This window comes from Papaver somniferum, unplaced genomic scaffold (assembly GCF_003573695.1).
Source record: "Papaver somniferum cultivar HN1 unplaced genomic scaffold, ASM357369v1 unplaced-scaffold_125, whole genome shotgun sequence".
Taxonomy (NCBI): Eukaryota; Viridiplantae; Streptophyta; class Magnoliopsida; order Ranunculales; family Papaveraceae; genus Papaver; species Papaver somniferum.
The window spans coordinates 12,189,546-12,261,634 of NW_020621603.1; the positions used below are offsets into that span (position 1 = coordinate 12,189,546).

Sequence of the window (72,089 nt, forward strand, 5' to 3'; positions counted from 1 at the left end):
TGAGGAAGATCCCCTGACTCACCCATGTCGGAATCCATAGAAGTCTGGGCTTTCGCCTGTATCTCGCATGGGTATACGGAAGGAATATCCTGGATGATTGCTCTGATTTCGCAAAACAGTGACCCGATCCTGTCCAACGACTTCTCATGATAGGAGGACAGGCCTCCATCAACCCCACGACATCTCTCCAAAGACCTGGCGGTGCCATCATTACTAGGAGACGCCATCACGGTATCAAGAGAAGAACAGGGTTTACCCTACCTACAATTACTGGAAAGAGGAAGACGACGCAATTTCACTAGCAGTATATATATATATATATATATATATATATATATATATATATTATACAAACCCTAAAAAAGAAGAAAGGAAAGAATAAATGACGGGTGTAACGGCTCCGGATTTTGAATAATGAAAGAATGTCTTGATTAAAGCCGTACGTGAAGGAAGGCAATCGGGCCCAAAAGGAAAAATCTCGCCACTCCCAAAGCATACACATCTCCCTTGCTAACACCGGCTCTACCAAGCGCCTACTTTCCAAATACCAGCCATGCTCTCCTTTGCCAACGCCATGCCAGCCAGATGGCCCACACCCGTTTCAAGCTCCTTGATGCTGAAAAGTCCCTCTCACACCAAGTCTGTGCTAGCAGCTCCGCCTCGCGCTCCAAATCCTGACCACAAAGACATATAAACGACTGGGATTTATACGAAGCTACCAGATGCAAGGATTGCGAATTCTACTTACATCTCGAAAAAGGTCAGACAAGTCTCCTTAGCCCTTTTTCACGAATTATTGTCTCAGTTCTATCCTCGTCTGTCACCATCTTATGCTTACCTTGCAACAAGGCCCCTGTTCCAAGCTAAGCAGGGGACTTAATGTTGATGGTGGTTTTTAGACAAGGGGTAAAATCGTAAAACCTTATAGCATGATGTCACCGGTGACGCTAAACACATTTATTAGAACATTTAATACACTTATGTAAAAAATTACCAGGGTATCTTTTTCAAATGCTAAACTAGGGTTTCGACACACAAAACCCTAAGCCGCACAATCGCGACGCATCATGGCAACTATGCCAAAACCAAAGCCGCACAATCGCTGCGCATCATGACAACTATGCCAAAACCAAAGCTGCACAATCGCTGCACATCATGACAACTATGCCAAAACCAAAGCCGCACAATCGCTGCGCATCATGGAAACTATGCCAAAACCAAGCCGCACAATCATTGCGCTTCACGGCAACCGTGCCAAATTCGAGTTGCACAATCATTGCGCTTCACGACAACCGTGCCAAATTCGAGCTGCACAATCATTGCACCACACGCGCCATTGGCACATGCCAAGCGACGCTTGCGACCTAGCATGCCAAGCGGTGCAAACCTAGGGCCAAGACGCCACACATGCAATTAGCACATGCCAAGCGACGCTTGCGACCTAGCATGCCAAGCCGTACAAACCTATGGCCAAGCCGCCACACGCGCCATTGGCAGATGCCAAGCGACGCTTGCGACCTAGCATGCCAAGACGTGCAAACCTAGGGCCAATCCTCCACACGCGCCATTGGCAGATGCCAAGCGACGCTTGCGACCTAGCATGCGAAGCCGTGCAAACCTAGGGCCAAGACGCCACACGCGCCATTGGCACATGCCAAGCGACGTTTGCGACCTAGCATGCCAAGCCGTGCAAACCTAGGGACAAGCCGCCACACGCGCCATTGGCACATGCCAAGCGACGCTTGCGACCTAGCATGCCAAGCCGTGCAAACCTAGGGCCAAGCCGCCACACGCGCCATTGGCACATGCCAAGCGACGCTTGCGACCTAGCATGCCAAGCCGTGCAAACCTAGGGCCAAGCCGCCACACGCTCCATTGGCACATGCCAAGCGACGCTTGCGACCTAGCATGCCTATCCGTGCAAACCTAGGGCCAATCCGCCACACGCGCCATTGGCACATGCCAAGCGACACTTGTGACCTAGCATGCCTATCCGTGCAAACCTAGGGCCAAGCCGCCACACACGCTATTAGCACATGCCAAGAGACGCTTGCTACCTAGCATACCAAGCCGTGCAAACCTAGTCCCAAGCCGCCACACGCGCCATTGGCACATTCCAAGCGACCCTTTCAACCTAGCATGCCAAGCCGTGCAAACCTAGGGCCAGAGCCTCTACGCGTGCTATTGGCACATGCCATGCAACACTTGCATTTTGGCATTACCACCTGCACCCGATGCGCAACCTACAGCCAAGGAATTCCATAGAAGCCATTGGCACATGCCATGCAACCCTTGCACTTTGGCATGCCGCGCCTACATCAAAGGCCATGATTCCTCTCAAGATGCAAAATCTCGACCATCGAAGGTCGCCACTGAGCCGACACATCTCTCAAGCTCAATTTATCAAACACCAGCGACATGCTACACGTTTTCCACGAAAACACTCGAGACATCAATACATGTCACAAACCGGGGGATGCTCTTTAGGGTTTTGGTTTGGCGGTTTACAGCGTGTGGCATACACAAATGCCCGTTTCAAGACAGTGTATTAAGAATAAAACGATTAGTAAATGCAGGAAGTAATGGTGAAACGCTCTTTCATTATGGAACATCAATTCTATTAAATTCCATCAATACCAAGCGTTACCACCTCTTCCCATTTAACTCATCCTTTTTTTTTCTTACGAGGCCAGAGTACGTTTCACTTAGACTTGTATAAATAGGTCTTACATATTTCCACCAAGACAACAAGTTTTTGGTCAGGAGAAATACAATACTCAGAAAGGAAACTTTGCTATATTTCCAAAAAGCTTTCACCTTCTGATACAAGTCAAGTACTACTCTTCCATAACTGTTCTGGTCTCAACACTCTCTTCCCTTCCCTCCCTAAACCAGCCCTTATCCTCCTCTTTGTGACCGAAGCAAATACGGAATGACCATTTCTTGGTTTAGGCCGGAGTTGTACAGATTGATATCTCGAATCTAAAGTATTCCCGTGCAGTATATTTGTTTAGGGTTTAGATCTGTTTCTCACTCACCTACCAGAATTACCAAAATCGGCAGAAACGATTTTCACCCATAAACATAATCGTATTAAGGGAAACCCAACCTAGTTTACTGGAGATCCCAAGATTTAGGATCAACGGGATAACATGATTTAAGAACGATCCACTTGACGCACTGGGGAACGTAAAATATAAATAGGTTTCTACCTATTCCTATGATGAAACAGTGTTGCATATCGCGTAGTTAAGGTAAGCATTGCTTTTAATGATTCCTAATACTGGAAATTCCAAATAGGGTATGAAAGGATACTCTTAACAGGAAATCACCTACATGAAGTGAGAAGTGTGGCCTCTTATGTGAGAACCTTCGATAGGCTAAGTTCATCTAAAAGCGCTTCATGAATTCCGGGAATTGCTAAGGGCTGAAACGAACACAACCATAAGAACCAATTTGGTGAGGAAATAAATTATGTGATAGTTGTTTCCTTGGTTTACACTGAACGACTGACAGTTCAAAGCCTTTGACAGACTGACCCAGTAGTAAGCCCGATAGTTATGCACTAAGGAAGGTTCAAGGCGAAAGCTACTTAACCCCATGTAATTTGTTTCCGTTCGAACTATCATTTTCATTTGCATTGTTAGTCAATGAATTTTCATTCATGTGAGGGATTGTTGGAAACTTAAGCAGAATTTTCATATGAATGGAAAATCTCTTGTCTAATACCTAATGTAGTTGGGTTTGAGTTGATTGGATTTCGCCAATTAAGTTTCTGGCCCAGTTAGTTAGGGTAGTTTCAATTTAGAAACTAAAAGAAATTAGAAATGTGAAAGGACATAACCTTTCATACGAAACCCTTGGAAAGAAAACAACTCCATGAACCATCGTGATGCTTCAGTGAAGAGGTATTAGTATATTCTATAAATATCCGCACATATACGCTAGAAAATAATATCAATTAGAAACTTAATTTTCATTCTACTGCATTCTAAAATCATCAATTAAGTTTGTGTCAAAGAGAGATTTCATCACTTTAAATTTTGGTTCGCCATTTCTCGAAGTTTGGAATGCTACCACATCGAGAAGAAAGTCGTTGTATCATGGGAGACAGACATCGATAGTCCGTAAGCACCCGCGCAAGGTGAATCTATCTTAAGGCTAGGGGATATAATCATTCCCCCGACTTTGTCATGGTCTAATTTGGGTTCGTATCCTTCTTCTTCTTTTATGTTTCTTATTGAGGGAGGATCCTCTCACACTGTGGGCGACATTTTTCTATATGAAACTTATACGGTAGCGTATTTGAAGCTAATATTTTGGGGATATGCTCATCTTAAAAGGCTCTACATACCACGAATAATGAGCTCATTCTGAAATACCAAAACCTCACCATCTATCAATCTTAATTTTAGCGGTTGAAAATCGTTGATTTTCGACGGTTGAGTTTTAAAATAGTAGATGGCGGAGTTATACGTTTCAGAATTTTGGTAATTTTTTATGGATATGTGGATCTTGGTAAGACGAACATATCCCCAAAATATTAGCTTCAAATATGTTGTTGTTTAGATTTTTTTTTTTAATATATATGGGATAATCTTATAAAGCATGGACAACATATAATCTCCAAAAAAAAATTGAACTTAATTTCTTACAGGAATGATTCAGAATATTATATATTGAGTGCATCTATGTGCATCCCTGCTAAACTAGGGGTGCACGTTCCTCCCTTTACCATTGGCTTATATTAAACCATAGTTTATTGGAATAAATAAGATCATAAATATGACGTGGGGAATTGAGCTGCGTCTCTCCATTGTTTTTTACCTTTTTTTTTAGTTTTTACATTTAAACTAAGCTGTCGAGTAATAAAAACGAAAAAGAGAAAAATGATTTTGAATAAAGAAACGATCTCCCTAAGACATCTCTACAAATTAAAGCTCATTTTCTAGCTTGGAGATAAGTTTTGAACAAATAATTATCTTTAAATTTGGTGATGTTGTTTTCGCTTGGGATTTAATCTTTCATTAATCTACTGTCTTTTTATTTCCTTATAACTCTGTTTTATAACTTTCTTTTCTTTAATGAATCCCCTTTGCTCGATAAAAAAAAGAAGAAGAAGAGCAAAAACGATTTCCAAATCCAAATCAAGCACGACAAGAGAATTAATAATTCAACCCTCAAAAACCCCAAATATAAAGTCTTCATGAGACTATAATCTAACCCTACCAAATCATGAATAACCTTTGAGATTACAATTGATAAACTTATATGCTGTTTGCATAATGTAGGAGAAGAAAATATACAAGGACACGTTTCGAGAGATGTAGGAAGAAGTAGCTTAATTAGATACAATTGTTTGTAGGAAATAAGACCTGGCTAGCTGTTATCCTAACTAGTCAGCCCTAAGGGCATTATCGCAACTCGTGTACATCCCCACCCCTTTGTAAGGGAAAGAGAGATATGTTTGAGGGGACCGATCTCCCTCCTCCCACAACCTAGAGCTTAACAAGAACTCCAATCCCTTTTAATGGAGTTTGTATGTAACACCGATTTTGTAACACCATCGGTCATAGTGAAACACCGTGGACGTAGGGTTCATTAATGGCCAAACAACGTAAAAACTCTTGTGTTCATGTTTACTTTGATGCACTTCATCTCTTCTTTGTTGAGTAGATCTTCATCTTAGGTGTTAGATTTCATTGGGTGTGGTTGTTAGATTTTTAGCATCTACATTCTGGCACCGACTAAGGGGACCGAGAGTCACCAATATGTAGTTCTTATCCTGGAAGTAGTAGTTCCAGTGAAGCTACGGAGTGTTGAAGTGTGAAGAGTAAATGTGGAACTTAGACTAAAAATAGTGATCTTCAGACAACAAACAGGCGAAAAAACTAAGAGGAGAAGGACTTGAAGTTCTGTATGCGTAAACCAGAGGGGAACATGGAAAGAACTTCAACAAATTGGAAGAGGGAAAATCATCACCGAGAAACAGAGGACAAATATACTTTCTTATCTTCTCTTATCTTGTTCAAACACTGAAATTTTGAAAGTTTCAAGTTTTAAGATTTTCAAAAATCCTTCTACGAAACTGGGTTTTGCTCTTGAGCAAAAATGGGATTTTTTTTCCTTTCTTTTTTCGAAATCTAAGCACGATTTTAGTTCTGATTGGAGATTTACTGTTAACAAATCTAGTTTTTAAAACCCATTTAAGCTATTTTGAAAACGTTGAGTGACAAAATCACTAGCCATTTGGGAGTTTATCTGTTTGTTCATCTAAGGTTTTTCTATCTTGAATGATAAAATTTATTTTTGACTATTCACTCAATTGATTTGCTGCTGCAGCGATGATGGAGATGCTGTGATTACTAACAGTACGACTTCACCCTTGGAGAGTTGCATGAATACCAGAAAATAGTTTGAGACGATCTAACTTGTAATATAGCTCGGCATCAATTCCCATCTCGGGGAAATTCCAGAACAGTGTTGGTTCAGCTGCAACTTAGGGCATCATCGGACTCTGATCTTCAAGCGAGCGACCACGTAGATGAAATTTACAATCACTTTAATCGGGTCGTCTCAGTACAATATTGGAGGAGATCGTCATTGCAACCAAATATTATGATCAATCAAACTTTGGTCGGATTGTTTTACTCATGTCGGTTTATAGCATCAACCTTAGATCTGGCCATAGCTGGGTTCATCGGGGCAGCCTCAATCAATGACCATCTCCACCGAGTCTGTTCGTAGCATGAATGGAAATTACAGCAACTCAGCTTTGTGTAATTCCATGTCGAAACAAATTGCAACACGATTCAATCTCAATTTTGCTCATCAATGGAAATTACAGCAACTCGGGGCAAGCTACATTGCCCAGCAACAAATCGGGGCCAGCAACATCGTCTAGTTCCGTTCGTCCACAAACCCTAGCTTGGGCAATTCATTTTATCTCGGGAAAGATCAACCATATCGGACGAGACTGTAGTTTCATATCAACCCAGGTTGATCAATTCAGGAAGATTCAACTGACTCGCCTCGGGAACCCAGTTCGGGAAAATTGAGTCTGTTCGTTCTAGGATAACACATCTCCATCGGGTTCTTCCTCTATAACAAGGAATATTCTTAATCCCTTATCTATGATTTTACAAGTTATGGTTTCGAACGTTGAGTGCTGTTTAAATCCTCCTCATATAAGCCTGGTGAAGTAGATTTTTTATTGTGGTTGTAGTAAATAGGATTCGAACTACAAGACTTGTTAAGATTAATTTTAAAGGAATAAAATAGAGAGTTACTGGGTCTAGGATTCGGCCAAACTCATATCGATAGTTTCAATTATTCATTCTCAAACAATTATCGCTCGACAAATAAAACAACATCGACTCTTATTCTTGCCAAGGTAGATTCTCCAAACATTAATTATAAATCGTAAGCATGGGACATCAAACATCTAAGCAAGCATGACCCATCTAATAAAATAATAACTAATTTTTTCAAATCATAATTCTATTTTAATTAAGTGCAAAAGTGAAATAGAAAATAAAACAAATTCACCCAAGTATGAAGTCCGGCTTCCTCCGTCGACCCAGTGTTGGGGTTTAGCTCCACATGGTGAAAACACTCTCAAAATAATATTTCATTGCTCAAAAAGGTGTTTACAATGAGAAAAGGTATAAAACAGGGCTTTTGTAACAGTTATAAATGTTACAGATACAACAATAAACTGTTACTGACGTTGTAGCTTCTACGACTGTCACTATGTGTCGCAACCACTGTAGATATACGACCCACGGCTGAGTGTCGTTGTCACTGTTGGAAAACGACTGTCTTTGCAAGTCTGTTATTCGTTCTTCACTGTTTTTCTGCTGCTGCTGCAGATTTCTCTGCAGCAATTCTCTCGACTCTGTAGCCTCCCAAATCACTCGATATCTCTTTTATGTGATCCCAACTCCCTTTATATACTCGACAGGTCTCAAATCTTTCGCAATAATTCCATATAATCCTCTCTTCAATTCTTTGCAGATATGGGAATATTTTTCCCCTTTTTCTCTTCCACACGCGCCTTTCCAATCTTCTTCACGGGTTATTCTCACAAAAGAACACTCCAGCATGTTGATTGTACGTAGAATATTGAGTCAAGCTCGTTGAATCCACACGCATCTTCTTATCCCGAGAATATCTTCCACAATAACTCTGTTTTCTTTCAATTAAAGACTCAGGATTTTTGTTTATTTAATCTTCCTTCTGTTCGGTTAGAAACCCTACCAAATATAGCATGTATCTCGCAGGGAAGATATCCTATTTTATACTCCACATACTTTCTGTTTTTAACCCAAAGACCCGAGACTTCCTCTTTCCCTGTGTTGTCGAGATATGACAAAATCTTCTCGTTAACGCCAGTTTAAAGCTCTTACCAATCTTGTTTAGTCGTAACAGGGTGGTATCAATCCCAACCAGGCAACAAAACCGACCAAGTCACAACGCAGAGTCCGACCAAATCATATTGAAAAATCCCGTGAGTATCAACCTCCACTGTATTGCTCTGTAATGGATTATCTAGCCAATTTTAGCTGATTCCAAAGACCATACCACCCCTATCTCTCTGAACTGAGCAGATCCAACAAAAATGAGCTATTGAATCTCATGAAATCACGTCCAAAAGGGGAACCTTAATTCTGCTAGTCGCCTGCAAAAGTTTCCCGCCAAAATCCATAAACACTGTTTTGTTCAAATATTAACATTCCAGCCAATTCTGGACGAATCCAAGACCTTTACCATCTCTATTTGGGTCCTAGGAATAAACCCATTTGATTTCAGCCATTTAGTCTCACTCGATCACCTCCAGAACCGAAACCCTAAATCTGCTGCCATTTTTCCCGCCCAAACTCAAAATTTGAATTGTTGAAGATGAAGTGCCCCTATCCTGAACTGGGATGCGAATATCAGATGCATTTTGGGGTTACCTGGGGTGCCCCTTAGTAATTGAGGTGTCCCTTATCCAACAGTGAGAGTCCGAATAACACGTGTCCTCCGGGTACAAAAACCACTTTTCGAGCAACTTTCTCCAAAAGAGCTTATTTCACAAAAACAACGCTGTCGGGTCATCATGAAACAACGCTGAATGAGAAATAAGGGAAAGGGTGATGTCTTTCTATATAGGTTGTCACCAGGAATCCGAAAGAGACCGTGCGAAGTTATTTCTCTGTGGTGATTTGTTCTAGAACATGCAAAAGCAGTCTAGGTTGTCTTTTCTGAATTAATATGAAGAAGGCTGCCTACCGGGTCAACTGTACAGCTAAGTTTACAACCCATTTGGCTGTGTTATTTCAAATCCTTAATGGTTTATTGTCAATGCTGTTAGTTTGATTGGATAGTGGCTTGTACGAGTTAGCCGTTTTCTGTGTTTCACAACACTTACCCTCGTGTTTTGTTTTCTTATACTTAGTTTTTGTTTGGGTCACTAACCATTGCCCTTTACTTTGTCGTTACTTTTGGATCCAGAGCGATCGTTATGAGGTTGTTGCGGATTTAGTACAGACAAGCCTTCTTTTTTCAATTCCCATGGATGTACCCATGTCTTTTTGCGACTCCCCTAGTTTCCGTGCAACGGGCTCTTCGGTTCGAATTCTTTGCCACTCCTAAGAACGTGGATTGGACAAGATACGAGCATCCCCTTCTTATTGAGGGAAGAGATAAAGGGGAATGGGTACGATAACTGTACATGCACCTCCACCACGAGCTCAGCCTGCTCATACAAGAAGTGAAAGTCCCGATTCTCTCGGACCCATATGGAGCCGTAACAGAAGGTGCACAAATTCAATGCCGAGCTTGAGCCTCAGGCGTTGACGTACTCTCCAAGGAAGGGGTAGCTTTGCTTACGGAGACGAATCGATTCTGTCTGAACAAGCCACCACATGCCTCACCAGTACGGATTGCGTCGTAATATGTAACTGATGCTTCTCCTTAGCATGCACTACTGACAATGGAGAGAAAGAGCAGTGGTGGTGGCGAAGTTCCGAGACAAGAGCATACCATTGTGTTGTGGAAGTTAAACTCAAGGATAGATGAGGGTTGCGGCAGCATCAATTACATCTGACATAGGAGTAAGGATCGAAGCTGAAAGTGCAGGTCATGGCACCAACCATTGGAATAAAAGAAAAAAGGATGATGGGAATAAAATCTCGTTAACTTGTGAACTGAACCTTCAGCGTTATCACCATTGAAGAGTGATGTGATCAACTACCTCGGACATGATCATCTCAGGAACACTCCATCTCTAGCTGGACACCACAACTCAACTTCAAAGCTATGACAGGAGAACCTACTAAAAGTCTAGAATTATGAAACTGAATGAAGCAGCTATGAAGTGGCGGATGTTAACCCCACGGATGATTACAAGTCGCATCAACATCAACTACTTCTTTAGCAAAGAAGAAGCTCTAAAATCAAAACAAGGGGACTCTAACCACTCAGAAAATCTGCAAACTAGTACAACAGAATGGGAAAACTTCGGTCAACACACGATTTATATAGCTCGGACAAATCAGGCTATGCAACACCAACAATGAAGGTCAACAAGCTTGTGTATGATAACCACTCCGATTAAGCCTACAACAGCACTATCTTCAAGCTTGCAGTGCACACTGAGATACACCAATTAGTCATGGACGTCACATTAAGAAGGGGAGAATCCTTATCTCTTTATCCCCTGATCGTTGATAGCTAATAATTTGAGGCACATTTGCGAGAATTCTTGAGAAAATGGGGACGAGCACAATCCATCTGAATTCCACATGCGTCTCATGATCCTTAACCATTTACAGTGCAGTTATATTAATATTCACACATGAGCGCATTTGGGACCATCCTTAACATGATAAATTTAAGTTATACTGCTACTTCACATATTATCGAAACGCATGGGAAGGCATAACATTTATAATCCATGTATGACAAATGGAATAGCATGTGCAACTCATCGTGATAATATTTATTTCGCTTAAAGCTAATATGCATAGAATGACAAAATGAGTTGTCTTGCGCCTAATTACTGTAAAAGCTTGAAGGATATGGTCTTGTGGTTAGATTCTCTTCGCAGTTGCTAACCTGTAATTAGAATTCACAGGGACCTTTGAGGGAATCAGGCGAGATACGACAGTGACATGATGGATGGGAGATTCGACGATACTTGGAGCAACGTGTGACCGAAATATCCCACTAGTTTGTGACGCTGAACAGACAAGGGGCAAACGCCGCTCCGAAGATAACAACTTGAGCCACAATGCGGCACCAACTACGTTTAGTACTCAGCTACTTCGGACCAGACACGCCACTGACCAATGTATATTGGGCATTCGTCTATCTCAGAACCGGCTCATGACTACTTCTTCACCATTTCGATAAATTGGGAGCAAGGCAGCTCGGGTCAACAAGCAACCACTCGGGCATACCTTTCATCGGATGAGAACGGATCATTTCCATCTTGGAATCGATTACCTCGCAGCAATAGCCAACTACGCGAAGATATCAACACGACTATTTGCCTATCGAAACCTTTGTATGTGAACACACCAAGCCTGACTATCAGTGAGACGATATCTCACCCTGTCGACAGTAATCTAATATGGATGCAATGTAGGACTCTGTCTATCCTAACACAAAGCGTATAGTCAGGGCGAAACTTGAAACAGACAAATCGGGACAAACGGTAGAGTGAAGGCATTCTTCGGGAGACAACTGATAACTCCAAGATCAAGGAAAGAACTCGCAAATTTTGGCAACCAAGCGGGACTGAAATTGAACATCTTCGGAACACAGTATGTTGCATGAAACGTACAACGGTAAGGCGATGGTATGATAAACGCAGGGATATACCATTCGTATTTGGTTCATCAAACTGAATGGCCCGAGATGGTCTAAGACTTCTGACTCCAGCCTAGACTACACAGGCTTTGGAAAATAATAACCTGGGGGATGCCTTGGGGTTGTTAGCGTATTGTAACACACAGGTCATTCGTATTCGGGTCATCAAACGGAATGATCCGAGGTGATCTAAGAGCCCTGGACGAGCCAGGAGCTAACTTGTCATTTATTTCTTTAAATCGCGAGGGATATGAAATAAGACATGAGCGACTAATGGTCATCTGTAATCGGGGCGACGCCAATGTGGAAGTGCCGAGGTGACTTACACTCGAGTGGTCATTCGTACTCGGGGCAACGCCAGTGTGAAAGTGCCGAGGTGACTTACAGTCGACTGGCTATTCGATACTCGGGGCAGTGGCAGTGTGCATGTGCCGAGGTAGCCTAAGGGTTCTGGTGGTTGGAAGCCAGTTATCAAAGGCTGTTAAGATACGGTTTCTTCTCAGCCAGGTAACCTACTTACATTTGACGGGTTACCCCCATCGCAAGTGGCCGTGACCACTTGGCCGAGATGGTTGGTCGATAACCACTCGGGACCATCGGGCCTAGCAACTAGGAACGACTAATACACTTCCACTGAATCTAAAAGATAGTGATGAGATACCTCAATCGGGACATGGCATTGGGCCTGATGACCCTCCCTGTTGAATGTGTTCGACAGATATGGAGTATTAACTAATGCCTCCTTTGAAATGATTAGTATTGCAGAAAAACGAACATGCTAAGACTATGAACGGTCACGAATGAAAAGTAAGACTATGAACAGTCATACTAAGGTTACAACCCCTACAACGAGGGAGTAAGATCGATGACACAGCTTCAGAAGTTTGGTGATGTACATATAAATGCTTACGGTTGCATGAGAAAATTCGATCTTGCAGGGGCAACACAATGGCGATAGACGACTTATCGGGTTATCAGCGTGTGAAACTTGAATAACATACATCAAAATTTGCAAGTCGTCAAATAACAGAAGCTGCTTTAGGCTATACCGAGACATATCGTTCGGCTCAAGAATAATAGCTGCAAAAGGGAAGCTTTCTTACCCTTATGTTTTCAACTTTAGACTTTAGACATTTTCTACTGCTATTTACCATTGAGACTCATGGGAAAACACAACAAATGCAATTAATGTTAGAAATTCGGAAAGACGTGTGAATGATAATGTTTATTTATTTGAAAACTTGTAAGCATTGACAGGAATGGTTGATGGAAATCCAAACTGTGCCAGGACAACACGAACTGAGCTAAACATTGCATGGAGGCCACATACAGGGGCAAGGAAGCTATGCGACGAAAATTAACAGTCTTGGTTACGATTTTGGTTACGATTAAATGAAGGATCGAGAATTTTCAACAACAAAGGCTACGGGTCGAGATCACAAACTAAATGAAGGAGGTAACGACATCATGGGGATCAAACTAAGGGACGGAACAACCGATCGTGCTGTATCAGCATCGCTAAAAGTCACAAACAAGTGTCATGCAGTCGCAAGGCAATACAGGAGCATAGCCTACAGCTAGCTTTTGCACACCGTTGCAGAGTAAAGTGGAACAATGCGCCCGAGCATTTGGACTTGTCAGGTCGAAATAAGGAACTTATGGACTTCATTGTTAACAGCAAAACCAAAGTCTATCACCGAAACATGAGCTAAGTATCGCTTATCTCCAAGGCCGCAGCCCTCGGGCATTGCAGGAGCTTAAGTATTTTGTGCACATATCTGGATGCACACTTTTGGGCGAGAAAAAAAGACATGGAAACTAAGAAAGAGAGCTAGTTTGGGCACAAGGGCACAATTGTTGTCTCGAGACTCCTCAAACGAATAGGGGAAAGTATGCGTACTACGATGAAGCATATTGTATTCCTTTGCGCAGTCCCTTCAACAACAATCATATAACTACAAGACTGATGCAAGAAAAACGCTTTGGAGTGGCACGAGAAAACCCTCATCGTTTGAAGCAAGCCGAGGATGCTAAGACTGTCGGCCGACTAGCAAGAAAGCTAAGTACCATCTATCATGAGAAATTGTCTTATCGTGTATTTCACTTGTTGATTCATTCGCAAAACCATAGCGACCACAGTAAACAGACGCCCGACATCGATCATTACCAAGGGAGATGGATAACTCGGGACAAATGTAGTGATCCACAATTGTTAGCGGAGACCAGCCAGTACGATCCTACGGTAGCGGAATTACAAGGAATATCACGGCACGACAACAACAGTTAGCAATCTTTGAACCAAGAATTGCTTTGAAACTTCGCACAAGAATAGGGGCAAGTATGCATACTGCAGACGCAGTTTGTATTCTTCTGCTCAGTTCCTTCAGCAACAATGAAAAACTCACTGCAAAGTACATCCGATGCACCATTCAGCCAACGTTATCAACTTACCCAAACAAAAAGCATTCACCACCGGACTCGTATCAGAAAAGGAAGCCCGATAAAACCAAAAAGAGCAGCTCAACAGCAGAATATCCCAACAAGAATGCAACATTGAAGCGATAGTCAGCAGCACCGAGAGAGCTTATCACCAAAGTTAGACACAGTTGAATCATGAACCATCCGTATTCAGCTGTTTCGAATTCAACCCATTAAGACACTCCAGACACCAACACCATCTTGAGCAAGTGTTAAAACAGTTGTCACGAAGAGAACTGCTACCATCCAAGAATTTCAACTCCAGATGCAAGCTTAAGCCGAGCCAGAAGTACACCCAAGAATTTCAGATCAACCAAAGAGGATAATTCCTACAAGACGAGACTTCACTCCGAGCCGATTATCTATAACAACACGATTTGAACGCATCCACAATATCGAGAAAATCCAGAGCCGATTAGGAAGTAAGCACGCGACGTCGAGTACATTCGAAACATACGAACCAATCGGGAAGCACAACAAGATCGGAACCAAGGACAATGATATGCCTAATCAAGAGGCATTCTACTCGGAAGCCCAGATCCAGACAGCTCGCAGCCCAACAGAAAGCCCAAGTCGCCACAATTTTAGAGTCGGGTAACAATCAGTTTGACTTTGAATAACGCACAGATAATCATCATCAATCCAAGACCCGAAATGAAGGTACCGAATGCAAGACATAAACAACAGCGCGTAGTATTTTCTTCAGGATTTGCTCTTCGAACAAACCTCAAGAAAAGGGGCATAAATGTAGGAGAAGAAAATATACAAGGACACGTGTCGAGAGATCTAGGAAGAAGTAGCTTAATTAGATACAATTGTTTGTAGGAAATAAGACCTGGCTAGTTCTTATCCTAACTAGTCATCCCTAAGGGCATTATTGCAACTCGTGTACATCCCCACCCCTTTATAAGGGAAAGTGAGATATGTTTGAGGGGACCGATCTCCCTCCTCCCACAACCTAGAGCTTAACAAGAACTTCAATCCCTGTTAATGGAGTTTGTATGTAACACCGATTTTGTAACACCATCGATCATAGTGAAACCCCGTGGACGTAGGCTTCATTAATGGCCGAACCACGTAAAAACTCTTGTGTTCATGTTTACTTTGATGCACTTCATCTCTTCTTTGTTGAGTAGATCTTCATCTTAGGTGTTAGATTTCATTGGGTGTGGTTGTTAGATTTTTAGCATCTACACATAACTATCTTTATCAATTCATGTCAATCCTCTTCCAAAAGATACACAAAGAAATGAAACTGTCCACTCACAGTATGATACATATCAGGGAAATCCTCAGCCAAACCATCCATTAAGTTTCACATCATACTCTAATTCCGTCCACCATAGTCAAGATATTAAAAAGAAAACCAATTTCATAAGAAAAAGAGGGTGAAATGTAAAAAGAAAGTATATGTAAAGAAAGGAAAGGAAAGCCGAGTCATATGGTTTTATTTCCAATATTTGTTCCCCAATTCCTCGTATCATGATGGGTTGTACTGATTTTTTCAGAAATAAAAAAAAAAACTATAACTAAATTTAAATCAATGATGATGGGAGGAATGTGCACCCTGGTTAAGCAGTGTGCACATAGATGCACTCTGTTTTTCGGCAAGTTTATTTTAATAATAAAAAGAACAAAATTACCACATGTCCATCCCCATTGCATTGCACGGCACAAATCTAGCGCCTCTTAAATTAAAATCTCAGGACCAGTTTTATTTTGAACCATATTATTGGGGCTTAAGGGGATCAGCCTGAGTTGAGCTCTGAGGATCGACGACCAACTCAGTACCAAATTTTCTTCAACTTTCTTCGTTTTCAGCGCAAACCCTCATTAATATCAGGTGAATTTTCAGGTGAATCTCATGATTGGTGTTAGATTTCTTCATTGGGTTTGAATTTTGTTGTGTTCTATTAATTAGTTATGGTTACAGTAATAATTTCTCCGATATGGAAAATAATTTGAATCAGGATATGAGTTCTTTAGTTGTATATCTGAGTAATTCGCCAGTAGAAACTACATCTATTGATCTTAGTAATGATTCCGATGCACGTTGTGATGCTTGGAAATTCTCACTAATTGGTCGTCTTGATTTACTTCATCTGAAATTTTCTGATGCTTTGTTAAATTTGAAAAATCAATAGAAACTTGAAGGTCGATGTAAGATAATTCCTCTGGGAAAATGTTTTTTCACTATTAAGCTTAATAACGAATGAGACAGAAATGGTATCAAAGCAGGGAAATGAGAGCTTTACAATCAAGTTTTATGGATTAGGAATTGGATTCCAAATTTCAGGCCTGAAAATCATAGAACATCATTTGCAATGATCTGGGTTCATCTTCCTGGACTCAGTTTAGAATATTGGGATGAGAAAACTCTTTTCACCATATGTAGTGCTCTGGGGGATCCAGTTAAAGTTGATGATGCTACTCTTAATTTTGAGAATGAGTATTATGCTAGAGTGTTGGTGAATATTTATTTAGCAAAGAAAATTCCCAGCAAATTATGGATTAAAACCAAGTTTGGAGGTTTTATGCAACAAGTAATTCCCACTAAGCCACCAAAGTTCTGTAATCACTGCAAAATAGTTGGTCATCTTCAAATTGAATGCAAAGCAAAGAAGGAGGGTGATGATAATCAGCAAGTTCACAACACTCCAAAATTCATTCCTAAAACTAATCCACCTGAGGAAGCTCATAAAAGTGCAAGTACAAAATCCAATGGACAAAATGGTGGTAGTCACTTTACTGCCACAACAGAGAAGTTTGATATTTGTGAGACTCCAGTTAATCAAATTCAGCAGACATCCACCTCAATTAACAAGACAAATGGATCAATAAATATTACTTCAGGTATGTTTGGATCATTGAGTACAGAAGAAAAAAATATTATTGATAAACAATTTATTGAGCCTGCAAAAATTCTAAAGATAGTATCAGAAAATGTTGTAGAAGCAAGTATGGTTAAATACATTAATGAAAAAGATGGTTCAGTCTCAGAAGAGAGAATTCCAACAACTTCATGGTCCAGGGTAATACAAAAACCTTCCTCAAATGCTTCTTCTAGCACTTAGCTTCAAGACAAGGAAGTAACAATTTCAAAAACTGATCAAGTGTCAGCAGCTGTACAAATTCCAAGCAAGTATAACTTTAGAAAGAATCCATGGAAATGAGGCACAAAAGGCCTCCAATCCAAACAATGAAAGTCATCTATTGGAATCTAAGGGGACTAAGGAGAGATAGGTCTCAAGATAAATTAAAGTCTCTCATCAATCAGTTTAACCCTTCACTTATGTGGGTTGTTGAACCTAAAGTTAGTTGTACTTCTTCTTTTTGCAATAAGCTGAATCTACCAGGTATGCAGAGCATGGTCATTCACAATTCTAATTCCAATAAAAAAGTTAATATTTGGTTTGGAATAAAAATTTACCTACTCCTTCAGTAATTTCTATGTCAAGTCAGATGATCACAGTGCAAGTTGGTGATGTTCTTATTTCTGGAGTCCATGCACGTGTGAGTGCAGTTCAGAGAAGGTATCTTTCGTATGAGATGGAGAAAATTAAAATGCTTAACTTTCCATGGCTAGTTATAGGTGACTTTAATGTAATTACTTCAGTAGATGAAAAAGTTGGAGGGAAATGCCAAAATAAAAGATCAATTTTGGATTTTACTTCTTGTTTAAATACTTGTGAACTTATACAAGCTCCTAAGACAGGTCTATCTCACTCTTGGTCAAACTTCCAGCATGGAAACAAAAGAATACTTTGTAACTTAGACAAAGCAGTGATAAATCAAATGTGGATGCAAAAATATGATTCTTGGGGATATAAAGTTGGATTGAGAGTAGCTTCTGATCATGCTCCATTATTAGAAGGTTTTGCACAATGTCCTAAGCCAAAGAATACTCCTATGAAGTTTGAGCAGATATGGTTATCTCATCCTAATTTTTTAGAAGTTGTCAATAAGTGTTGGTCTGAAAATATTCAAGGAGATCCTGCTTTTGTGTTTCATCAAAAAATGAAAAAATTGAAAAAAAAAATCCTCAAAGAATGGAAGTGGAGTGTTTTTGGAAATGTAAACAATCAGATTAAAGAAGCTGAGATTAAAGTGAAAGAAGCTATGATCATTTCTGATGAGAATCCTTTTGATGAAGATTCTCTCAACAACTTGGTTGCTGCTCAAAACATTCTTAACTCTAAAGAAGTTCAGCTAAGTACACTCCTTAAAAATAAGGCAAGAATCAAATAGATTAAAGAGGGAGCTACTAATACTGGATTTCTTCATGCCAATCTTAAAATCAGACAGACAAGAAATGCAATATGTGAATTAGAGGACAATAATGGAAACATCATTACTGATCAAGAAAGCATTGCAAACACTTTGGTAAATCACTTTGAAAAAAAGTTTAAGTTTCAGGAAGTAGAAATCTCTGATTCTATGTTGAATGTTATACCTGAAGTTATTACAAAAGAGGATCAAGAAATGTTACAGCAAATTCCAGAGGAGGAGGAGATTGAAACTAATATCTTTAATATGGATCCCAATAGTACTCCAGGGCCTGATGGAGTTTCATCTTGGTTCTACAAGGCTTGTTGGCATATCATTTCTAAAGATGTAGTCAAAACTATTCAGTTTTGCTGGAGAAGGAAATTTATACCAAAGGGTTTAAAATCAAATTTTCTAGTACTTCTTCCAAAAATTGAAGGAGCAAGACATCCCAATCAGTTTAGACCAATTGGTCTTAGCAATGTCAGTTTCAAAATTTTTACTAAGATAATTTCTACCAGGATGGGTACTTTAATGCATAAGTTAATTTCTCTTCAACAAACAGCTTATGTGAAGGGCAGAAGCATACAAGAACATATATTACTAGCTTCAGAAATGGTTATGAAATGAAGAGGAAGAGAAGAGGTGGAAATGTTGGCATAAAGATTGATATCTCTCAGGCTTATGACACAGTGAGTTGGAAAATTTTATTTCAGGTTCTTATTAAATTTGATTTCTCTGAAGAATGGTGTGAATGGTTACACATTTTGTTCCAATCAGCTAAAATCTCTGTCATGGTGAATGGTGGTCCTTGTGTCTTATTCTCAGTAGGGAGGGGATTGAAACAATGATATCCACTTTCCCCAATATTATTTGTGGTGATGGAAGAAGCTCTAAGCAAACAACTCACTCAATGTGTCAATCAGGGTCATATCAAGCCAGTGGTTCTAAGGAAAAACATAGATCCTACACATCTGTTCTTTGCAGATGATGTGTTCATCTTTTGCAATGGGGAGAAAAAAAGTTTTCTGGCTCTTATGAAGGTACTTGAAGATTATCAGGAAAGTTCTGGCCAGAAAATCAACAAAAGTAAAAGCAAATTATTCATTGATGGCACTACTGATCAAAAGAAAATGTTGATTAAAAATATTATGCAAATGGAGTTAAGTAGCTTTCCAGATAAGTACCTAGGAGTGATCCTTACAACTGGAAGGGTCAAAACTAGTACTATTTGGACAATAGTATTCCAATGTATAATATGGCTATATACAAGTGGGATGCTTCCATTATCAAGATCTGTGAGAAGATTGTAAGAAATTTTATTTGATCTGGAGACAGTGACATAAGAAAATACACTTCTTTTGCATGGAGGAAAGTTTGTACTCCTTATGGTGAAGGGGGTCTGGGAGTTCAAAGACGAGAAATCATAAACAAAGCTTTTCTTATGAAGATGATGTGGAGGATTCAAAATTCAGAGGAAGACTGGGAAAAATTCTTCAGATCTAAGTACCAAAAAAAATATGGTCAATGGAACACTAATTGGCAGTTATCTTCAGTGTGGCCAGGTTTGAAGTGGGCTTGGGAATCTCTCAAGGATGATATAAGGTGGCTCATAGGTGATGGGAACAAAATCTCTGTATGGTTTGACATATGGATAGGAGATAAACCTTTGATTGATCAAGTGGGATTCACATCTTATGTGAAAAACAATGCCTTGCTAAAAGTTTCTAACATTTTACAGCATGGTAAGTGGTCCTTACCTTATTACATTCAGCAAATAATTCAATTCAAAGTAACGCCACCTGTAGCAGGAGGGGCATATGAGTTAATTTGGATTGGTGATTTAAAAGGTTCCTTCTCAGTTAAAGCAGCAGTGCAAAAAACATAGATTCAAGGAACATACTCTTCTTTGGACTAAGTATATCTGGAATGCGTTTATCCACCCTAGTGTGGCTAGCAATGTATGTAAAATCATTCAAGGAATCTATATAGATGATGCAATTATGGTCAATAAGGGGTATCACATGGTATCAATATGTTGTATTTGTGAAGAAGATCAAGACAGTATGGAGCACTTGTTATGAAATTGAAGGTTCAGTGATGAAATTTGGAAGTGGATTTGCTATTTTTTCCAATTTCCTCAGCCTATGTCTTTCAATGATATTTGGAAGTGTGCTAAAAATAGAAGTCCCTTTATCAAGCAGGTATGGCTTATGTCAGCCTGTATTATTCTCGAGGAATTATGATTCCAGAAAAACAAGAAATTTTTTGAAGAAATCAAGCCTAACATTCGAAGTTTTAAGTGCAGAATAATAAAATTGGTAAATGAAGGTGGTCTGAGAATAACAAGAACCAAATGGAATCAAAATTATGATTTGAGTATCATAGAATTATTTAACTTGGGTCTTAGGAATTCTAAGTTTCAAGAAATCAGGGAATGTCAGTGGCTCCCTCCAGATTTTGGTTTCACAATGTTCTGCCGTGATGACTCTTCTTTTGGAAATCCAGGTGCTGTTGGATTTGAAGTTGTTGTCAGAGATCATGATTGTCAAGTGCTTGGTACTCTCACTGGAGGAATAGGTATTGATTCTAACTACATAACAGAAGTTTATGCAATTATTTGTGCAATGGAATTGGCAATAAAATGGTGTAAAGAAAAGATCCTAATTGTCTCAGACTCACAAACAGTAGTGGATGAATTTGTTCATGGACAAATTCCTTAGTTCATCAGAAGAAGATGGAAGCAGGATGTGGGTAAGTTTTCACAAATCAAATATAAGCATTGTTATAGGGAGGTTAACTTTTCAGTAGATTCTGTTGCAAAGAAAGGTGCAAACTTGGCTCCAGGTGAAAGACAATTTTACACAGGAAGACCTTCTTCTCTGAGAAGAGTTGAAATGCCAAATGTGAAGTACTATAGATTCTGTTAAATGTTGTATTGGGCTCTATGTATCAAGCCCAGGTTTACTTTCTCACTTTAGTTTTTTGTCCAAAATTTGTAATCTCTTGATGTCATTCCCTTTATATTTTAATAAAATAAATGTTATTCAGAAGAAAAAAAATTTATTGGGGCTTAGAAAGTCCTGGTATTTTGACCATTTTGGGGGCTTAAATGCTTAGGGGGGGGGGGAAATTAGATGGGGGAAGATTCAAGTGAGTTAAAAGTCTGATTTACCCTCTTCTCTAAATAAAACCTAATCTTAATTTTAACCCTCTCCCCATTCATTTTCTCTATTCTCCTTCATCTTCTCAAAAACCAAAATCAAAAACTTTTTATTCTCCATTGATTCTCAAGATGGCAGCAAGACCAAGAGTGACAAGATCCGGCCGATTGAACCCAGATTCTGAATCAGGGCAAGTTATTGATGTTCCTTTTCATGGTGATGTGGTGAACCAATCTCTTCAAACACCTTCAAATCCTCCTATGAACCAATCTGTTCAAACACCTGCGAATCCTCCACAAATGACTCCTACTAGGTAAGAATCGAAAAACCCAACAGTTATTTTACCATTAGATTGACAAAATAGGTTCAATCATCGATTTAGGGTTTCCGAAAATGGTTGTCTGAAGCGTTTACGGCCGGGATATCACATCGTCTTGGACGTAATGTTTACCTAACAGTTGGGACATAAAGAACTCCCAGCCGTTAATGTCTCTTGCGGATAAGAAAATTTGATAACCCAACCGTGAAATACATTACGGATGGGATTTTCCTAGACGTAATTTGTCCTGTGTTTACATAGTAAAATTGAGTTATGAGTGTTTCGGTTGGGAGTTTCCTAACCGTAAATAAATTTTCCATTGTTATTTGTATTTTCTAGCCGATACTTTGTTTACGGTTTGGTCGTCCGCATATTTCTAAGCCGAGACTATATTTACGGTTATGAGGTCTCACTTTTCCCAGCCGATAAAGTTTATAACTGATGGGTTATCGGTTATTTCCAATCCGTAATCCTATCTTCTGATATGTTTTTCATCATTTTTAGGAACCCTAAAAAAGAGAAAGAACCCCGGGAACTACCAATGTGTGATATTGCTACGATGATGGTACGTAGGCTGAGTATATGATTCTTTTTTTGGTATACGTTTCTCAAATTATGTACCACTATTAATTGAATGATGTGAAAATATGTCAAAAGAGCTAAGTGGATTGCCAGGGGACTGAGACGTAACATTGAGGAGGTTTTATACTTGGATTGCGAGGAACAAAGAACACTGATTCTCAAGCTTCTGGAGTTACATAATCCAGCGAAGGATGATCTCTATACTAACGACGAGGATGATTGGATTAGTCTTTCCCAAACTCCCGACAATTCTTCATCATCTTCTGAGGATGTTCCTTCGATTGTTGGTCGTAGTGGATGATTGTAGGTTATGTACTTGTTTAAGTCATTCCAGCTTATGTTTATGCAGACTTTTAGCATGAGGTTGTGGATTTGGGTGATTTACTTTTCAGAGTTACTTTTCATTAACCTTGGATGAATGGATAATAGTGTTTTGATTCTTTCTTAATTTATCAGATTCTTGTTTAAGATACTAACATTCCAGGGAAAATTACGGCCAGGATTACTAGCCATAAGTTGTGTTAACGGCTAAATTTATCAGTCGTAAGTTGTGTTAACGACCAGGATTACCAGCCGTAACCAGAATTACGGGAAGGAATCCCAACCGAAATCAACTTTACGGTTTGGTGTCTCCGCCGTAACTAAGTAAAATCTGAAACTGATATTACAGGAATAGTAACGGCCAGGATTACCAGTCGTAAAACTGACAGTACCCAGAATTACGGGCAGGAAACCTAGCCGAAATCGGTTTTACGGTTTGGTGTCTCAGTCGTTACTTAGTAAAATCTGAAACTGGTATTACATGGAGAGTTAAGGCTAGGATTACGTGCCATAAATGTTACATTACCAGAAATACGGGTTGGATTCCTAACCGTTACCGGGTTTTTGGTTAGGTTTCCCAGCCGGGATTTTGCGAGTATCTCACTTGGGTCATCACGGCTAGTTCGTGTCAGCGTATGACCTGGACGTAAATACTTCTAAATAACCACATAACTTTATCATATTATCATTACAAACACATAATAAGAGTAAAACTAGATTCTTCATATATAATGAATGATTCAAAATACATAGGTTCACCACATTGTTATCATATTATCATTTTAATCACCACCCTCCAGAAAACATTGTTATCATATACCTTCACACCACATTTACTCATACTCATCCTTATCCTCATCGGAACTCATTAGTACACACAATGGGCCATCCCTCGATAACTGTAATGCATCCCACAATTGAAATCTTTCCTCGAACCTATGACACCAACTCATTGGTATTTCGCCGTCAGATCCGTCTACCTTCCTTAATGGAGGTAATGGGCATCCATCTTTCAATTGGAGGACGATATAATGGTTCATATTCACGAACCCCGTGATGACTATCTTCGAAGATTCTTCTTCGGTAAAAACACGTCTTGTTGGTGCATATGTAACACTATCTGCATAGGAGATGGAATGAATAACGCAATGGAATGCATTGGCGAATAGATAGCCACATATTGGCATTCTCATACAATATTCACTTGTCAAACACTTGTTGCCCATTAAACGCCGTTCAAATGCTTTGAACTCCTCGTTTAGCATCGCCTCCGTGTCATTTATTTCGAATCTCATCATTTGCTTGTAGAAATCGGGGAAGCCACGTAGTTCAAGCAAACACTTTTGCCTAACATAAGTGATTTGGTCGTCACCCCATTATTTTTCCTGCTCAAAAGGTCCAAGTTGATCTACGAACACATAGTAACCACAATTTCCGTCTCCCTCAACATCGTCGGTGGACTTGACGTAGTTATGAATAAAATGTGGTAAAAAGTGCATGTAATTTTTGTATATCGTGTAAGTAGGTCATATATACTTACCTTCCTCATCTATAGGGGGTGATTTCATCGGACATACATCCAAGAAGACCGTCTCTTTCTCACCATCAAGGTTACTAACAACTCTTTGTGGGGTGATTAGCGATGGTTCGACCATCGGTGCTTTTTCTTTGACATCATTACCTCGGCTTCTCACTAATTTCTTAATACCAACTGATAGACGCATTTATGTGTCTAATATATCTCAATTGTATAGATTGTTAGTGCTCGATTTTGTACTTATTTGGTTATTTTATGTTTTTGTAGGTGTTTTTGGAAAAATAAGCTTTTGCGGCGAAATCGGCTCGATATGTGGCATTTGAACCTCCGCAAATAACGTATCAGAAGCACCACAGAAGTGTGTTGGAGACACCCCAGAAACACCCCGGAGGAACCCCGAAAAATTACTGTTTATGCCCAAAAATTACTATTTCCACCCCAATTGCTAAAGGGACCCCCGAAATGGATAAGGGGGAGGTCACCTTCTTCCCAAAATTCAAAACAGAAATTTTGGCGGGAAAGAACTTTGCTGACGGAATAGATTTGGAACTCGATTGTTGGACGTTCTTTGGAGAGATTCAACCGCCAAACTAAGTTGGGCTGGACTCGAATGGAGTAAACAGGGTTTGTACATGTGTTTTGATCGATTAACTTGGGCTGGATAATCCGGAATATCGACTAACAGGGAAGAAAAAATACTCGGTTCAAACAGAGAAAGAAAGTCGGGTCCTGTTTTGGTTTGTTGCCAGAAATATAGCGTGACTAGAATGTAGATATATCTTCCCACAAATTCTAATATATCTTATAAAGGCTTTGGAAAGTATACGGCTCAAAAGGAAGACGCGTAAAGAGAATTTGGCAGAGAAAAAAACCCGTAACTTGCTGTGGAGATAAACTAAAATATTGTGGAAGATTTAGTCGACCTATTGTGTATAAAAAGGTTGTTACGAGTCCAAGATAAGTTGTCGAGAGTTTGGGGTCGATTGGGAGACCACAGGGAGGTTGCAGAGGCGAAGAGAAGAACTGCAGGAAAGTTTCCTGCTGCTGTTGAAGAAGAAGGAGAAGACGAAGAACAGACGTCCCAGAACCGTCGTTCTTCAACAGTGTCAACAGCAGCAGCTAAGTATCGATGTTTTACAACAGTACACTTCTATCGTTGATTTCTGGACGCCTTTTGTGGGTCGTAGATTCACTGTTTTATACTTTTTCACTCTGTTAATCAAATTTTGAGCATCAATTATGTATTTTGAGAACATGATTAATATGACGAGTTAAACCCCAAGCACTGGGACGACGGAGGAGGCCGTGTTTCATCCATGTGGTAATTTAAATTAATTCTTTATTTACTTTTTGCACCAATTTTAATTGAATTAAGATTTTAATTAATTATTTGTGATTCTATTTGATGGAGCATGCTTAGTCTTAGGGATTCTTGATGCGCCATGCTCATAAAATACAAGTAATATTTTATGGAATCTACTTTGGCAAAGAATAGAGTTAATATTTGTTTTTTTTTTGAACTATAATCGCCTAGAATTAAATTCTGAACCACTTGAAAATGAAAAATGGCCGAATCTTTAGTCCCAGTTTCTCGCACCAGTGTTAATATTTTTATTGTATATATTTATTTTTTTATTAAGTTTAAAAAATTATCCTTCACAAGTCCAAGAGTTTGAACCTCATTACTACAAACCCACGAAAAATCATTAATCATTTTGGCGCCGCCGACGCGGATTTGTGCTTAGGTAGAATTTTTAGGTTTTTATTATTTTTTATTATTCCATTTGTTCTTTTTACGTCTCTTTGGTTGTGTCTTTGTATTACAGGTTTGAAGTTGGATACTAAAGACCTTGGAATCAAAGCTTAAAGCTAAAAGAGAAGAAAAAAAGACAAAGCAAAAAAAAAAAAAAGAGAATTATTTTTTTTTATTTTTTTTAGAGACTTTCCATTTTTTTTATTTTTGTAATTATTATTATTATTATTTGTATTTCTTTTCATTGAACTGGACTTTGGACAATTTATTTTAATTTTAAACCCTACGGAAGGGAAGGACGACGATTACTATATCGTCTCGGCCGCAGCTAAGTATCGATGACTGTGTGCAGGGAAGGACGACGATTACTATATCGTCTCGGCCGCTCGGGTTCGTACATGACATAGGAGTCATGGCCCGAGTCGACTTCAACGGTTCATCCCCCGTCTGGTACGGGAGGTAAGTCCATCGAAACACTCGCGAATCTCCTGTAAGCGAGTTATTGTATTCCTTAAGGTGATTCATTGATTGAGGATGAATTTGGACTTTTTTTAAATTCCTAGTAAAGGGAAAGGCCTGTCCAATACAAGATAAGGGTTCAGATTTCATCACCGCTCCCTTCTTGCCCGCCTTAGGAAAACGAAACCTAACGCGAACCCAAGCTTTAAAATTTGGAATAGAACGAGACCGATAGGGTAACGAGCTTAATAGGAAACTCGTTCGAAAAATATTGGTCGCTCTTTAAGCACACTTCAAAGTTCATGATGGTTTCTGTGAGTTGAATGCGTGACTGCGCCGCCTTCTAATGCGTTGAGGCCTTGGGTATCAAAGCTCTACTAAGCTTCCCTCGCCTCGATTCAACTTACATTAGCTCGGATTGACTCCAGAGGGGTGTGCTCAAATTGTAACGAATTCCTTTTCTAAGGAATAAAAGCTGGTCTAGAAAACAATTTAAGTGGAGCCATCATGCTTTTTGTTTGCTAGATTCTATAGGTTTGATTTGAGCTGGTCTAGAAAACAATTAAGAATGTCGAACTGGTATGACAGAATCCAATACAATGAGTATCGATCTGAATTTGAATATGGACATCATCATTTTTATGACCATGGTGGGAATAGTAGTTGGGAACGCCAACCTTTTCAAGGTTATGGTTCATACCATGGTGAGCCCAATTACTATCCACACGCGAATTGGTCTTATGAGCAAGAAAATCAGGAACACTGTAGTACTGTTTACTCGTTTTTGGAAACTATTCCTGATTATGATATTTCTGAACCTGTTCCATCTCTACAACAACGGATTGAAAGGACGTATAAACCTTTAGTTGCAAGGAATAGTTCAAAAGAAGAGTGTACACGATATTCTGAGATGATAAACGAGAGTGGTGAACGTATAAGTGTTATGCTCAGTGAAATTCAGGCACGTCTAGAGGCAGAAAATGAACAGTTGGCTAATGCTGCTCGAAATAATCTAAATTTCCAAAATAGGGTTTCTAATTCTACCCTTGATATCAATAGTGAATATTTGCCTAATTTAGAGGACGAGGCTAGAATAAAAGACACTACTTATTTGGATAAGGTTCAATCATCTTTGTACTATTATGATGATGAGGATAGTAGTAATGAAGAATCTGAAATATGTAGGCATAGTGATCAGGAATCTATTAATCCAATTGAGCTTTATAATGATTATATTATTTCTAGTTCAAATCCAAATAATTTTTATGATTATTCACCTATTCAAAAGGACGAGGATTTGATTAGGGATACCACCGTTTTAGACGATGTAGTTTTTCCTTTTGATTACGAAGCCGATAGTGGTTTAGAGGAACGGGTTTATTCCGAAAATGCTGTTTTAGAGTCTAGCGACTTAGAAACAATAGTATTAGATGAAGAAGATATACCCGTATAGATGAGTAAAGATGCACTACCTGATAATAAATTAGAAGAATCAATTGACCATTTTCAAGAATCTGATGATCTAGAAATTAGGGAGATTGTGACTAGTCTATCTAGAGACACTGAAAACTCTAAGTTTGGGGGTGATTATCACTTTCCTAGTGCTTTACCTTTAACTCTCAGAAAGTCCCCTCACATAGGACTTGATATCCATGCCTCAACCATCTTACAAGATTATCTTCATACTAGGTTTCCCGAACCTAATGATGTCCTGAAAAAATTTCAGTCGTTAGAAACCCATCCTCTGGTTGATGTGGTTTGCCCAGGCTATGATACCCAGATTGACTTTGTTTTCCCACCAAATAGTTTTCTTCCAATTTTGGGAACGTATAGATTTCAAATGTGTCACTTATTAAGTTCTGAGACTAAGCCTAAGTACTTTAGGAAATTAGAATCGACACATTTGCTTAAGAATGACCACTACTCTGATTGTGGTCAACTATGTAAGTCATACCTAATTGACTTAGAGGATCCTAAATTATTTAGGTTATTTTGTGATTCCAGGTTCTTATCTGAGTTTTTCCAGACTCTAGGACCTAATAATTTGGATCCTACCTATGAGGAAATGCATCCGAGGAAAATAGTCTATTTAGACCCCTTCATAGAACCTGAACCGCAATTAGCGATAGTTATCCAGAAACTAGGTAAGGGCATGCTAGTCTTGTACATTTTCTTGGTTCACTGCAGTTTCCTTTTGTCAGCTCTTTTTGGTTTTAAAGACCCACAGTTATTCCGGCTACTGTTATACGGTTCGAGTTGACTAAACCTTTTCTATGTCTGGCTGAAGACTTTAAACTTAGCACTTCTTGGGAGGTAACCCAATCTCATGCAACACGGTAATATCCTTCCTTAACTCTTTTGCTTCAAATAGTAACCGTTTCTCCTTGTTCATGCTTTTAATTTCATCTTTAGAACATTGAGGACAATGTTAGATTTAAGTTTGGGGGTATGGGAGAAACTTTTTAGTTGCATTATAAATAAACTCCAGAGCCTAAAAATTTATGCATATTAAGGACAGCACTAACCAATCTAAGTGGATGGAAGCATTTTGGTTTTAGGAGTTGAGGAACCAATCTGATTAGATGGAAACATCTAAAGAGTCTATTCATAAAAGCACAGAGCTCAGGTGTTAGAAATAACATGATAGTTTCACCATATCTCGTTGAGTCCTTTTCACTTCTATTTTTATTTTATTTTGTTTTTAAACTATGTTTCTCTAGGTGATAGGTGGGGCCCACGATTCAAGTTGTTACCAATGCTAGGGTGAATTAGAGTGATTGAGATACAAAAAAAAATGAAAAAAATGAAAAAAAGGTTGAAACAGTTGAAAAAAAATTGAGACCATACCATTTGACCAAAAGGAATAAATTCAATAAAGTCGACCACTGGTACCCTTGTATATGCCAGTTGTGTTGACCTAGAGTTAGGTTATCGACCACTGGTTCCCTTGTATATGCCAGTGTGTTGATACTGGTCAGACTAGTACCTCAATCCATTAGGATAGTTTCATTTTGGCGGAGGCCTTCAGACAGATATGGGAAACGCCGTTCACTTAGTAAACATCAAAACCATCTATGTTTTTCTATATCCATCTTCTTGATCTATCCATGTGATTAGTTTTGACTCCGGATATTGATGTCCATAGTGCCACTATTTGAGTAGAGCTCTGTCACTTTATATGAATTTTAGTATGCTTGAGTGCAAACTCGTGTACATCAATTGGAATTTCGCATCAGGGTACTTCCTCTTGTAGTCAATAAGTATGCCAACCAAGGAGATTCTTTAGTGCCTTCCAAGGTTCGTTGTAGATAGATAGGGTCTGGAGTATTAAGGTTTTGTGGGTATATCTCTAGTAAGCCCTCCCGAGACTATAACTCGGCCACTAGGGACACCTAGGGGTTTAAAGGCTTATTGCATACGCTAAATGCAATCGACGATGCATGCGACAGTGAGTTAGGATTTTATTTTCTATTTGATTTGCTCGAGGACTAGCAAATAATAAGTTTGGGGGTATTTGATAGACGCATTTATGTGTCTAATATATCTCAATTGTGTAGATTGTTAGTGCTCGATTTTGTACTTATGTGGGTACAGAAGCACCACAGAAGGTGTTTTTGTAGGTGTTTTTGGAAAAATAAGCTTTTGCGGCGAAATCGGATCGATATGTGGCATTTGAACCTCCGCAAATAACGTATCAGAAGCACCACAGAAGTGTGTTGGAGACACCCCAGAAACACCCCGGAGGAACCCCGAAAAATTACTGTTTATGCCCAAAAATTACTATTTCCACCCCAATTGCTAAAGGGACCCCCGAAATGGATAAGGGGGAGGTCACCTTCTTCCCAAAATTCAAAACAGAAATTTTGGCGGGAAAGAACTTTGCTGACGGAACAGATTTGGAACTCGATTGTTGGACGTTCTTTGGAGAGATTCAACCGCCAAACTAAGTTGGGATGGACTCGAATGGAGTAAACAGGGTTTGTACATGTGTTTTGATCGATTAACTTGGGCTGGATAATCTGGAATATCGACTAACAGGGAAGAAAAATACTCGGTTCAAACAGAGAAAGAAAGTCGGGTCCTGTTTGGTTTGTTGCCAGAAATATAGCGTGACTAGAATGTAGATGTATCTTCCCACAGATTCTAATATGTCTTATAAAGGATTTGGAAAGTATACGGCTCAAAAGGAAGACGCGTAAAGAGAGTTTGGCAGAGAAAAAAACCCGTAACTTGATGTGGAGATAAACGAAAATATTGGGGAAGATTTAGTCGACCTATTGTGTATAAAAAGGTTGTTACGAGTCCAAGATAAGTTGTCGAGAGTTTGGGGTCGATTGGGAGACCACAGGGAGGTTGTAGAGGCGAAGAGAAGAACTGCAGGAAAGTTTCCTGCTGCTGTTGAAGAAGAAGGAGAAGACGAAGAACAGACGTCCCAGAACCGTTGTTCTTCAACAGTGTCAACAGCAGCAGCTAAGTATCGATGTTTTACAGCAGTACACTTCTATCGTTGATTTCTGGACGCCTTTTGTGGGTCGTAGATTCACTGTTTTATACTTTTTCACTCTTTTAATCAAATTTTGAGCATCAATTATGTATTTTGAGAACATGATTAATATGACGAGTTAAACCCCAAGCACTGGGACGACGGAGGAGGCCGTGTTTCGTCCATGTGGTAATTTAAATTAATTCTTTATTTACTTTTTGCACCAATTTTAATTGAATTAATATTTTAATTAATTATTTGTGAAACTATTTGATGGAGCATGCTTAATCTTAGGGATTCTTGATGCGCCATGCTCATAAAATACAAGTAATATTTTATAGAATCTACTTTGGCAAAGAATAGAGTTAATATTTGTTTTGTTTTGAACTATAATCGCCTAGAATTAAATTCTGAACTACTTGAAAATGAAAAATGGCCGAATCTTTAGTCCCAGTTTCTCGCACCAGTGTTAATATTTTTATTATATATATTTTTTTTTATTAAGTTTAAAAAATTATCCTTCACAAGTCCGAGAGTTTGAACCTCATTACTACAAACCCACGAAAAATCATTAATCACCAACCGCACTACCAACTATTCTTTGGACACTACTAGCTTCTTTTGTTGTTGAACCTTGTTGGGATGGAACAATCGGGTCTTTAATTTTGACTCCACTATCAACTTTTCTTTTTGAACTTTCTTGGGATGCAACAACCACATTCTTCTTGCGGCGTTTTCCCTTCATTTCACTAGCTCCGCTTGGTTCGCCTTTTTCCACTTCCTTTCGTTTAAGTTTGTACAATTCGTTCAACTTCTCATAAGCCGAAGGATCTCTTCGTATTGAAGGAGTCAATTGTGGACCTTCTCGAACCTTTCTCTTAGCTTCTGCCTTTTTTTTTTCTTTGTTATTTTGTTCGAAGGCCTACCCTTGCCCTGCCCCTTCTTAGGTTCTAAAATATCTTCTCTAGTGAATGGACAGTTGAATCTCTGCAATTCATACAACCAAAGTTGTCTTTGCGCCGGTAGTAAAGAAGCATACTTCTCAAAAAGTTCCTTGTGTACCTCCATGTGGTAAAACACTTCCCCAAGACCTTGATTTGGTGATGGATCTTTAAATGTTAGTTGTTTCCAAAATGGATTTATATATTCAATCGGAATCATCCTTGTGGCATAATTTTCTACCGCATGCCTACATGGGAGCCCCAAAGCCGACTTAATGGGACAATTACATATCTTTCCCGGTGGAAAATTGTGTTCCTCCCAAGCCTCCACTTCCGTTATCATTTTTAGGATTGCCCATTGAGAAACATATAAACTTATTCCCCGGAGCCAAGGGCTATCCCGGTAGTCAGTAACGAGTCTAGATCGTCTCTTTTCAAAATCCCATTTAATTCTATCGAGATCACGCTTGAAATACTCAACCATAGCTTCAAAAACAACAACGAATCCACCATCACAACCATTTAACTTACTCTTGAACCGATAGTGAGCTGACTCCATCGTGCTTGTGGCTTGATTGTCATAATGTCTATAACGGTTTACCATGTACTAACAAACTTTTCTTTGTGGGGATCCAATAACTCGTTCTTCAAATATGTTATAACATCCGGGTAGGTTGACCATTTTTCCATTACAAAACGCTCCCTTAGGAAATATAATGGTTCCGTGAGCGACCATATTAATTGTTCCCAATCACCTTGAAAATCCGCCCAAAGCACCTCGGTTATCTTGTCATTGATCTCAAACTTTTCTTTCTCTTCTTGTTGTATCTCCAACGGTAGATTTTGAATCCTCTCCATCTAGGTCTTCTTTGCTGGCCATATAACCCTCTTGCAATTAGTTTGCACATTGTTCGATAGAAGAAACGTGCAAAGATGATGACGCGCGTAGGGGAAAACACGTGGTATGGCCCACATCAATGCTTGCTCCTTATTCGTAATCAACACCTATGGAGTATAACCTTCTTGATACAATAACTTTATCTTTTGCAATGCCCACAAATAACTTTCCTTCCTCTCGTCTTTCAAGAAACAAAACGCAACGGTAAATGTCGACTTGGTAGATGTTTGCCCAACAAAGTTCAATATCGGCATGTTGTATTTGTTAGTTTTATACGTGCAATCCATAAAGATAATTTGATGAAAGCATCTTTCCAATTGTACACATTCCGGATTTGCGACGAAAAGATATTCCACTTCATTTTCTTCATTCCTTCCATAGGCGGTAGAGTACTTTGCCTCCTCAAACAAAAACAATAATTGTTGCATAAGCACTCTCTCTTCCCATGACTCTTTTCTAAATTTTTCTCTTTATTTATAGATAGTTGACAATGAGGATGAGTTTTTGGGGGTTTAACACCTTCACGCCACTAAGAATATCAATAGGTCTTGTGCGTCTTTTACTCAACACGCGTACTAAATCCTTTTCTAAAGGGTTGAGCCTTTTCGAATAAGGATAGTTGATCAAACTCTCCGGACTAGGATGATTATGATAACCCGAGACGACTTTTTCCATATACCACATTTTCTTGTCGTCATTAAATTTAAATTTAAGCTTAAAAGGGCACCCGGTCTTCTTCGTATTATATACTCCCTTCTTCCTCGCGGTTTTTGGTTTATACTCACTACCCTTTTTCCAGTGGCTCTCATACTTTCCACTACACTCGCAAACCATTTGAAAGCTGTTGAATGTAACTTGTTTATTCTGGAATATGATGCACATCTTTTTCAGCCCTTGTGATCGAGCCCACTTCTTTGCATCTTCCTTATCTTTCCACTCATATTTGTTTGCATAGTGAGCACTTGTGTCCTCAGAAACTTGCACAGGTTGGGGTTGATCTTGCATAACCTCGTCTTGCTCTTCAATAACCACCTCTTGGTCTTCCATAACCACCTCTTGGTCTTCCACCTGAATGTACGGTACAATCTATAATAGAATGACATATGTAACATAATTATTCACAATAGAAATTTAAACACACAGAAACGGCTGGTCTACGAGTGGTATTCCAGCCGATAAGGAGTATACGACTGGGTCTACAAGTGATATTCCAGCCGTCAAATAGTATACGGCTGGGTCAACAAGTGATATTCCAGCTGTCATAGCAACAACGGCTGGGCCGACAAGTGATATTCCAGCCGTCATAGAAACAACGGCTGGGTCGAAAAGTACTATTCCAAACCGTGAACTGATTACGTCCAGGAATTCCAAGACGTAAATTTCCCCGTAACTGGATGAGTCATCTTACGACCTAAAAAACGAGTCGTAAAACAAGTTACGGATGGGTAACCCAACCGGCGCCGACAACATTAAATAGCATTTAATATTTTCGGACAGGAAACTTAATCGCCGCCGACAGTATTAAACGCTTCCCATGCACGTAGAAAAAACCTGGCCGTAATTTTTTATTTACGACCATGAGTATTTATCGTTCCATCCGTAACATGCTAATAACGGCTGGGAGTTCATCGATAGTGAGCCGTTATAATGAATAACGGTTGGGAGTTCATGGTTTCCCAGCCGTGATTGGACTTGGCGGCCGGAAACCTAGGGTTTTCGGAAGGAAAAAATCGAAACTTCTTGCAACTCTGAGCTTAAAAACTGAAATATGAGTTAAAATAGAGGTATACCTGGTAATCTTGAGCAATTGTTTCTTCGATTTCTTCTTCTTCTTGGGTTGGTCCTTCGAAATCATATTAAGGTTCATAAGGGTTATTTTGAGTTTGTGAACTAATTTCATGATTTTCTGAAAAATCAGTAAAGAACTGATCGTTGTTGATGGGTAATAATATGTTATCGTATTTTGAAGATGAGGGTTCACCTACATCAAAATTTTTGCTTGAATCACTGATTTTCTTTTTTTTTCCCATATTTTTTCCCTCTTCTTCTTCTTCTTCTTCTTCTTCTTCTTCTTCTTCTTCTTCTTCTTCTTCTTCTTCTTCTTCTTCTTCTTCTTCTTCTTCTTTGCTTTTGATTTTCATCTTCAACACTTAACTTAAAAAAATGAACTAGTGTTGATTAATTAGCTAATCATGATTAGTGCTATTAATCAAGTTTATTATCTAAAATTAGTGAGGGGTCATATTAGTCTTTATATAAATATTTGATGAGGGGTGTCCCAATTACTATTTTGTGATCCTAGAAAGCCCCAAAAAACCAAGACTTTTTATGCCCAACAATAGAGTTCTTTATTTTAGGCTTCACCCGCATGTTCTTTATTAAAAGAAACAAATGGTAGTATGCTTAGATTTTGTTGGTTCATTCGTGTAACCAACTCTCCAACTTCCGGAACACGGTGGTGCTCCCCGGAAAACAATCAGATTTCTTTTTGTAGTTTCTCGGTACTTGTCATCTAAAGGCTAAAGGGCGGGGAATCCAAAGGGAACCAAAATATATATACCAACAATGTGAAGACAGACATATACATATATATACCAAGTTAAACAATGTGAAGACAGACAAGAAGTTTTGTCCCGTATTACAGAACATAACCTGCTCTGATTAAATCCTAAATCATACCCTCCCCTGAAAACAAAAACCAATTTTACTCGTCTCTGAATAAGCCAACACTCAAAATTGTCGTCTTCAAACATCCATACTTTCCCGTCCCTTTCTTCTCATTTGGTTTGAAAATTTTAACTTGTTTCCAACTTATTCAAAATTTCAAATTGATGTGTGTCAGCTGGTGATAATCGTTCGTTCACATTTGATCAAGTCCTGGTTGGATTGGTCCCGCTTATCCACAGTGTCGCATGTCAATTTTTGTCTAAGTGAGTCAACATCAGAAGTCTTTCCATGGCAAAAATGCTGTCCAAAATGGCATGATTTATGTGGGGATACCAGTCCTACTAGGCTGAAATCATCTCATTGATCCAACGGTCAGGATCAGTTAATATTTTTTATCCTATATAAGACGGTATTAGCCCCTAGTGAAACTGGTATCTCCTTTATAAATCGTGTAAAATGGGCGCTATTTGGTTTACCAAGGAACCCGATCCTCACTAAAATTCTCTTCTGTGGATTAAAGTTGTAGTTCCACCTCTATGTGAGAGGCGAGATAAATCGCGAAATTCGACCCATGATCAATATTTCATTTCCGATCCGGCTGTACTCTGCGATCTGTCCCGCCTCTCATAGAGTTGAGACTCACATAACTAAAAAGGCTAGACTAATCCCCTGCTACTCCACTGGTCGTCCTCGATATTGTGACTGGGTCCCTCAGTCACAATCCAAAATCCCAGCCAAATAACAGCAAAGCTTATATATAGGGATAGTTTTTCATTTCATTTTGGCCAGTGTTATCATGCACCCGAGTACATAACTAGTATTAGCATATATTTATAAGCTGTCAGATTTCTTATTACAGAGATGCACATGAATAGATGTAAAATCTGACGGATTAGAAGTACATATTCACTATGACGTTGTAAACTAGTAAATCGTAAAACAGAGTTTTCTCTTTTTTTTTATGTTCCATCGAGAATAAAAGTTGTACAGGGTAGAGTTCTAGATTCGAAGCAGTTTAACGGTACAAAACCAATCCACAAAGAAACACTTGTACAATCGAGCTGTTGCATAGCATAAGCATGAGATAGAGATACAAATGCTGTCCATTGACTGGCTGGCAAAGTACTGACAATTTAAATTTGTCCCAAAACTGCATCGGTATCATCGACTTGTTTGTTTTCATCGAAAAAGAAAAATCAGCTATGCAAGTTGTAATCATAGAAACAAAATCAACCAAGAAGCAAAAAATCTTATCTGTAAATTTTATATATATACCCAGTTGCATTGTTCATTTGTAAATCCTTATAATCGGTTTCATTCTCTCGTTGACTGGAACTAATCAAAAAAAAACTATGGAGATGACACCGGTTAAGTGTGAAGTAAACACCGGTGTAAGACGTCGTTTGTGTACTGAAAATAATGAAACTCGAGTCGTTAAAAATGTCAAGAGAAGACGAAGAGAACCCATTGTAGGTGATACTAGTACCAGTACCAATACCGAGTCGAAAGAACAACAACAGGTTGATGGATCTTCTGCTACTAGTACTACTACTACAACTACGACGATAAAAAGAAGTTCGAGATTTCGTGGTGTTAGTAGGTATGAGTTTATAACTTTAGTCTCTTTTTCGAAATACTAGTTGGTTAAGCATCTGACTTGTGGACATACACACAGACATAGATGGACTGGTAGATTTGAAGCTCATCTATGGGATAAAGGCTCCTGGAATGTAACGCAAAAGAAGAAAGGAAAACAAGGTATTTAACAGTTTGTAAAATATTCAGACTTTTTTTTAATAGTTGCCATTCATTTCAATATGGTTTCAATTTTCTGGTGGTGTTGATTATTCTCGGACCTTGTTGTTGCCATCGAACAGTTTATCTCGGAGCTTACGATGATGAAGAATGTGCAGCAAGAGCTTACGATTTAGCTGCACTTAAGTACTGGGGTCCGACGACTTTCACAAATTTTCCGGTATTCTAACTTGAAAAACTCATCATTTTTTTTTTTTTTTTTAATATCTCTCAATCCGGATGTTTTTTGGTAAAGAAAAGAGTGATTTATTTCATTTATGATTCTGATAGGTAACTGATTATGAGAAAGAGATTCAAATAATGCAAAATGTGACAAAGGAAGAGTACTTGGCCTCTTTAAGAAGGAAAAGTAGTGGTTTCTCAAGAGGTGTGTCAAAATATAGAGGTGTTGCAAGGCATCATCATAATGGGAGATGGGAAGCAAGAATAGGAAGGGTTTTTGGGAACAAGTATCTTTACCTTGGTACTTACAGTAAGTTTCATGTATTAAGCAAATGATAATTATAATGATAACTGTATTATTGCTAACACTAGCGTTTACTAATCTGTGTAGAAGAATTACATTACATACTTGTCTTGTGTGCTGATCTATAGGTACTCAAGAAGAGGCTGCACATGCATATGATATTGCGGCAATAGAATACCGAGGGATTAACGCAGTAACAAATTTTGATTTGAGCACATATATAAGGTGGCTAAGACCAGGGACCAATGCACTAGTTCCTTCTCAAGAACAACAATCCAACTCAGAACCGCAGACATTCCCCAAATCGTCCATGTTAATCCCATCGAACAGTCTCACAGTAGATGAGTCTGGTTCACCTAGAAATCAAGAAGCTCTTGGGAAAGAAATTTCAGTCAGTTCTTGCAGTAACAGGTCATCTTCCTCACCCACTGCGCTAAGTCTGTTATTACGGTCATCAGTGTTCAGAGAACTTGTGGAGAGAAACTCTTATGCAACTAACGACGAAATTGATGCGGAAGTGGCTAGACACCAAGCGCGGGTAGCAGGTGAAGATGAATTCAACAGAATTCTTTGCCGCAGAATCACAGATCTCCCATATTGTCCTCCATCAGAGGATATGCCTAGTATTGAACTGCAACTGCAAGAAGAGAGTGAGAGTGCCTCCCCAGTATATAATCAGAGCGGACAATCTCTTTGGAATGGTATGCTAACCATGCCTCCTTCACTGCACTGAGATTATGCCCTTAGGTGCACTAAATCACCACATATGATTGTATCACCTCTACCGTTGCATCATTAAATAACTCTGAAGTTCTGAACTGATTTGGCTTTATGGACAGAATCAAATTTCATGTGCTCGTTGCTCCCTGTTTATTTCTTGTGTTCCAATATTTTCTGAGATAGTTCTCTACTCCACCCCAAATACAGATGAAAAACACCAAGATTTATCAAATCGAAAATAAAGTTGGACATAGATTTATCAAAATGACGAGGTATCGCCGAGTTTCAAGCCACCTTTGACATTTACAACCACCTTCAACTCATACTGGACATATTTAAATTCATAATATCTAAAGTATCCATCATGACAACCAGAGAGTAATGAAATAAATTGCATAAACATCTTAAATTTCTTTCACAGAGATTTTTTTTGTCTCCTGACGATCCAAGTCAATTCAGAAGTGCATCACAAAATAATTCTTCTATGATGGCTATAGTGAAAGAGAATCATCATATTTACTGTACTATTGAACATCTTGTAGGAAAAAAAGCACTTTACCTGCTGCTTATACTCCACATGTGAGAATGTAACTTACTTTAGAATCATCCAATTCTTGTCGTCTTAAGTGCATATACGGGAAGTACTTGCACGAACATAAAAGATTTCTCCAGCTTTTGCAAACGAGTTTGCAGTGTAAGACCGTCTCAGAAGGTAATCGAGAAAATATGTCTAATGTGATCTCTGTTGGGAAAAGATCAACCATATCATTCGTATTATTTTTTCTACAACTCATAGCACGTAATATCTACTTTATCAATATACTGAAGTCAAAACCAGATCCTAGATGCTACCCCAACTTATATACAAATGAAACCAGGAAACTAGAGAGTAAAGAAAGCAAATTTAGCAGCCACTCTTCTTAAGTTAGACGCTGCAACTTGCATGCAGCAATGGAATCTAATAACCATGGATGGCCAGCAAATTTTGTCCCGCTGGAACCTGCCAAAGCACGAGCTTCATCCTTCCTGCGATTACAGATCGTACTCTTTCTCCTGGGATCGCACTCATCAGGTACGTCAAGGCTATAAATTATGAAGGTCGCCGTAGATGAATCAGACGATGATAAGCCTAGGTCTCCCTTGATGGGTTTCCTATGTAAAACAGTTCCTCCGGCAGCAATAACAAGATTTTGAAGGTCTCCTTTGTAAGAAGGAACAAATTCTCCAAAGAAGTAGAAGTTCAACCCGGTGAAAAGCTTTGGTTGCTGCAGATAAATCCAACATGTAAAAGTTCAGTAAAGTGAAGCCAGAAAATAAACCCCCGCCATCTTGGATTTCACAGTGATGTACCGTGGCATTTCAGAGTCATGTAGATTTCTTTTGTAAGAGTTATCTACTAGTTACTGATACAGACTAGTAAATTAGCAATTACGCTAAGAACAAAAAAGACAAACCTTTTTCTGGACTCGTAGTCTTCCTAGTCGAGGCTTGTCCTCAGATTCCATGGATATCAACTTTGACTTCATATTGCTCCTCAGCAACAGGATCCATGGCTTGTAAGAAAGCTTTAATCCCTGATGAACATTTATTCAGCACATATCTATTAGAAATGGATAAAAGTGTTTCACTGGCTTTTTTACATAGTACTTGGTTCAAACTGATAATAGGTGGTTTGTGTTCATAGCATCCTTACAATCAATATTCAGTATCCATTTCCCATCTAAGATGCCCAGCAAGAATTTTAGGGTTCTTTTGCATGCTCCACTGGTATCAGTTGAAGCAATGATATGAGTAACATTAGTGCCAAAAGTCTTCGATACTAGAACACCGGCAATCCTTGCGAACTCAGAAACAATTTCCTGCAGTTCCCAGTGTTAATAATAGTTGCAAAACATAATAGAAGAAAATGCCGAGGAATTTGTCATTTTGTTTACCTTCTCTGCATCTGTGAGACCTGAGCAACAAAGAACCCACTTTTTTGAGGAACCAAGACTATTCCATGCTTGGCTAATATTAAGACCATGCTGAACCACCACTTCCGCTTCTCGAACTTCAGTTTCTCTGAATTGTCAAATATAAACAGATACATACAAGGAACCAAATTGAAACATTGGGCTTCCAGAATTAAACTGGATAGGCCACTTACAGTATCCCGTCGACACTGAGGAACCATCTTTGCACAAGGAACATGAAAGCTCTTGCGACAGCTATTCTCGTAGCACCCAAGAGATGCCCCTTTGATTCCACAGCAACTACACTTGATCCTTTTGCTTCTTGCTACTTCAGTTCCAAGATTGACTGCAGTATCCTTTCCAAAGTATATATTTGGCGCCCTGCAATTTATATTAGGAAAGATTATGCACTTGGTAATTAGAAATGCCCATAATGTACAAGTTCAGAGCCAAGATCAGGATGCGACATCACAAATGTGGAACAATTAACTTAATCATGCAGTAATTACTATGACAATGTACAGTATGCACAACAAATGAGCATCAGGGTAAGCTGAGAGAGAGAGATGTTACAAGATTACAACATTTTTTGAGGAGATCTCATATCATTCAGTGCAATTTGAGTGGGAGTGTATGACGTGAGACCCCTTGTTGTAATCAGCTACAGGCTTGCCGTTAACATAGTGCAACATCTTCCCTGAATCCTGTAAATGGTAATAATTCAAATCTTGAGTAACTAATAATTTTTGAAAATGGTTTCATTGCCTGCAACAAATGAGGAAAATTGAAACTTTAAGCAAAAAGGAACGGCTGCGTGTACCTCTGACTCAGTAGATGATTGGCAAAATGCACACTGGATTTTAACAGGAAAATTCTCACATTTCTATAGTATCATAGCCCTAGGCGCAGAAAGGACTTTTTCAGTTCTGCTTGCATTATCAGAACTATCCTGCAATTGTTACTGGCTTGATTTTCCTTCGCAACAGCTTTGTTAGACTCATCCAGAACTTTCCCCACAGATCCTGTCTTCACACTAGTATCAGTAGAAAACTTCACTCTCTTCCCTACTCTCAATTCTTGCATGCAGCTCTTGTCACCTACGATTTTGGTGTCCCTGTGTTTGTATGTGGCTCTCTTCTCCAACTCAGATGTTTTTGGAGGATCAACAACCTTGCTAGACTCAACTACAACTTCAGCAACAGATACACCTTTCACACTATCATCAGCGAAATTCAATCTTTTCTGGTTTCCAAATTCTCCAGCACAATTTCTCTTGCCTAAGATTTTGGAGTTCCTGGGCTTGTTTCTAGCTCTCCTCCAATTCAGACGTCCTAGGAGGATCGACTTGTAGGTCAGTCTGAGCAGGCGATTTCGTGCTTGCTTTGCCATTCTCTTGGTTTTCATTCTTTTGAACTTCTTCAACTACCACTACCGCAGCAGCAGCTACAGTATTGCCTTTCAAACTTCTAGTATTAGTTTGTTTGAGTTGAATGTCGAGCTTCCTTATTTTCTCACTGTTTTTCTGAATTGACTTTGTATGTTGGTCATCCAATGATGTACCCCATTTGGTAGCAGTTTCCTTAGTAGCATGATTCTCACTGTTTGCTTCAATTGCTTCATGTAAATCATCTGTTACTGTATCCGCACCAGAACTGTTGAATCTAGCCTTCTTGTTCTTGCTACAAATTTTGTTCCTCACATTTGTAGCAGTGCTGTTAGTGGCACACTTAACTGATTGATTTGAGACTTCAGCTACTTCACCCAGATCCATGCAAATATCTCCAAGAACCTCATCAGAAGAAATCTTAGCACACTTCTCTTTAGCAATTCCCGTGTTTCATTTGCTCTTTCTTTTGGATTTCTTACTTTTGTTACGATTTTTGGAACTTTTTGCTTTTACAGGTGCAAGTTCCTCATCTATGTTCTCATTTCCTTGCTCACAGTTGACGGCTTTCACTGTTTCTGAAGCAACAGCTTGACCAGTAGGTGCACCCTGAGTTGGGGAAGCTACCACACATTCATCATCTTCAATTGTGTTCAGTTCTTTATATCCAGCCTGCAGTCCATTTGAATTTCAGTTTAAGTAAAAAGTTACATGAAACTGGAGCTGACTATTTGACTGTAACACAACTGTACAACAAATTGTAACTAAAATATAGCACCTTAGTTTTCTCAGGTGTTGAAAATAGCTCAGGGGAGCAAGGTCTCTGTGTCCACTCGAACATCTCACTGAATCAAGCAACATAGCATTTTTCATTAAACCCTAAGTCGATTTCGTGCAAGAAACCAAATTCAGGATTCTTTATACAAATAGGTACTTTAGTGAAACAGCTACTGTTCAGTTGTTTATGTCGAGCCAAATCAAGTTTATGAGCATGTATGTAACTAAATGGTGAGTAAGATGTTCAACCAGCCCTTCAAATTCAGTCTAAGTTATCTTTTTATGTAAAAAGTAAAAGAAATACTTACATTTCCGATGGATTTAGTAGGGCTCTCATCATCAGAATCTTTTAAATCACTGAAGCAAGGAATTTTTCATGGAGTATCTTTGGTATCATCAGAACTCATCAGCTGACCGCTTGGTTTCTCTACATCATCGTCAGGATTATCTTCTCTCAACCAAACGAAGGGCGCAAATGCAGGCTCCCCTTTGTCATTAGAAAAGGACATCCTCTTCTATTTAAATAAGCTACTCCCACGTCAATCTTCAGAAATTTCATCAAGTCTTCCAACTGCAAAGTTCTCAGACCTCATTGGGGTTTCAGATAAAAGGCATTGTGGAACTTGAACCCTTTTCTTTGCCGGAAAGGTAGGTTCTTGGCTTGTTGAGATACATTGTCAGCAATATCGCAATCTTTTGAAGTTTTCCCCTTAAATTTCCTCTTCTTCCTTCCGTTGCCTTTAGCTGACCTTCTATGAGGTCTGGACTATCAGAATCGGCAGCACACTGTGGTTTCTTCTGTGCACAAACAATTTCATCTATGCACTAAAAACAAAATGACAATTAGAAAACACATAGCACGTCAAACTAATGAAAAGGCGTAATTCATTTAGGAAACACGAAGTCTTGAGCAATTGGCATAAGATTGTAATTTTGCAATGTTAGTGCGAAGCTAGTAACCGGAAAGAGATTGTTCAATCATTTTACCTGATCCATCAGTAGGTGGTGTAGTTTGACTGGCTAATGTATTGATTCCTGAAGCAACTTCCATGCTCTTATAGATACTAACCAAGTTATCCATATTCGGAGCCGAACGAACCTCTACCAACAACAAAACTATGCAGTAAGATTGGGGTAAAGGGTATAAGCAAGATCCATCATCCAATTTCTAGGGTTTTACTAAAATGTCACAGAACAAATTGGGATTTTACAGCACAAAATTTGGGATTCTTACTAAAATGTTACAGAACAAAATGAAATAAGATAATTAAAAGTATCTCTTCGTCCGAATGGAACTTTGATTCCATAGTTTTCTTAATACATAGACTGAAATAAGAGCAAACTGTTGAGATTATTAGTCCCACATTGTCTGGGCATCTAATTTATAATCTCTTAGGGTCTCTCCACTCATTATTAATTGGTTTTAAGTTGGATGCCCGTCGACTTTAACATGGTATCAGAGCAGGCTATTTACGACGAGTCAGTTGACCGCGCCTTTACTCCGCGTCATCCGATTTAATTGCCCACGTGTTAGATCCAGCGAGGCTACAAAACAATCGAATACTTACTCGCAAAACAAATGATTATAGGTGAGAGAAACTGCTGATTTCAATAGATCCAAGCTGCAATAAAAACAATCAAAATCAGATAAATGGATTCAAATCTATTTAGGGGTTCCTCATCTGGGTTTAAGATCAGAGAGAAATGGGGTTTTGAAACCCCAAAATAAAAACAGAAATCACTAACCAGATTGGGATAAGTTTTAGGTTGGGGGAATAATCGCACGATATTTCAATTCAATCTGAAATTTGAATTTCCTGAAATTTCGAGACTTTACCCGCCAAATATTTTAATGAAAATTTTAGATGATAGGACCCAACGCAAGGTCTTGTTTAGGGGGGGCTGGGTCTTAAGCCCATACATCTAAGATTTGGTCATAGCAGAGACTCCAGACATCTAAAGGCTAACTACGTTGGCGATTCATGTTTTCGGGACATTAACAAGGCTGCAAGCTCGGCCGGTGCCTGGAACGCATTACTGGCAGTTAGAGATGAGATGACGAATGGCTATTTTTGGTCCATAGGCGATGGTCGTGTTTAACATATGGAGGCATCCATTGAATCTTAAAAGCAGGACCAGATGCTCAATTCTAACATCACAATGGTTAATAAGTTAATGATGCATAACAGTCGCAGTCGGAAATCTGACACCGTTAGCTTTGTGATCTGAGCCTGAAAGCAAGGGAAATTGCTGCAATTCGCATTCCTTGACAGGGAGTGAAAAGATAAAATTATTTGGAAATTCACTCCGACAGGGGAATTCAGCATTAAGTCGCTCTGAAAATTCTTGAAAAATTAGTGCGAAGGTGCTATATTTTAATTACAAATTGTTATGCAGTAGTCAAGAGTATTCGCATCAATTTTAAATCCAAAATAACTGCGCATCGAAAGCTTGATATAAAGAACTAAGCGCATTGAAGATAAAGATTGTGTGAAAGCCGTCAACTGTAAGAAATGAGGATGCTGATGAGGAACTTGCATGAAAGAGCAAAAGAAAAATGGGCATTGCTAGAGAGAGTCTGCTAAAATTTCTACTGATGAGGTTCTTAAAGAAGTTTGCATAAACCTGGGCGAAGTAGGTGCAGTTTCAAAATCAATCAGATAAGTCTGCCAGTAACACAGCATGAAAGCTAAGAACATGAAAGCTAGATTCAAAAATTAAAACACATACATCTCTTGGTTAACGAGTAGAATCAGCAAGCAGCATCATTGGGCTAATTTTTGAGACTACTACACCTGCTGCTGACATTTTTCTGGTTTTTCACAAAATACATACCCCCGGTTACAAACGAACTTGATAAATATCGTGGGACGACAGATTTACGCTACAAAAAAACGCAACTTGATACCAGTTTTGCAAACAAGATACAGAAACCAAATTCATGATAACATTCCCCCCAATTAATAGTCATATCGATCCGTTCATTTACATAACCTACATGATAGCTACAACCTAACCAAAGCATTGTTAAAACAGAGTCTCAACTCTCAACCTTAGTCACTATTTCTGTAGTCGGTCAGTAGAAGAACAAAAAGGATCTTTGAATAAACTGATTTGAGTAGTTATCCAGGTCCCCTGCTTAATTCCCATCCATGAGAAACTTGCCCGATTTTGTATTTTTCTACTTGTAACTGAAACCAAAATGAACTGCAGGCTAGATTAAAAGAAACTGAGCGCATTGAAGATGGTGTGGTAGCTTCCCCAACTCAGGGTGCAACTACTGGTGAAGCTACTTCAGAAACAGTGAAAGCGTCACCTGTAAGCAAAGAAACGAGAACACATATGAGGAACTTGCACCTGTAAAAGCAAATAGTGCAGGAAATCTTAACAAACCAAAGAGCAAAAGAAACATGGGATTGAGAAGTGTGCTAAAATTTCTACTGATGAGATTCTTGGGGATGCTTGCATTGACCTAGGTGAAGTAGGCAAGTTTCAAATAAATCAGTTAAGTGTGCCATTAACAGAACACCCCCAAACGTGGGTAACAGAATTTACAGTAACAACAGGATAGATAGATTCAATAGCTTCAATGCTGAACAGAGTAACAGATGAATTTTAGGAACCACAGCAGCAAACAATGAGAATTGTGTTTCTAAAGATATTGCTGCAAAATCGCCTATTTCATTGGATGACAAATTATGGTCAATTAACAAACACAGTGAGAAAACTAAGAAGCTAGACTTCCACCTCATACAAACTCTAACTAGAGGTTTGACAGGCAATAGCGGGGCTGCTGCTTTGGTGGAGGTTGTCAAAGAAGTTCGGAGGGATGAAAACAACGCAAACACCCAATTGCCTGCTCAAAGTGACCTATAAGTTGTTCCTCCAAGTAGGTCTGAATTAGAGGAGAGAGTTGAAAACAAGCCCAGGAATACCAAAATCTTTTCCGAGAACTTGTTCTGGAGAATTTGTAAATCAGACACTATTTAAGTTCTCCATTGAGGATGGTGGAAAGGTCTAGCAAGGTTGTTCATCCTCCTAAAACATCCGATTTGGAGAAGACAACCGTACAGAAACCCAGGCACCCCAAAATCATATGTCACAGGAGCTAAATGCAAGAGTTGAGACAAGGAAAGTGAGTGAAGAATCTGTTGGCAAAGTTCTAGGTGAGTCTAAGAAAGTTGCAACGGAAAACGAAACCAGAAAACAATTACAAGGAAGCGTTTTGATAATTTGAACAGAACTAAAAGAATCCCTCATGCGTTTAGGGCTATGTTTCTAAAGAAAAGTGAGAACATTCCTATTGAAATGCAGTGTGCTTTTGCCAGCCATCTAATGAGTCAGAGTTGTGTTCAGTTCATACATATCACAATCTGTTTCTTTTTGTTAAAAGTTTCACTATTTCTCATTTATTGCAGGCATCGAATCCATTTTTGAAGTAAACGAGCTACTGAAGATATAAGCTGTTACCTTAAACATGAATGGGTATAAACATGAATGACTAGTGTAAGACAGAATAGCAAACATGAGAAAACAGTGCAACCTAAGACATGTGCTAAAACATTTTCATACAAATATGAACGAGCTTACTATAGAAACACCTTTAAGTATTCAATGTAAATGATGTAGCAATCATGGCCTTTATAGTTACCTGAATTCATCGAACGAGAAAAAGCAACACGTCATACTACAACCCTTAGAATCTTGCTTAGTTATTTTCTTCAATATTTTGATTTTGTGGAGATACACTAGGATTCTGCATCTCCATAGAGAAGCGTTCAAGAAGTACATTTTTTCCTGCACCAAGTTTCTTCATTTTATATTCATCCTCAGTCTTAATTTCACTCGTTCCTGTTTCTTCAACCCACTTTCGCTTGGGTGTTGAACTAAGTAGCCATTCCTTCTTGCAACTAATCAGATGTGTGTCACATATTGGACCTGGTAAAAGCCTCTCAAGTCTATTATCAGGTGGCGAAGCATCGTCACTTCCCGAACTATCTTCACTGTCACTGATTACGATGAGACTATCAGATTCAATGTCTATAGGGATACTATAATCAGCCCCAACATCTGGTAAAGCTTCATCATCTAAGTCGACTGAAGCTTCATGCTGACTTTTGCTGCTTCTATCACTCGTAGATTCTTCATTCTTCTCTCTAGTTTCATTCATAATTTCTGCACTTCTTCTTCTAGACTCACTCATGATTTCTTCTCTTTCATTTCCAATTCCAGTCTGAATTTCCTCTATTTCATTTCTACTGTTGTTCTCTTCATCACTGTCAGAAACATCTTTTTCTGAAGAATCCGAATTCGCACTGTCTGTCCCAAACAGATCCCTCTTTTCCCTTCTCAAGTTCCATATTTCCTCATACAAATCAGTGATTTTGTTTAGTGCCACCTTCTCTCTTTCACAGATAAGAGAATTTTGATCTCTCAGGGCAGTGCACATTGCCATGCTATCATTAAGCTCCTTCTCCAATTTATTCTTCTCAAGCTCCAATTCCCCATTCTTCCTCTCGGCGACATCTTTCATCAAGCTCCATTCATTTAATATCTCCTCAAGTCCAACACACTTCCTTCTCTTCTCCTAATCCAATTCCCCATTTTTCTTTTTAAGCTCTTCTTCTAGTCTATTCTTCTCAAGCTCCAATTCCCTATTCTTTCTCTCCAGTTGCTCACACTTGTCTTTCACATTTGACAAGTACAAAATCTGTTCTTGCTGCTTCTTCTCCGTTTCACACATAACCCTATGTCCATCTTCTAATTCAGTAACCAGCTTCTTAAGCTCGCTACACTCGATTCGAACACCTTTCAATTCGTTATCCACGACATATTTCATCGAGCTTAACCCATTCAATTTCTCATCAAGACCAACACATTCCATTCTCTTATCTTCAACTAATGCCGACAACTCACCATTTCTCAATCTAGAAGCTTCTAGTTCTTTCTCATAATTGACTGCTTCTCTCAACATCTTAACTTTGCTTTCTAATTCCATGTCTCTATATTTCTTTATCCATATCTTAGTTCCAGACTCAGCATTTGTATTAGCTCGCATTAAACATCGAATCTCTCTTTTAAGTTGTTCTATGTACTCTGTCTCACTCTCTTCTTTCACTTCTAAATCATTAAGTACTTCAATCTTGATTTCATACTTCTCTCTTTCAAACTTTCTCATTTTTTTCTTTGTACCACCACTCTTTTCTATCTTGATCTTTTCCAACTTTATTTTTTTATCTTGACCTTAGTACTATCCATTTTGTGTAAAACTTTGCCTAATACTAACACTAGGCAGCTAGAACAATAGCTAAAAAATCAAGAAGCACAAAGAGGGAAACTTACTGTGATTACGAGGAAGAGGAGTCCCACTCCAGTGATCTTGAAAAGAGTTTGATAACTGTAGTTGGTTTAAGAATTTTAGATCTAGAAATGAAGAACCAAACAAGGGTTTTTCTTGCCCTGGTTTTTCTTTTCAGAGTGATCAGTGAGAAGGTGAGGTGAGGTGAGGTGAGGTGGGTGAGTTTTCGGAGTTATAGTCATAGTAGTACTGGCGCACTGCAATAGGCAAGGTGTACTTTAAGGAGATATGAAGATTTGACAATTTTGCCCTCGCTTTCTATACTTATAGACGTTATTTTTTAGGGGTAAAAATGTCATATTCTGTTTCTCAGAAGGTCACACTCACTTCAGAAGAAGTACACTTATACACTCTACATAACAAACAAAACTAAATGCAAAGAAAAAGACCGTTGAAACACATTAGACTCGTCAAAAACCAAAATTAAATTTTGCAGGCAGATTAGGAGAGCATTTATATTTTATACACCTAAACCAATCTTGACAGTTTTAGTTGGGAGGCACATATTGTCAGCCTTACGCAGCAGAACGCACCGATTGAGCTCTAAACAAATTACGAAATGCCAAATGCACTCAGCTTTACAAATATCAAACGCATAACATCATGAGAATTGCCAAACCCGGGACAGATAAAATGTATCAGTAAGGATTATGTCGCAGTAGCTTGGATTTACTTACAAGATAAATGACGTTTTCATTACAATCTAGTCTTATCTTTCTTTCAAGATAAATGACGTTTTCATTACAATCTAGTCTTATCTTTCTTTCTTTCTGCTGATGGGAAATATGAAGATCCTAACTTATGGAGACCTAATAAATACTGTTGTTAGCTACAAATAATCTCCGGGCCGGAAAGAGTTCTTAGTAAGGGTTAGAATTCCAGAAAGCAGCAGCTCTGACGGATATGGGACTAATCTCAAATAAAATCAAGCTTTGGTTTGATAACCCTTACAACCCGTTCCTTTCAAGGAATTGTATTCCTTGGAATCCAATTCCTAGGGAATGCGTCCAATTCCTTGAACCGAACAGGGCAAATGAACTCTATGTAATTGGAAATTAATTCCTAGGAATCCGATTCCCTCCAAAATGATAGATTTCCGTTGCATCGGTCCAATGATGCAATGGAATTGGATTCCGGGATAAAAACAAAGCTAATTGAATTACCTCAACCATCCTCAAAGGTCACAGGCAATTTTTCCTAGCAAAACCAAGTATATGGTTCACAAAACAAAAACCATGATACTGAATATGATTTGTTATATTTGAACATTAACTTTACACAAATTTATTCTGAAAGTCCATATATCCTTGGGATAGTCCAAACATCATCCATCTCTGATCGACCATGTGCATTAAACTCCAATGGTAGCACTAGCAGACCTGCAATGGTAATAAGTAGTGCATGAGAGAAATGTACAGCTTTTAACCAATATTTTGGACTCCAAAGTCCACTACCATGCTTATCTTCGTTTTCATCAATATAATCCAATTAGCCATCACAGAATATTTTTTCCCCCTCTTAAGTTACATATTTTTGAGCACCCATAAATAGAAAAGTAAGGTCGGAATATTCAATACGCCACCTGTCAATTTTTATGTATTTAGCAGGCGTGCCGTTTTGTGTAGCATTGGTGTTCCCTGATGCGACAATACCTCCAGACAACCCATCTGTAAGTTGCTTAAGCCCCTGAGTATTGACAGAAGACATCTTAAGAGCCATCTGTATGTTTTTTCATCATTCAAATTTAGATACATGTATATCTAGCTAAAAAATAGAGAAAATATACCATCATATTAGAGGCCTCTAATCCAGGGAAAGCACACTTAGGTTTAGGCAATGTCTGCAAGATAATGATAAAAATGACCTTGTTAATTAAGCAACGATAAAGGTGGGAGAATTAACTATAATAAAGCAATAAATAGCATGTAGCTCAGAGTGGCAAATAGATTAGTCATTTTCGACGAGTTTTACACTGTCAGCATCAAACCTTCTAAGATTAAAAAGCCCTAAATGGAAATAACACAGGAGGTTACTTAGATGCAATTCGCTTAACAAAAAAAATATATTGACTTGCTAGAGTAATACAACTGCATCCAGAAAAAAAAAAGCAAGGATCAAACTGAAGTAAACGTCAATGCTAACCTTCGTAAAGCGCTTTATATCCCCTTGGTCCTTTCCATTCACAAAATTGCAGAGGTACTGCACACCCACGCATGTAATGTCCTGTAGTGAAAGTTATGTAAATGTTAGTGGATTGAAAAGATATTAGTTAGAAGAAACAAATGGATAAAAATGCACGAAAAAAGGGACGCCACACTAACATAGCAGTCTGAGAACAAATTATGATTCATTGAGAAGAGATACTTCCATGAGTAATATAAGAAGTATCAGAGAAACTTCTGTCTTAATGCTGTTTCTACAGAACTTTCATCCTTTAACTCGAACCTAAACCATAAATTGCATATCTTAAATTTCCATAACGGAGTTTTTTTCCCCAGCAATCGAAGTCAATTCAGAAGTGCATCACAAAATAATTCTTCTATGGCATCATGGCCGTCGAAGAAGGCACACAGGGATACCCCACTTGTTTTCCATGTTAGTGCTAAATAGCTTGGTTTTTCAGAAATTTTAGTCTCTTGTGGGGGGCAATACGATGGCCCAATTGGTATTTTCCATGACATAGGGTAAAATAAGTAGACTTTTGAAAGAGACTTTTATTTGACCTCCGTCACTGCTCACCGCACTCACCAAATACTTGTAATGGTTATATTGCACGAGAATCATCATATTTATTGAACCATTGAACATCTTGTAACAAAAAAGTAATTTACCTGCTTCATCTCCAAAGAATCTAACTTCCCATCCTGAAAGAACAAACAGAATATAAACAAAATGAGAAGAGCCTACAAGGTGTTTTTTCCCAGTAAAGAAACGCTTAAGCTGACAAATCTTCTAGAGTAAAATCTCACCAGACTGCACATAAACGATTCTAGCTTACTCAAATCACTGTGAATATTGGAGAGCTCCCCACGAGTTTCAGAAACCTGTTTGACATCCAGTTTAATTAAAAAAAATAAATCAACTAACAGTCTTAATAACTTAGATTGCGATAAAAGAAAGAGGTAGCCAGATTCTGCTTGCTAATAGCCAACAAACAGTTGTTCGAGGCCAAAAAATCAAGACTTCTGCAACCACAGACCCCAATCGTTTTGCATGTGATAGTGTATATCACCTCTTTAAGACGTGGTCAGGTCATATACCGGACCATAAACACTTTATAGATGTTTGGAAGTTACTCTACCTCATCCCGGATAGACCTTGACATCGCCGCTTGATCATCCAACTTATCATCTAAATTCTGTAGCCTCTGTGTCAGATGCTTCTTAGTTGTCTGTTCAAAAGAAAGGGCTTGCAATAATGAGAAATCACAGATAAATTTCATCATAAACATAAATGGAAGACGCAACCATTATCAACATACATGACAAAGCAAACCGTAGCTGCTACACCATAAAACTCAACAATCATCTGCGAATTCAGGAGATTTTATTACATATGACCTCATAGACTAACAAAAACAATTTTTATAGCGTTTGGATGTAACTCAAGCAAGTACTCAGAAATATACATCAAACTGATATGCTGCATTCCAAATCCAAGGCAACTTTAAGCACCTCACAGCACAAACAGCAGACCATAAAGTGTACAACATAAAGATGTGAAGAACTAAAGATTGTGGAATAAAAAAGCCAGTTCTTTCAGTGAGAAGTTCAACCCAAATATCAGAAGTCCCGTTGGCATTTAAATATGAGATCCTCCCAAAAAGAAACCAAGTGAGACATCACTTTTTTATCACAAACTTATGTCTTGAATGGCAGAGAAGTTCATAGGCATGAAATAAGAAAACACGGAAACTTACAGCAAGAGCTTCAGTTACACTCTCAAGATGCTTTTGCAAATTTGAAACAGCAGATGCCATGTTACTCCTGGTAACATACATGAGATCTGAGAAAGATACACCCTAAACATTTCAAATGAAAATGGAGAAACAGGTTAGTCATATTATACTGCGAGCAATTTGCAGCAAATAAGCAGAAACCAACATGTGGTAAAGAGACAGAAGGTAAGAGCAAAATACAAAAGGAACAGAAAACTCAAGAATTTTCTACCTTCCACCACATGTATGCATAGCCCAACGCCCCGGCGGATGCTAGTGGCACCACAAGAGATGACGCATTTCCTGCCCAGAGATTTAAGGTGAATGAGTCGTTGCAGTCAAATGACAGAAAGGACATCCCTTGGTTAAATATGCATGACACCAACCAGCAATTTGGCCAAACTTAAAGCAAGTGTATTCTCATGAAAAATAATTAGAATCAGTAGCTGTAGAAGTTGACATTCAATATGATATATAAGACGAAGTTGAAACTCCAAGAGAATAAAGAACACTTCTGCTAACTATTTCTGGTTTCTAGTAAAAGAATAAAATACAGTTGCAAGAGAATTCCCAGTGCAAGAGGAAGTATACCAAGGGAAGAACCTCCATTAAGAACAGTTATCTTGCCGCGCGATGAGGCTATCTGTCGGACCTCCATTGCAAGGCGACGCACCTACAAGAGTGGAAGAACATGAACAGTATTGTGGTTAAAACACCTTCCCAAAACAAGAAAGTTCTTTGATAGTCTGAATACTACACCAAGCGTCAGAGCATGAATAGTAACGCGGTCAAAAAGAAGTTACCAGAAATAGAATATGTACTTCATTCTAGGTAAAAAAAAAAATGAGAGATTCTGCTTTTAAAGAACCAATTTATCCCTGGAGTGCAGGGCTGTATGTTATTTATTTTTTCACGTATTTATTTATCAAATTCTAACCCAATAGTTTACCATACAAGCTTCTCCAGATTTTATGCTATTGCACCCTATTGAGTAGATGATAGTAACTTATGGCTTCTTAGGTGCAAATTCCCCTTACGTCCTTTTATATGGTATTTACAGATCTCTCTTTCGTTTTTTCTTTCTTTGACTTATCAACTCCTTAAACAATATAATAAACACGCTTTTAACTTCTCAAAAGATGTCATAGAAGAGGAAGCATTTCAGCTTTCGGAATCCAACACCCTCTAAGCGTCAACCAAACTTGAAGTACACATACAAGAATGCTAAATCTGATTCTATCTATAACCTTTCAAATGTCTGGGAATTCACTAGACCCTGGCATTTAAAGACACTTGGCTTGCTTAGGTATCAACAATTCAGCATCACTCTCCAGTTGCCACTGTAGTAGTTAAAATTATTTGGTTATATTTTTCCTATTATCTCAACTTCCATCATATTTTCTTACAGCAGAGATATGCTCGAGCTAGCCTGATTTATGATTTTCTCAGAATTTGTCTGAAGAAGCTGCTACTTAACTGCCAGAAGCTTTCTATATGGCAGTTTCTCATCTAACAAAGATAAGTAAATAACTACAGATGGATTTATGGATGTGGATACCAATAACCTCATAGTTGTTTATTCAGAACGTGACACCAATATGTGACATAGTAAACCACAGAAAACAAAATCCATTTTGTTCTTTCGGGTATCCTCTAATTGAGTAGTGAAATAGTGTTTGCCTTTCAAATGTGTAGGACTACAACAAAAACACCATAAAATAAGAAACTGAATACTTACTTGAGCAACCACATCAGAATCTACAGCTGAATCTCCATTCTTTTCCATTCCCTTCACCATCGTCTGTGATTAAACATAAAAATCATCTATCGTCATCACATAATACACAAAATCCAGCTATTAACTAACAATTCTAAAACTAATTTCCCCTCTAAATTTCACCCCACCCAAAAAATTGAAAAGGAGAAAACTCAGCAAAACCAATCGAATGTTACAACATCACTAAGTACAAACTGAATGCCCCAAAAATTAGTCACGAGACACAAATAATAGATGGAAATTGCTTTTGAGTAAACGATAAAAAGAATAAAAACCTGTAACTCGGCCAATATATCAGATAATCGACCTTTCCCCAGCACGATTGAACCAGTATATCCTAAAAATCGAAACAAAATATAATTAAAATCATTTTAGCTTCGGTTGAAGTCAAAATCAAACAGTTGATGAATCAGAATAAACACCTGCTCCAACTATGAGCAAGATCCTTGAAAGCCCTATTCCTGCTTGCATCGCCATCGATTACTCTGATCAACACAACACAAACCCTGGGGTTTGAAAGAAAAAAGAAATGGAGTGTTTAAAGAGAGAGAAGGCGGTGGTGATGTCTGATGTTTTTACTGACTTTTGAAAGAAGTTTTCCTCCTGGGTGATTTTATTATTCTGATTTTTTTTAGTCCGACTCATTTGATATATACAGTCGCCGTCTTGACGCAGTTACAAAGACTATTTTACCTTTTCTTACATGCCAAGTTCTTATCGGGAAAAATGCTCGTCCCTCGGTCTTACTTGGCGAACCGATCTGGCCTCTCTGTGGCAAAGTTATTGTTGTACACGCTGTTGTTAGCTTTTTTTTTTTTTTCTCTCTCCCTCTTACTTTTGAAAAGTTATCAGTAGACCTTTATTTATTTTTTTATAGCCCGGTACAGAGGTTGTTTCTTTTTTTATAAGAAGGTTGAATATATTAATTAAGTAATATAATATAGAGAATCTGGTTTGATTGGGGTATACCCAATAAGACAAAATCAGGTCATTCTGAAGTAAAACCAAGCTACCCCTTAATTTTGAATTTTCTAAATAGCTAATATGCCCTTGCTAATTAACACTAAATTTTTGATTAGATTAATTAATTGAGTTTAGTTTAAAATTCTGTAATTATGAATTCAATAATTAAACCTTTCATCCGTCTTATGAGTTTGATTTCGACCAAAAAATTTTGGTTTTGAAAATGCTTAAGGTCGGCAAGGTAGAGGTTTGAAAAAGGTGACGACCGGAGGTGGCCGACAATGACTACTTTGAATAAGCTGCCGACTGAAAGGAGCCGGCATGGTCCTCAGATTAAGAAGATGCCGACCCATATTGGCCGGAAGGGTTGTAAATGGAGAACATGTCGGCTATGATATGGTCGGCTAGCACTTAATATTCTACACTGTCGGCTGAAATGTTGTCGGTACACTAAGCATTTGTAACCCTGCCGGCATATACTTTATATCAGACAGAAAACAAAATATTGGAAGATGTAATTCACTTTATTCATTCAATTTTGGTTACTACATTGATTGAAACATAAAACCTAATCCTTGTCGACGGAAAAACGAATGCACTTAGCATGTGCATCAAGCCTTTGAACCCCTAGGCGACCCTATTGGACGAGTTATAGTCTCGTGAGGGCTTACATAGAGGTATACCCACAAAACCTACACTAAAACTTCTAAAGCCAGCAATCTTCCTCCGAAGAAGACGATACATCATCCAAGTAGTGCGGGTGTCCACCGAGATTCTTTCGTCTAAGAAGTGATAGCTTGCGTCGAACGCGAATGGTTCCCTCTTTACCTCCAAGTAGCGCGTTTTCACGGCTTCGTGCTACAAAAATACAAAAACATTTGTTAGTGGTGTTTCAACAACATGGGTTGCGACAGAAAAACCACAAAATTACTTACAAATTGTGCAATGGACAAGGTGAAGGGGCGAGTGTTAAAAATCTGAGGTTGGAAAGCTAAAAATTCATGTATCGCATTTTCAATGACTATGTGCCTATCGTGCACTTGTTGAATACTTCTTGAGTTAGGATTCCCACACTCTTAGCTAAAAGTGTTGTGAACCCTAGCCCAAAAGGTTGTGGAATCCACCCTTATGGAGGACCACCTTCGAACTCTAGTCTCCGCATACCAAGCTTTGGTGAATGCCAAATCTTCATTAGAATCAAATGAAGTTATTTCTTGTGTGTAGAGAGCTATTGGGTGAGTTAGATGGAGTGTGTGATGATATGAGCTTTGGCGAGTATATGCAAATAGTTGTGTGTTGTTTTGTGGAGATAAGTAGTGTATTTATAGGATGGTGCCCAAATTTGGTCGTTATAGTGTCCAAGTACAAGTCAATCAATGCAATTGTACTTGCAAAAATTTGAAATTTGATTCCGCCGGCACGGTTTGGTTTTCCCAAAATGTCGTCCATAACTTTTCCGGCAGGGTCTTTATTTTCTTACCTTGCCGACCTTACATGATTTTAGGCATCAGGAGAACATTTTTTTTTTGTCTATCCACCGGAACTATATTGGGACACTACCCTGCCGGTTATTTTTGGCCGGCAGGGTCTTTATTTTCTTTCCTTGCCGACCTTACATGATTTTAGGCATCAGGAGAACATTTTTTTTTGTCTATCCACCGGAATTGTATTGGGCCAATACCCTGCCGGCCATAGTTTGGCCGGCAACGTCTTTATTTTCTTACCTTGCCGACCTTACATGATTTTAGGAATCATAACCCAAGGTTTATCTTCCACGCATACCCGGAAAGGACCTAACATATTACCTTGCCGGCGAAAAAACAGCCGGCTTGGTGGAAATCTTATTACATTGCCGACCCTGGTAACTACACAATTTCCGTTGTTAGGGCCGACAGTCTGACAAATCACAACCCTGCCGACCATGGAACAGTCGGCAGTGTAACTTAAAAAGAGCATGCCGGCATAAGTATTGACAGTTTACGTAGCTAAACAAACCATTCATTCAACAACTAGAAATCCAACACTTTTTGTCCAAAATACGAAAATATGTCCCATAAACCGTAAAAAACATTTGTCCAAACCCTTAACTTAAACATTTGTCCAACACAACATAAATAAATAAACTAGAGACTGCATTCATTGACCACCACGACCACGACCCCGTTTAGGAACACTACCACTGCTGCTACCTTCACCACCACGACCACTACTACGAACCCTCTTCTTGTCAGCATTCATCTTTGCTTTTTCTTCCCTCTTAACTTTTTCTTCTATCTTTACTTCAGCCTCAAGTTGCTTGAACAATTCAATGGCATCCTCATTGTCAACATTGCAAGCATAGTCAATGTGCTTTCCTTGCTCTTCAAGCGACGAAGGCTCTCCTTTGTCTTTCGCGCAACATAACACCCTCACAAAGGTCTTCAATTGCTCCTTCTATTTTCAATTAAACAACAAACAATTAATAGAATGCTTCGATAATGTAATATTGAAATAGTAAGAGCAACTCTAAAATACTTACAATGAACTTAAGACTTGATGCTGGGTCTTTCGATGCCAACCTCCTCTTACGAGCCAATTCTTCAGCAGTTATTGGCCTAATCACAGTAGGACGAGCCCAACCCAAGTACCACGCCATGTATTTCTCACTAACTTCATGATCGGTGGTCACCTCGTCCAGAAGACTCACATCGATGTTACGGCGACGTCTATCATCCCAATGTTCTTGAACTGGTGCTGGATCGTAAGCGACGTTGATAGTTTTTTGGGACGTGGTGCATTCTTCCATATTGAAAGTAACGGATTTTCTTTATCGAAATGAGGTTCTTCTTGGACGTAACCCAATTGTCGCATTATCCGATGTGGATCGTACATTGAATATGCATCATACATTGTCATCAAGGGTCCATAGTATAATGCAACTTCATCTCTCCTTTGGATTAAACCTTGTCCTCTAGTATCTCGATACGGATCAAATATCACCTCATCCGCAGTCAATTTGTCGATGGCGTCTCGGAGTTTACAAAGATTTTGCGGCATTTCCTTATCCTGACCACCCTTAAAACTGTACCTCTGCGTTATTGGCATATTAACCGCAACATTCGCATCCACTTTGACGTAGGAGTTTTCTTTGAACAAGGAAGGGAAGTGCACATATATCCAAACCTATGCAAAAAAAAGGTTTAGTAAGAATCTTATCTTACGAGAATTTTGCAAATATAAATGATTTAGACAATGAAAATTACCTGGAAGAGACATGTGTTTTCGTTAACTTGCTTAGTGAGTGCCCTAGAACATTTTGTCAACTCATTGTTCAAGAAGTAGACCACCGCAGTACCCCAAGAATACTCACGCATCTTATGTAAGGGATCCAATAGTTGCAAGTAACTGGCCTCAACCAAGCTTCCGGAACTGTCGGGGAACATACATCTGCCCAGGACGTATAGCAAATAAGCTTCCGCGGTAGCATTGACTCGCACCGGGTCCACAGTTCCTTCCTCATCATAGATTTTCTTTGTGTCCCATAATTTTTCCCTCAACTTCTCCATATTAAACTTCTTCCTTAGACGACCATCCTTCATCTCAAGAACATACTCCGTCTCAATCTGATTCCAACCGAAACTTATTATCGAATCCCTCAGTGACTGCTTTTCCATTAACCTCGAGTCCTAGAATTTGTTGAGCATCATCGGGAGTTATCGCCATCTCACCGAATGGGAATAACATTATATCAGTCTCTCCATAGAACCTCTCATAGAATGCAGATACGATAACTTTATCATGCTCAATATTCGAACTCTCCACCGCATACCACAACCCGGAATTCTTGACAATCACTTTCACCTCCTCACATTCCTTGTCAAGATCCCAAGTATTAGTCACTGAACACGAAGCTTGGCGCCTCATGAGACGGACGACATGCTTGTGATCCTAAATACCAAAAAAACAAAATGAAAAAAAATACAAACACTTGACGCAAATTTAAGATAGTTACACACTTGAATAAAGAACAAAGACGGATTGAGATTACTTACGATAGTATTATGGATCGTACATGCCCATGAGTCTTTGTATCCAAAAAGAACTTTTCCACCATCTCTTGGGGTCCCCCTTGGAAGCTCACCTTTTTCAGTTTAATCATCAAGTGGGGGGCAGGCATGTGAGAATCAGCTGGTTTAGTGATCACCCTCCTACTCGTTCCAGTTTCAGTTGAAGCAGAAGCTTCAGTGGCTTGAACAATAGCTAGAGTTTGTTCTCCATCTCCTTCTTCTTATTCTTCTTCTTCTTCTTCTTCCTATTTCTCTTCAACAATTTCATCTTGGATATTCTTACCTTTATCTCCATTACCATCACCATCATCATCATCATTGCCTCCTCCAACATTAGGCATTTCTTCATCACCATCATCATCATCATTGTTACCTCCTCCACCAGTCGGATTTCTTTCATCGACATCATCATCATCACCTCTCCTACCATATGGAATTGATTGGTCTTCAACTGGAGTCTCGTCTGAATCACTTGGTTCATATGGTGGTTATGAATTATTCCTTATAACGATCTTTGTCGTTCCCGGCTCAACATGTGCCCCTCGATGTTTTGAAGACAAGAGTTTATCACCAACACGAGGAGGCCTTGAAGGAGGACTAAGAGCTTTCCGAGCTTTCTTCTTTGCCTTTTTCAACCTAAATAAGAACCATTAAGAAACAAAAAAATTACAGGTCGGCAAGGTCGACATACATAACCATATCGGTGGAATAACGGCCGGAAGGGTGTAAGCTAAATATGATGCAGGCCAATATACAGCCGGAATGGTTTTATCCAAATACCATTCTGACTTTCATACTTGAAAGGGAACAGGAGAAGCAACAAAAAACCTAGAACGCAGCCACAGCCGGCAAGGTCTATTACCAATAAGCTGTCGGCCAACACACAGCCGGAACGGTTGTATCAAAAAACCATTCCGACTTTCATACTTCAAAGGCATTAGGAGACGCAACAAAAAACCTAGAAAATAGCCGGCAAGGTGTATTACCCATAAGATGCCGGCCAACACACAGCCGGAACGGTTGTATCAAAAAACCATTCCGACTTTCATACTTAAAAGGCATCAGGAGACGCAACAAAAAAAATTGAACAGAGCTGGCAAGGTAAAAAATATAACCTACCCGGCTATAAAAATATAAACTGCCGCCGGCAAGCTCTAAGGTTGAATAACTTGCCAGCCCTGCAAGTAGCAGTTACAGATACTAAGCATCCAGCAAGTTCTTCAACCTCAGAGGCTGCCGGAAAAACCCTAAACATGAAATGTCGGCAAGGTCGATAACATAAGACCTTGCCGGTGTCGCAACTGCCAATTCAAAGTTTCGATTTTTCTGACCTAATTTGACATGCAAACATGAAATTGAAGTACTATAGTGAGTTTAAGTATGCCCTTACTTTCTTAATCGCACCATTTCTCGTGTTTCAGCGCCTGCGAATTCTTCTTCTTCAACCGTTTTTTTCTTCTCTTTTTGTTGAACTAATTTTGAAAATTCGGGGTTGTATTCATTGCGCTTTCTATTTGTTTGTTTAATCTTACTAGCCCTAGGTGGTGGCAGATCCATTGATGAAGATTAATCGGAGTTTTCGAATCGACGATTTTAACGAATTGATCGACGAGTTTTGGTGGTGGTGGGGGTGATGGAGCCGGTAAGGTTGTAGAGGAGAAGAAGAGAAGAAGAAGATAAAATGAAAAAGAGTTTAAAACTTATTTAGGGTAATAGGTTTTTAAAGGGTAAGGGTAGTTTTGTAACTTACCCATTAGGACTCCCCCTAAAATCCTTAAAAAGAGTCCCTTTAAAATTGGGTATACCCCAATTAGTTTGGATATACCCCAATCTCGCCAGGATACAGAAGCTCTACAATTTCATTTTTTTCGAAAACATTAGAGACGATACTTTTTTCTAAATTTTCTGCTGCATATGTTTCGAGATGTGTTGTAGTCTTCTTATTTTTGCTTCCTTTGTTACTGAATCTGTTGTTGTATTGTGATCTCTGTTCATAAATTTTATCTTGGCTTGTGGAAGATTATCTATAATGGAAAGAATGTCTTCAATGGTATTTTCCGCCGCCCAGGCAATTGCTGCATCTTTTTTGTTAATGCAATCTGATAGAACTTTACAATCTGTAGCAATATAGACGCTGGAGAGAATATTGTCTGTTAGCCATTTTAGAGCCTTCAAAACTTATTTTTCTTCTGCGTGTAAAGCCGATGACGCCCAATCCGAATCTGCAGAAATATGCATAAAATCTTCTTGTTCTACCGAATAAAGAACGAAAGCATAAACCATGGACAAGTTTTCATTGTTAAAGGAGGCGTCTGTAAAAATTACCCAATCTGAGTTGAAATTGTTCCGCCTATAAGTCGTTGTTTTCTTTTCTTGGGTGTCTTTCTGCAGCTTCTCCTTATTGATCGGTTGAGCTTGTATAAAATGCATAATTTGTTGTATCAAAGCATATGGATCTGGTTTAGTAATCCTAAAAATTACTTCGCATCTATATTTCCACAGGAACCAAGTGACTGTTGCGATTTGTTCACAGTATTTTGAGTATTTAGTATCGGATATCCAGATATCAACCCACTAAATAATCAAATCTATGTTGATTTGCGAGTTGACTATGTTCAAGCTACAACCAAGCCAAATTGCTCTAGCGAAAGGACATTTCTTGAAAAGATGGTCTTTAGTTTCCGTCTCATGAAAAGTACATAGGGGCACCCCGATGAGATTTCTGGATTGTGAGCTGCTAATATGCTATTTATAGGTAGCGCCTTTTGGATCATTTTCCAGATAAAAAGCCGAATCCGAGGTATTGTCTTCGAATTCCAAAGATTTTTCCAAGGAAAAATAATATTTTCCTCATCAGTTTTATTTTCGTTGATAAGATAGTTGTATATGTTTTTTGCCGAGAAGACTCCCGAAATATGGTGTGTCCATCTGATTCTGTCCATGTTTTCCTTATTTGGGGTAATTGCTAGAATTTTTTCCTTAGTTTATGGGGAAAAGTATTCATCTAATTTTTCATTATCCCATTCACCCTCAGAGTTTAGTAGTTCATGGACTTTTTAAGGAATCAGGTTCGCTCTATCAATTGGCTGGGTTAAAGAATTTGTACTAGCTAGGCATCCATTTGTCTTCCCAGATTCTTGTAATTTCCCCATCTTTCACTTGCCAAATGTAGTTCCCTTTTATAATAATAAGACCCTTCTGAATGCTTGTCCAGATCCACGAGAGTTCATAATTTCTTATCGGATTAAAAGGATTCGATCCGTGGAAATACTTTGCTTCTAGCAGTTTTACCCATAATTGATATTTTTTTGTCATCACTCTACTTGCTAGCTTTGCTAGGAGGGCTATATTGAAATTATGGGGATTTTCAATTCCTAAACCGCCTAGGGATTTTGGTATGCACATGCCTTTCCACGCTTTTATATAACCACCTTTTGCTTTGGACTTATCTTTATTCCACAAAGAATCTCTCTGAATTTTGTCAAGCTTATCTAGAGAATCTTTTGGAAGGGAAAGCATCTTCATTTGATATGTTGGATAAGATTGGAGAATTGATTGAATTAAAACCGTCCTACCCGCTTGCAAAAGTAACTTTGATTTCCACCCTTGCAGCGTATTATAGTACCTTTTTAAGAGAGGTTCAAAATTTTCTTTTCTATTTTTGTCGAAGAAAAGAGGTGTACCAAGATACCTGTCATGTTTTGTCAGCAATTGGACTTTTAGGATTTTTGTTATTATCTTTGCATGTTTCGGGTGGGATTTTTGGGCCGAAGTAAATCCCCGTTTTTGTAAATTCACCATTTGACCCGTAATTTCCCCAAAATTGGATAATGTATCCAATAAATTTTTTGCTTCCCCCAAATCTGCCCTTGTAAAGAGAAAACAGTTGTCTGCGAAAAAAAGATGGGATATAGTAGGGGCATGTTTGTTTATGTTAATTCTCGAGATTCTTTTTTCTATTGTGGCTTTCTCCAAGAGCCTTGAAAGAACTTACATGCAGATTAGAAACAGATAAGGAGATATAGGATCTCCCATTTTATGTATATTTTTGAGTTATTATCGGCACATACAAACTACTCATATGTGTCGATCGTAGGGATCAAGCACAAACCGTAGTTCATCAGAATAGTTGATTCGAATAGAAAATGCAATTTAAGTCATTAAGACACAACCAACATTAATTTTAAAGACCAATCTGAAAAGACGAGGGTACCCAAATATAACTCAATCTAAAAAATTTCCACCTATAAGTCCTTTCTCCGAAAGTGATTGTCCATAGACCGAGTCGAGACAATACAACTAATCGGTTAACACTTCGTGTGATCGTCTATGGATACGAGATCGAGACAATACGACAACAAGATAACTTGCGTGATTGACTATAGATACAAGATCGAGACAATAAAAAAACGAAGTATGTTTACTTGATAAATGGTTCGGACTTAACCAAACACAATAGGATTATTATCAAGTAAATAGGAATTAACATTTGTGTAATTTACTTTAAATTATAATAACAATAATTATAATTGCGGAAAATAAAAGTAAATGATTCAGCAAGATTTTGTTAATGAAGAAACCGCAAATGCAGAGAAAAACCCCGGGACCTTGTCTAGAATTGAATACTCTCAGGATTAAGCCGCTATACAAAATCAAACCAACTTCGTATAGTTGAGACCAAGCAACTAAACCTATAGTTCACTTAGTTTCGTCTGTATTCCCACGCCTCCGACTTGTAATAAGTCACGTACTTGGAACAATTCCTTTGGTTCGTATTCCAAGCAGTAAAGGAACAACAAATCTATTCGGTAACAACTATTTTCAACCAAGTGATATGAGTTCCACAAAAGGCTCTTCCGTTTATCCCAATAAACTCCTTTATCAGGTCCTTAGATCTATCTAATAACAACTATCAAAGTAATTGTCAAGATTTTGCAATCAATACTTTGAATCACAAAGAATTGTATTGATGCCGATATACTCAACTAATCAATCCAATCTACCACAAGGATAAACCGGATATAGTTGGATCCACTTTACCAGAAACAAGTATAGTGCACACCAAAATAATGAACCCAAATCAGATTTCTTCAAAGTCTTCTTTGTCTTCAAATCTTCTTAGATCTTCAATAAACACCTGCACACAATCAACTTGAATCTCTTGTGATCAATCACACACAGAATGGAGTCTATTAACAATGGATTATACAAGATGTCTTTAGATATACAAACAGTCTAAAGATCCCCGTCGAAACTCCGATCTAGTTTGAGTGAATCTTATATCAGAAGAGAAGATTTTCAAGCATAAAAACACTAGGTGCAATCAAAGTTCAACAGCCGTTAGTCAATCAAATCAATCGAAACTAATAATAAACCGCAACTATCTAGTTTCCCACCAATGGTACTAATAGAGCTTCTCAATCCCAAAGAAGTATTTAAACCGAGTGACCGTAAGATATTTTTCCTAATTAGGTTACTTTCCTCTCCGAATAGGCGGCTCCACCAGTAACAACTCAACTAGGTAGTTTTTCTGGCTCTGAGGATTAGTTTGCTCGAAATGCAAACTTTGATATTTATAGACCAAGGAAGTTTGGACACCAAGGAATTTCCAAAACCGAAAATATTCTCAAGATATGCAATTTATTTTCAAATTCGGTTTCCATAATTCCTGGAAATGCTTTGTCCAAATAATGACCGAAATCTCTTAGAAAATCTCCAACTAGTAAATGCACATTACTAATTTTTATTTTTCCAAATATAAAATTAAAAACCTTAATTAAAAGATTCACAATTTATTTTCGATTCGGGATTCTCCTTTAGCTATTAAGGAATATCTTTGAACAATAAAAGATAAGCGCTACTGCACATGTTCAAAGTATGTCGACATCTTTACTTTATAAGTCCTCTTTCATACTTACACTCTTGGAATCGATTTGCCACACTTCCAAACAAGTTTAGAATTTGATCATTTGACTTCCAAGAACTATGTGATTGATCAAGAACTCTCAATCACCAAACATGGGTTTCACGGTTCTACCAAAACAAGTTTCGATCCTACCTCCATGTGGGTACTGGAATTAGTCACGCTAGTTACCAAAACTTGGTTGACTAGGTATTAGGATCGTTTCCCACATATATATGGTATCTAACTTGTATTTGTTGCACATGTCCATAGGATCGGTTCACAATATCTAAAAACATGTTGCACATGTTCATAGGATAGGTTCCCAATAACTAGAAACTTGTTGCACCTCTTACAAGGATCGATTCCCCTCTTGTGATCGGTTTCACCTCTTACTAGGATCGGTTCCCCTTTGCCTAGAGTTGGTCATACCAATTACAACAAATCGATCGTACCATCTCAGGTGATTACTTAAGATTTATTTCACTAATAAAAGTCATACCAATACAAAAGTAAGGCCTGGTGAATAGTTTTACCAAGAACATAAGAAAGTCATGAGCGGTTATACTAATCACACATATTGGTAGTTGTTAAAGCACTGCTCGGTAGAACTCGCATGCGTTTCTATCTCAAGCATGTTTGTCAATGTTAGTGATCAAAACTATAAGTCTTGATTTCTAGTCTACTATAGATAAGTATCGAACTAGGATAGAAAGTGTATTTGAGTTCAAGAACTCCATGGCGATCATCATACAAGACAAAGAACTACTCAAGGAACTGGTGGAACTTCATCGACTAAAAGGTATGTGGATACTTGAAGTTATCTATCACTCAAAATTCTATCTACTCTATCTCCTATCTTGAGACAAAAGTCGTTTTGCTATATAGACTTTGATTATACATATTTTCTATTTCGAGCCGAGTTTATCTCGCCTATCTATTTCTCGAAATATGTGTTGGTAAGCTTTCACTTTGGCCAAGTTCATCTTTACCTAGTGACGAAAGTCATATTATGTTCCAATCACTTGAAAATGGCTTTGACGAAAAATGGTTTGTGAATAACAACTATATAACGTCCTCTAAGAATGTTTCAATGATTGAAATGATAGTTTAGAATATATAACCAATGTTGGATATAAGCATTGTTGGTAACACATATATGTATAAGTCCTTATTCCTTGAATCAAAGTATGCGTACTTTGTTGATTAGGAAAACTGGAAAACCAGTCCGCGAACTGTCGGAGGTTCTCGACCCGAGAAAATTCGCTGGAGTTTGTAAACTCTTCCGGGAACTTAAGTCCGCGAACTTAGTCTGTGTACTTGAGTTGGTTATTTCTAAAGACGATTATTCGTGAACTTAAACTTATATAAACTAAGGAATGCAAGTTTGCAAACCGTGGCTATAAAGTTCATGAATCGATTCGAGTGAATCAAATCGTTTTTGCTTCGATTGTGTCTTGTATACTTCTATAAGATCTAAGCAATTGAACAACTCTCTAACTAGTTCATTTGAGTCCTTTGAACTAGTTATGGTAAAGAAGAATATGGTTAATATGAAAGTGATCATATGGCTAACCATATGATTAACTATTGTTGAACCAAGGAACGTACATATTTGGGTACGGTTACACAAACATAAAATTGTACATTTCATTTGTGTGTAACAAGCTAGGTTTTAGATCTAACGGTTGAAAGATATTAGCTTGAATCTAATCAGGTTTTCATCTAACGGTGAATATTGAATGTTTTGTTACTAAGCTAACATTGATTGCAAACCCTGATTTGAAAGACTATATAAGGGAGAACTCTAGCAACTGGGAAACTAATCCCCACACCTTACGTGTAATACTAGTTGTATTAGCTAGAGTCGATTCTCCTTTAACCTTAGGTTTCTTCTTGTAGACCAGATTAACGAATTAAAGACTTCATTGGGATTGTGAAGCCATACCGATACTACTTTCTCGTAGTTGTGTGGTCTAATCTTTCATATTCTATCGTACGAGTACAATCGTAAAGATTGGCTTGAGATTGATATCTTCGATAGGCAAGATATAAAAGTAATCACAAACATCTTCGTCTCATCGTTTGTGATTCCACAATATCTTCTTTCGCCGCGTCGATTAAGATTATTGTGAGGTGATTGATAATTATAGGTTGTTCTTCGGGAATATAAGTCCAGGTTATCAATTGGTTCATGTTCACCTTGATTTATCAAAAGACAGAATAAAACTCGTAGGTAATTATGTGGGCGACAAATTTATCTATTATCGTAGACTTTTCTGTGTGATACAGATTTGTTTATTAAAGTCTTCGACTTTGGGTCGTATCAACTCTTAGTTGTGGGTGAGATCAGCTAAGGGAATCAAGTGCGTAGTATCCTGCTGGGATCAGAGACGTAAGGAGCATAACTGTACCTTGGATCAGTGTGAGATTGATTGGGGTTCAACTACATTCCAGACCGAAGTTAGTTTGTAGTAGGCTAGTGTATGTAGCGGCTTAATACAGTGTGTGTTCAATCTGGACTAGGTCCCAGAGTTTTTCTGCATTTTCGGTTTCCTCGTTAACAAAATTCTGGTGTCTGTGTTATTTGTTTTCCGTATTATATCAATTCTTCTTAATATAAAGGAGAATGATTTTGTTGATGTGTCAACGCCAGATTAAGTTTGATTTGTGGTGCAGCCACATCAGAACCAGTTTTAAATGTAATCGCCAAATCAATGCCATGTCATCTTATGGAACTGTTCACAACAGACATGTCCAATCGTATTTTAGGTTTTCAGAGTAAAACTGTTCGAGAAGGACACATCCGAATGGTGCGTCACGACTTTAGACTTACAGACGCGTCCGTTGAGTTGCATTAGAAATCACAGTTGGCCCTCTTTTTTGAATGGTTGCACCTTTCGGACTGCATTATTTATTTTTTCTTCTTGCGTTCTTTTTTTCTTCTCTCTATTTGAAAACTGCACATTTTAACCACAACGAAAGTGAAAATCATCAAGGAAATTCAATTACAACTGTGATTAGAAAAATCACTAATCACAGAACAATTAGTAAACATACACAACAATATCATCAATCATTGTGTTGGAACACCAATCAAAAATCAATTACTGAAGACAGAAAACAACCGCATCAATCATTGGGTAATTTGGGTTAAATTTTGCTTCTAACGGCTCTACCATTTCAGTTGAAGAATAAGGCATTCTTTCATTGACAAAAATAAATAAGGTGGATTATCATCTTCCGCATTTAACATTATTTATGTGTTTAAGTTGTTTTCTTTGTTGATTATTGGATAATTATCTTCATTACCGATTCTCCAATAATACAACTCGTGTATTATCCACCGATCTGTTATAACTCTTTGTAACACGGTTTCCATCTATGTACTATGTTTCGTAATACCAACAACAAAACAAGAAAGAAGGATAGAAAAGATGATCAATCACAAAGCTTAAACAAACTTACTTGGGTGTATTGAGGCGAGTAATCTCTTTACTTAAGACATTTGATGCCCTGTATATAATGTTGTTACATATTTAGCGGCATATGTCTCCAACATTCAACAATACCTCGATGTTTTTCGCAGCACTTCGATAACAACGAACAGCGAACGCGAATGGATGTAGCACAAACTCTTCTTTAACTCTTGAAGACACATGCAAACTCTTAAATTTCTAGTACTAGTTTTATGACTCTAAAAACACACACTTGCAATGGAGAAAGAGTGGGGTTTATATAGGTTTAGAGGTGACTCTTGGAGAAGTCCTTTCATGAAGAGTCACAACCCTTAATGGAGAGTCACATCCCTTGGGATAAGACACTAATGTTGAAAAGACTCAAGTAAGTTGACACACCTTTATAGGTTGCATATTTCTATTCAAAAATTTCAACAATTCATAGGTTCATTTATCTCAAAACAGCGAACACTAAAAATTCTTGAACAGAATTATATATATAGTTCAAATATGGAGAGACGCGTTCCAAAGGTTGCATATTCCAACAGTTTTTTCTGATCGGAAACACCCATAATGAGAATATGTTTTGATAGCAATATAATGCACAAATTAAAGGTTTTCCTCATTGTCTTCTTTCTCTTCGTTTCACCAATTCTATATTCATTGAAGATGTGTCGCATAATTTAACCGCCTTTAGTGGTTGGAATGGAGGTAGCCTCAATCTTTAAGCCATTTTGTTTTCTTTTTGTTTTTCTGAATTAGTGGTTACAATGAAGGTAACGCCAATCTTTAAGCTTTTTTGTGAAAACATTTTTCTGTTAATTTCAGTGTATGCATGTCTAATTAATAGTGGTTTCCAGATCTGTTGTCAGAATGGTTTAGAGGTGGAGAAAAACCTGAATTCTAAGGAGTACAGATTTGATACAGTAATTAATACCGGAGTACAGAGCGGAGACTTGATGTACCAATTCTGAAGATTGCAAGTCTAGAAAGTAATAAAAAGGAACTATGGATACATGCATGGAGTCTACCTCTCCGCTAAAGTAATTCGCTACTAATTTTCATGAAATTGGTTTGCGGGGAGAATGTATATTGATTTATATTAGCATACACTCTGCATATGTAAAGGCCATCAGAGCTGCCCAACATTTCATTTATAGGGTAACAAGTATTTCCATAGTAAATCAGGATCAACACAAATTACACTAGATAAAGACGCAATCCTTTCTGATTATGGTTTCGCTAAAGCTTTAATACTTTCATTTGTTTTTTTTTTTGGAAAGCAGATTTAATACCTACGGAATTTCATTGACGATTGTAAACAAAATTAGAGTAGGTCAGAGATTTTCTGCCTATATAGTTATCTCGATGTGGCCAGAAGGCGTACCAACAGGTTGTGCTACATAGAGAAATCTTTTTTGGCAGGTAAGATCTAACGATTGCCATATAGTCAAATTTTCATTGAATTTTCCGTTAGTTATTTGGAGTCATTACTAAATGCAATTTGCAGCATAAAACAATGAAAGAGCTGAAACATCAAAAGGTCATATTAATGAATTTTTTTTTTATTTGACAACCTGCTTTTAAAAGGGTTCTTTGTGAGCCTGTGTTCATATTGTAATGCCATCCCAACCACTTCTTGCGCTTCTTAATCATCACATTTATAACATAGGAGATGCATTCAAGAAAGGAAATTCTTGCTAAAGGGAGAAAGAAAGAGTCAGAGCATTCTGTTATGGGTACAGTATTTGTGTCGAAATAAGAACTTATCATCCCATTATGTTTTTTTGTATGGCTGGATATGCATGGTACTCATGTTCTAAATTGGAGCCTTTTGAAAGAGAATAACCTTTTCATAGTATTTTATGTGGTGAGAGAACTTATCATGAAAGAACGGTTTGTAAAAGACCACCTTTGAGTCTTTTAGACCAATGAGTATGTGTCATTTCTCAGTTTCCCAAACAGAAGCATATTGGGAAACATGTCACTAATTTTGTTTATGTTTTTGGAAAATGGTCTCATACTCTTATTAATTGTTTCTGAAACAGAAAAGGAAAGGTTTGACGAAATGTCGACCATGATTTTTCCTTTAGCCAAGAACTATTACACTAGATAAGCATAAATTCCTGAAATCTATTGATGAAGCAGCCCGTGCATTTGCACGGGCATGAAAGACTTTGTTTTGTTATATAATTGAAATATCACAGGTTGTGTGTTAGTTCAATCAATTAGAATATCCAACCTCTGGTTGTTGATTTACATTGATTGACACTTGGATATTGGTCTTTGGTACCATCCAAGTTATCTCTCTTATATTTAATCAGACTCGCAAATTTCTATTTTCTTGAATAAGGATTAAATCGAGAGATCGAGACATTATAACTCTTTGATATACTTTATTAAGATTGAGTCTGGTTGATTCTCTTGAAAGTATATTGGAGTTAGTCCACACAGATTGCTAAGCGAAATATCGGGTGTGGTTGTTGTACCCCCGCTTTTTCAGTAGTTCAATAGATTTGTAGTGAATAACAGTACCAATAAGCCTAGCGATTTCCCTTTCGATTCACAAAACAAGTTCATGAATTTACTTTCTTTAACGAATGTAAAACATTGTTTCCTAGGATGAAATATTCACCTCGTACCCATACATAATCACAATAACATTCAAACAATTATATCGATGTCTTATACACGAAGTTCAAAATATAAGCGTTATACTTCATATTGTATTCCTTAATACTACTTCTAACTAGCGTATAATCATTCATATCTTCGCAGTTTTGTTTTCAATATGCACGCCTTGAAAAATA

At 38.3% G+C, this 72,089-nt stretch overlaps 4 protein-coding genes and 1 pseudogene across 4 annotated transcripts; 2 read left to right on the forward strand and 3 right to left on the reverse strand.

The window, feature by feature from the left end:
* Positions 1-16,658: 16,658 nt before the first annotated feature.
* On the forward strand, positions 16,659-19,913 carry LOC113331313. The gene is made up of 5 exons (XM_026578034.1): positions 16,659-17,366; positions 17,797-18,567; positions 18,751-18,911; positions 19,166-19,292; positions 19,527-19,913. Exons 1-5 carry the CDS (start codon positions 16,659-16,661, stop codon positions 19,911-19,913), a joined length of 2,154 nt encoding a protein of 717 aa, XP_026433819.1.
* Positions 19,914-37,076: 17,163 nt separating this feature from the next.
* Positions 37,077-38,790, forward strand: LOC113331124 (AP2-like ethylene-responsive transcription factor At1g79700). Its single transcript, XM_026577878.1, has 5 exons — positions 37,077-37,324; positions 37,400-37,482; positions 37,602-37,699; positions 37,810-38,011; positions 38,134-38,790. The coding sequence occupies exons 1-5, from the start codon at positions 37,077-37,079 to the stop codon at positions 38,736-38,738; spliced, it is 1,236 nt and encodes a 411-aa protein (XP_026433663.1). The 3' UTR covers positions 38,739-38,790.
* Positions 38,791-39,280: 490 nt separating this feature from the next.
* LOC113331246 lies at positions 39,281-44,105 on the reverse strand (annotated as a pseudogene).
* Positions 44,106-45,763: 1,658 nt separating this feature from the next.
* Positions 45,764-49,349, reverse strand: LOC113331435. Its single transcript, XM_026578141.1, has 2 exons — positions 47,490-49,349; positions 45,764-46,154 (listed from the first exon to the last, which is right to left on the reverse strand). Exon 1 carries the CDS (start codon positions 48,369-48,371, stop codon positions 47,547-47,549), a length of 825 nt encoding a protein of 274 aa, XP_026433926.1. The 5' UTR covers positions 48,372-49,349; the 3' UTR covers positions 45,764-46,154; positions 47,490-47,546.
* A 986-nt stretch (positions 49,350-50,335) lies between these two features.
* LOC113331434 lies at positions 50,336-55,528 on the reverse strand. Its single transcript, XM_026578140.1, has 13 exons — positions 55,333-55,528; positions 55,186-55,247; positions 54,872-54,934; positions 53,725-53,806; positions 53,366-53,436; positions 53,116-53,217; positions 52,498-52,587; positions 52,166-52,240; positions 52,028-52,060; positions 51,339-51,419; positions 50,983-51,036; positions 50,779-50,882; positions 50,336-50,575 (listed from the first exon to the last, which is right to left on the reverse strand). The coding sequence occupies exons 1-13, from the start codon at positions 55,385-55,387 to the stop codon at positions 50,548-50,550; spliced, it is 900 nt and encodes a 299-aa protein (XP_026433925.1). The 5' UTR covers positions 55,388-55,528; the 3' UTR covers positions 50,336-50,547.
* Positions 55,529-72,089: the final 16,561 nt, after the last annotated feature.

Excerpts from the sequence above, each read along its gene's own strand:
- LOC113331435 (XM_026578141.1), bottom strand. The coding sequence starts at position 48,371 with ATGAAAGATGTCGCCGAGAGGAAGAATGGGGAATTGGAGCTTGAGAAG.
- LOC113331124 (XM_026577878.1), top strand. The coding sequence starts at position 37,077 with ATGGAGATGACACCGGTTAAGTGTGAAGTAAACACCGGTGTAAGACGT. Across the intron at positions 37,325-37,399 it reads AGATTTCGTGGTGTTAGTAG|ACATAGATGGACTGGTAGAT; the intron begins GTATGAGTTTAT and ends ACATACACACAG. Across the intron at positions 37,700-37,809 it reads CGACTTTCACAAATTTTCCG|GTAACTGATTATGAGAAAGA; the intron begins GTATTCTAACTT and ends TGATTCTGATAG.
- LOC113331434 (XM_026578140.1), bottom strand. The coding sequence starts at position 55,387 with ATGGCGATGCAAGCAGGAATAGGGCTTTCAAGGATCTTGCTCATAGTT. Across the intron at positions 54,935-55,185 it reads ATATATTGGCCGAGTTACAG|ACGATGGTGAAGGGAATGGA; the intron begins GTTTTTATTCTT and ends GTTTAATCACAG. Across the intron at positions 53,807-54,871 it reads ATTCTGATGTGGTTGCTCAA|GTGCGTCGCCTTGCAATGGA; the intron begins GTAAGTATTCAG and ends CCACTCTTGTAG.
- LOC113331313 (XM_026578034.1), top strand. The coding sequence starts at position 16,659 with ATGATCTGGGTTCATCTTCCTGGACTCAGTTTAGAATATTGGGATGAG. Across the intron at positions 17,367-17,796 it reads CAACAACTTCATGGTCCAGG|ATGATCACAGTGCAAGTTGG; the intron begins GTAATACAAAAA and ends ATGTCAAGTCAG. Across the intron at positions 19,293-19,526 it reads TCTCTCAGGCTTATGACACA|GGTCATATCAAGCCAGTGGT; the intron begins GTGAGTTGGAAA and ends TGTGTCAATCAG.